General features: G+C 47.8%; 1 protein-coding gene across 8 annotated transcripts; it reads left to right on the top strand.

Annotated features, from left to right (window-relative positions):
• The first annotated feature begins 25961 nt into the window (after window positions 1–25961).
• Window positions 25962–48927, top strand: VEGFA (vascular endothelial growth factor A). Of its 8 annotated transcripts, XM_063390919.1 has the most exons (9): window positions 25962–26577; window positions 32321–32372; window positions 37493–37689; window positions 39408–39484; window positions 39892–39924; window positions 40085–40231; window positions 42682–42753; window positions 43891–44022; window positions 46283–48927. In XM_063390919.1, exons 1-9 carry the CDS (start codon window positions 26512–26514, stop codon window positions 46302–46304), a joined length of 798 nt encoding a protein of 265 aa, XP_063246989.1. In that variant the 5' UTR covers window positions 25962–26511; the 3' UTR covers window positions 46305–48927. The 8 variants fall into 8 exon arrangements, 6 of the variants coding, with proteins under 6 accessions (XP_063246989.1, XP_063246991.1, XP_063246990.1 ...); XM_063390921.1 differs by lacking the exon at window positions 40085–40231; XM_063390920.1 differs by lacking the exon at window positions 43891–44022.
• The last annotated feature ends 21781 nt before the right edge of the window (window positions 48928–70708 follow it).

Here is a 70708-nt window from a genome sequence, read left to right as displayed (position 1 = left end):
TAGGTTTCCTGGGAACACCCTATGTAAATGGATACCAAAACGAAGGTCTGTGGGAAGGGCCAAAGCTGACGGAGATGTGCTCTGTGAATTGTTCTTTGTAGACAGCTTCCCCCTTTGTTTCTCTTTATGAATGAGCTCAGTTTTTAAAACAGAGCCTCTGGGTTGCAATTACATGGAAAATTTCAGCCTTTTTATTAGGACTGGTTAACTGACATTCAGAAATGTTTTTTCAGGTGTCATTTTTGCTTGTGGGTTCACCAGTGGGGAAGGATGGGATGGAAACAGTGGAGGCTTGAGGCAGAGTGGGGGCACGAGGAAGTGTCCCAGAAATGCCAGAATCACTGGCTTGAGAAGACTTATCCCAAGTCCTGAGATCCAGAAGAGCAACTGGAAAAGAGATACACCAGATAGGGTGTAAGGACTGGAGATGGAGATTTTACCATAGTTCTGTCTTTTAAAGCTGCATTGGGGAAAAAAAAAAAAAACAACAAAAAAAACCCCAAACCTAATAAATATATTACCTTCTCTTTACCAAAAGGAAGATTTTTTTTTAAAAAACCCAAAATCTTGGAGATCTTCCTGGTAATGCTAGCAGAGATTTGCTGAATGCAAGTGTAGCTCTTGAACTGCTGAAGTCTGTGGCCTGGAGGCAGCCATGAGGTTAGATGAGATGTTCTGGCTGGCCCTCTATGGCCTGAAGGGGCTGTGAACTTCAGCTAAAACAATGTTACCCTGAATCAAGTTCAAAGTCTATGAATTGAGAATTCAAGTCTGAGCCTAGTTCGGGGGAAAGGAACAAATTCCTGGTATTTGATGACAGTGCAAGAAGTTACGAGGAAGTTTCCCTGTGTATGCACAGCAAAAGCCAAATAACTGACTCTGTTCACATCCAAAACATTAATTTTTTTAATGGAGTGATAACAGAACCTGAAGTGCAATAAATAGCTTCTAAATCTGCCTTCATCTAAGTGCTAGTGCAGGAGGACTGGTAACTTTAAAAGCTTGTAGGAAACCTGAGCTTTGATTGGTGCTATCAGGGTAGCCGCTGCCTTTCCCATGGTTTCATAAGGAGTGTGTCCCCTAAATTTGTGTCTGGGCCTAAGCCTGCACTTAGAACCACTGGTCCAGTTGGCTTTCCTCACTGTGGTGTGCTTTCAGTGACTGTGTGACCGTGTGTGTGCTGACTTGCAGGCGCTCTGCACTTCGGCATGTCCAAAGAAGGATGATGAAGCTGCTGGGGGGTCTAGAAAACATGTCCTGTGAGGAACGGTTGAGAGCACTGGAGTTGTTTTGTCTGGACAAAAGAAGACTCAGGAGGACTTCATTGTTTGCTACAACTACCTGAAAGAAGGCTGCAGTGAGGTGGGGGTTGATCTTCTCTACCATGTCTCCAGTGAAAGGATGAAAGGAAATGGCCTTATGTTGTGCTAGGAGGGGTTCAGATTAGATATTAGGAAAAAAAACCTCACTGAAAGAGAGCAGTTAACCATTGAAATGGGTTGCCCTTGGATGCAGTCAGCATCCCTGGAAGTGTTGAAGAGGTGTCTGGATGTTATGCTTGGGGATATGGTTTAGGGGTGATAATGGCACTGATGGATTGATGGTTGGACCAGATCAGCTCAAGGGTATCCTTCAGCCTTAACGATTCTGTGATTTGGTGATTCTGTGATATGGGCAGGATGGCTGTATGAAGCATGACTTGGAGAGCTTGCTGGAATTCAGATCACTTCCTAGCAGGTTCTCCCTTGAGCTGTGCAGGTGCAGAAACACTTCATCCAGGTGACCACAAACAGGTACTTTAGGTGATAGATGTGAGAAACAGTAAATCCTCAATGGTTGCTCACACAATGAAGTCTGTCAGATAGCAGAGAGCTGATCATGGAAGTCTTATACCTTTTGTAGGTTAATAGCACAGTCAGTGATTTCCAGGAGCTTCAGAGATTTTTTTGGTAGAATTTGTTGTTTTGTAATGATGGAAGAACAAAATACCTGAAGATAGCATATTGTGATCTGGCTTTTTACAAGCATTGAAATTGTATTTTATGTAGCATTTTCAAATTTCAGGGCCAAAGAATGAGTTATTTCTTTTCTTGCTTGCAAGAGGACAAAAAAGCCATTGTGACTTTTAAAAAAATTACTTCTGCATAGTAATGTCTCATTTTGCTTTCAAAGTCTCAGGCAATACCGAGGTGACAGCAGTAGTTCTGTTGAATGTCACAGGGAACATCAAGATCACTTTGCTGGACTATTTAGAGCTGTTCAGCAACAGATCCATTTCTACCTTGAAGCTGAGTCCTTTGTTAGCATTCTAAGATGGGAGTCAGGTTTTGCAAAGGACTCATTGGTTCTTTAGAAGGTTGTTTTGGTTTTATTCCTGCTGCTCTGAAAGCATAGTTTTGTTTTAACCCATGATTTGTGAAATTCTGCATGCTTTTGCTGCCCAGGAAGAAAGTTGTAGCTGTGAGTGGTTAGATTTGATTCAAATCTTCTCTATGCAGGTGTAATTAACATACCAACCTCAAGAAGCTGGCAAATGGCCAGCATGCTCCACAGCAATGCTAACATCTGTCACCCTGGCTTGTCAGGAATCAGAATTGCTTTTGCCTCCAGAAGCAAAAGGGCTTTACTGATGTCAGGACTCTGCATGGTCCAGGAGGCAGAAACAAGTCACCAAGACTGGTCATTACACTCAAAAACATCATTTGGTGGGGTCTGCTTGACTTACTTCCTACTCAGTCTCTGCAGTTCTTCTGTTGTCATAGTGGGGCAAAGCAGAAAGGGCAGAAATGTTTCTCTTGTGTCTGAACTCACAGAACATTTAAAACTTGGGTGAGTCCCTAGATGGGATGGGCTCAGGATGATCCCATTCTGCATGAAGATTCCAGGCAGGGCTGGGTATGTGCTCACTCTGCGTGCTGGAATATGAAAACTGCTCTGAGGGCTGCAATAATGTGGTACAGATTTCCTGGTCTACTCATGAATTTTCTTTGGTCCCCATCAGCGCAATATCTGAGCAACGTGTCTGGTGAAGCAGGGGGGACAAAGGTAACAAAGGGACCCCTGGTTTCTGGAGTGGTGCTGACGGGTGGAGCCATTAGCATCCTTTTATCCTCACTGGGGCCCAGACATGCTTGTCTTGAAACTCCAGAGGGAAATACATCCTTCACCAGGTTTTGCATGTTCCCTACACTGACCGGTCCCTGCTTGGGCTCTTCAGAGAGCAATGGTGAATGAGAGGGATGTGCAGGCCCTGGTGCCTCCAAGGCTCTCCAGGGTACATAGGGCTGCTTCCTAGTTTCACGGAAGACACCTCTGGGACCTCAGGCAAGTGTCCTGCTCCTCAGGAAGCTGAATATTGCTCTCTAGTACCCTCTAGGGTTCAGAAGACACAGAACCTGGGAACTCATGGATGTGAGATGGAGTCCATAGGAGCAGAACCGCGGGTTGGGCAAGAGCGTGAAGGAGACACACGGATCACCTCACAAGTACTGTAATCCAAGGGCTCTGAAGCACTGTTTTGCACAGGGGTGTAACTTGCCTTTGTCTCGCAGGCCAGCCCGAGGCCCTCGCATCACCTCTGTCCCACCTGCAGGGCTGACCCAGGCAGCAGATGGAAGGGAGTGACTCACCACCTCACAGCCAAGTCACTGAATCAGAGCATTTAGAGGCAGAGGCGTGGTAAGGAGACTTGGGTTAAATCCCGGCACTAAAACAATGAGCCTGAGGGGTCTTTATTGTCCATGACAGTGTAGACAATAATATTTTTGTTACCAAAGCAATTGCTAGGGGGATGTGGAGACAGCAAGCCCTCTACATACCACAAGGCACAAGAAAATATTGCTCAAAAGTTGTGTCATGTTTTGGATTGCTACTCTTGATTTATTGCTTCTCCCTGCCTCTGGGGATGCAGTGCTGAGGCAATCCAGGAGTAGGGATGCTGCATTTTTGGACCACATTTAGGGCTGGACCGTCAGCATTATTTGTAAACACAGCTTATTCCTGGTCTCTCACCAGGAATAAAAGCCATTAATCCTACAAACAAAGCTTGTTCAACTACAGGCCCCTAACACTGATGCCTCTCTTTTCCCCTATTTCCTAAGAAGAAGATAAGCTTAATAATTTTCATATTTTAATGATAAGTTAGCTATCTTTTTAATCCTGTTTTCACTTTTCTTGCATTTGGACTTGAGGACAGCTCTAGGCTTCTCTACGGTGATTTCTTCCCAGAAAAAGCAAGCTGCAGGTGTTTCCAGGAAAACTCAGCCCCAGCTCAGGGCAATGAAAGAGCTCTCTCTAAGCGGTTTCTTTTCCTTTATAGAGTCTCCAGGAAGAGTATCTGCCTCTGGTCTTGGGGGAGGATCTTCTGGGAAAGGGGCTTGAGATGGGGGAAGAATGAGGGAGTGCTGAGGGGGAGAGGCAGGAGGTTTTGCTGCAGGCCGGTAGGGAGGGAGAGCACTGGAGTGGGTTGACCTCAGCTCCTGCCAGAAGGACATTCCAGATGCCACCAGCAGAACCTACTTGAATGCAGCCTTTAAGGGAGTTAGAAAAATGTCCTAGAAGAAATGGGGTTGCTGGGACATCCTTTCAGCTAGGCTATGAGAGGAAAATAATGGGACTTAATAAGCCTCCTGTCCTGGGGAAAGAAAGACAGAAGAGGGTTAGAGCTTATCCTAAAGATATCCCCATGGTTCAGAGCAGTCAAGGGAGAAATCCAGCTAGATTTCAGTTGTGTGATGGTCATCTAGAAGAGAAGGAGGAAGTTGCTGTGGGACACGGCAACCTGAAAACTCAGTGGAAGTTGGGGTGCAACACATGGTACAGCCTGCCTTGACATAAGCAGTAGCACACTGCTGGCTTCCCTGCCATGTCCCTCAGTGAACAACTTGCCAAGGTGTGAAAGACCCTGTCTTGCTGCAGGAGGCAGAGCTGTGCCTGAGCCTCGAAACTGGAGAAATTATCTGTGTAACAGGAGGGAAGCAACATCGAGAAAGAAAGAGCTTGAAACCATGGAAACGGATCTCCCCCCTCCTTCACTTCACTCCCATCTGTATTTCCCAGAATAGACATTGAACTCTGGTTTCTTTTGATGAGACAGAGTTGGGTCAGTGAAGTTGAGAGTGAAATGGCCATTGCCAGGCTAGCTGAAGCAAAAAACCTGAAATGCTCTCTTCCTCACTTCTCCTCCTAAAGCAGCCTCTTCATCTAGAGGCAAATTAACTGTCCCACTGTCAGGTCACAAAGTCAGAGGCCAGGATTAGTATGAAGGGCTTCTAGGCAAACAGCCTAACTTTCCTCATCTCCTCCTTATCTTGTTTGGTGCCAGTGATTCATTTTCTCAACTGCAGATCTATTGGCCTTTTGAGCAAAATCCTGACATTTTAGCTTGGCTCCAGAATTTCCCACAAGGTTTTGTTTTTAAGAGCATACAGACCACACTGCCCATATTGCAGATCCAGTAAGATTTCAGCAGCCACTCCACCCACTGCTGTTCGCACGCACGAGGAAAAATCTGTGCCCAAAACTTTTAAGTCTGGTAGGGCTGGGGAATGTAAGGATGAATGGTGTGAGATGGCTGGAGAAACTTCCAGGGTAAATTGAGATATGAGGAGTAACTCATGAGGGAAAGGGCAGCTGAAACCAAGGATGAGGGACAGAGTGAAATGGAGGAGAAGGAGGAGGAAAGTCTGATTATGCACATGTGGAAACAGATGATGCAACTGGAGATTACTGAGGCCTTCTTTGATTCAACCTTCAGAACTTGTGTGTTCATTCATAACTACTGAAAAGGATCAGTTATGCTCAGGTAATGTTTGAAGAAGGGGGTGGCAGTGATGGGCATCTTGCTTGAAACTGTACAAGGGGAGCATGGAACTTGTGGAAAGAGCCACCTGGAGGGATTATGATGACTATGCAGTGACAATACGTCCTCCTTTATCTCCGCTTGGCTTAACTCCAACCACCAGGCACAAAAAGCACCACAAAAATTGTTGCACCACAGCCTCTCTCCCTCACTTAAAAAAAATAAACCATTCATTCAGAATAGCGTCTTTGTACTGATGCACCAAGATAGGCATGCTACTAATGAGACAGACACATAATCCATAAGAAAAGCTTTGTACTCATTCATCTCCATCTTCAAATACGAGATGCAGAGAATAGGAATCTCCTTCTGGGATGGTGGAAGTATAAAATCAAAGACAAATGAAACAACCTGAAGATGAAACTAGGGATGTAGTGAGAGATGTCTCCACAAGCAAAAAAGGAATCTTCCTTCTGGAGATGACTGGATAGACACGCAGGGATGTATGCTCTTGTATGTACCAGGTTGCGGACAAACACCTAGAGGTGATAATTTCTAGCTAAAGGATGTTCGAAACTGAGGCAAGCAGTTTGCACTGTGAGCAAGGGAGGAGAAGGGTCTCTTGCTTACCTCAAGGACCTTGGCACTCAAGAGAGGTAATGAGAACAGGGAGAGCTCCTGCATACGAAGGCAAGCCATACTTCTTAAAACAGCGCCCAACACACTCTGTTCTTGGCAGTGCTCGAGCTTCAGCTGTGCTGAGCTCAGGCTCAGCTGCACCCCTTTGCAGTAATTGCTAGCGCAGATATGCAGCATACGCAGCGCTGGGACTCCAGGAGGAACACGGCCGCTTAGATGGATGCTCAGATTGCAGAACACCACACTGAGCCCTCCCGTCGCCTCCAGGAAGTTTAGTGTACAAAGTGTTTTCAAAGGCTTTCATCATGATAGACACTACAGGGGGCTGAGGAAGAGGCCTGTGGTCACACTAACCTGTGCAAGCTGGGGATCTGTGGAAAATATTATTTCTGGTATAGGGAAAGGAAGCCTTTCTTTTTGCAGTGGTATTTCTGGCATGGTTACAACCCCAGAAGCAGTGGAGAACTCCTGGCTGGAATGTTGTGGGCATCTTGATACTGGAGAGAGCAATAAAACTGGCTAAAAAGCTCTGTTTAATGTAAGAGCAAGCACATGTTACAGGTGCCCTGCCAAGTGAAAATACAACTGAGTTTATGGCCTTGTTTGTTTGTTGACATTGTGTAATCAGGACAGATTTTCTCAGAAAGAAACAACAAAGTTTTTGCATTGGCATTTTCCTTGATTTTGATATGTTTCAGAACCTACAGATGTCTCCTGTCTAAATTTACAGAGCGGTTGTTAACAAAGACATTATTCTTTTCCTATTTTTATTAGGCGTCAATATTAAGAAAAATAAATTAGTCCTTCTATTTAAAAGCTTTACTCTTTCTTATGATGTAGGAAGTGCTAATGGTTCTCACACCATGTCTTGATTTTCAGGTTATAGGAGTCTGAGTATGAAAATGAAAAGAAATCATTCCCTTTAAAATGCTATGAAAACACTGTTAAATATTTAGCTCTTAAAGTCTATAAATTCAAACAGGTTTTCTTTGGAGGCAAAGTTTAAAACATTCTTAAAATACAATGCCGTAATTCAGAAATTTAGCCGAAAAATCATATTTAGACACAATCAGAGATTTTGAGCAACTGTTTTTCCTTGGTTTTGATTCTTTTTCTTTTCTTTTCTCTTCATATCCTTTCTGGTCTGGTTTTTAATTCCTAGTGGAGGTCAGACATTTGAGGCAGCCAATTCTGACTGATCGCCGTGGAAATAGCGATGAGGCAAAAGTGACAGCAGTGACATCATGGGAGAAACAGATGGCGAGAGCTGATGAACTTCTAAGAAACAAAGACACTTTCTGCCAATAAGTGTTCCTAGAGAACAAGAAAAACAAAACTGAGAAAAACAATCCTAGTTCATAACACAGAGAGTGCAGGGAAATTATTCCTTAGCAGTAGACTGTCTGAAAGGCAGAAGAACTAGAACTGTGGATAGCTTTTTGAACTCCACTAGGCCTTTGACACAAATTAAATTAAAGCAGTGTTGAATACTTGTAGAGCAGATCATTCAGGGTGCAAAATCTCTCTAACACTTCCACATTATTAGGAAGGTTGTTTGGAGCACAAAATTCACAAAAACCTTCTTCTTTGCTCAGGCATTTTAGGAAAATTTGCTTTTGGGCAGCAAGACTCCCCACAACAAACCAGGCTTTGCAGTTATGAAGCAATATTGATGTCTTTAATAGTCTTGTTTAGATGCTGACATTGTGTGAATGTAACTAAATTTAGAAAGGAATATGGGTAAAGTGACAGTCAGCCCTGCTAAAGAAAGGAAAAACCATGAATATGCACCAGTGCTTGTCTTATATGAAAAACATGAAGAAATGGTTGATTTGGAGAGGAGGTTTTTGAGCTTTATTCTACCGCCTATCATAATATTGGCATGACAATACTCTGGTGTCTAAATATGAGAGTATTTTGTGATTACAAGGTTGATTAAAAAACGGCTATCTGGGGTTTCTGGTCTGCATCATCAGTGCAGGTAGTAATTGCAATATCTACTCTTGGGGGAGTCTGAGTGTGGCCTCCTCTCATGAGGTGGAAAAAATGAAGTCTCACCGGTGATAAGGTGCATTGTGTGCTAATGAAGGTAACTGAGTTGGTACACCTTTTTGATATAAATTTAGAGACAATGAAGTATTTTGCCTCACATTCCTTCAGGGACATATGAGCTGGCCTTATGAAAGACTGCATCTGCTCAGTGATGCCAGACAAGCAACTCTTTCCTTGAATGAAGTTTGCTGTAAAGTCATTCTTCCTCTTTGTGAGACAAGGAAATTTGGTTCCACTGATGGCAGCAGAAATACTCAAACTGAAGTTGCTGGGTTTGGGGCTGAGGCTTAAGCCTGGCTGTTTTCAGGCGTGTGAGCAGATACCTCAAAAAAGGACTAAAGGGTCATGATTCCTTCATAGAAAATACTCTTCCTTCTTTGCTGTTGCTGTTTGATCACATCATGGAAAACACACAGATATTACTTCATGCACTACAAAGACCCAAAGCCCAGCGACTACTGAAGTGCCTTTCTATTAGGCACTTTGAGGATCATACTCTTTCATCTCCCTTAACTTTTGATGTTTATGTTTGAGCTTCTGCTCCAGGCAATCTTTATAGCCAATGGAGAGATATAGGCACTTCCAGGACGTGGTTCATCTGAGCGCTTTTCAACATCTACCTTAAAATGAGATTACCTATGTCCCAGAATGCCTGTTTCTCTCTGCTGACTGTTAAAGTATGTCTAGACGTCTAGCTCTGATGTAAATGCCAACATCTGGACAGGTTTATCCCACAAACAAAATGTCCCCTGGTAAAATCTGGAGCAATTACTATGTTTTCTTGAAAGGATAAACACCCAAATGAGGGGTGAGTGCAGAGAAGAGTGAGTCTGAAGAGAAATCCAGGAAGAAAATGATAAAGTGATCAAATTTCCACACCACTTTAAGGCCAGTAAGGATCAGAATGGATGCAGAGGGCTGGCTCATACCCTTATCTATGGATTTGGTGGGAAGAATTTATAGATTTCAGAGGGAGGAGCCAGGAGGATCTGAATGATTTGATATGGTTTGTAGAAATGAGGTAGTAAGTACTGGCCCTGTATGTAAATGAAGTTACATAGTCCTATTAGCCTAAACTCTATGATAGTGCTCTGGCTTTAAAACATGATCTATTATGTTCAAGGGGTCTAAACATTTTGGGGGAAAAAATAGAGAGAAAAAAAGAAAAAAGTCTAAAAAGGAAAAAATTAAAAGAAAACGTAATGCTTCGATTTTCAAGAGGAACACGGAGCCACTATGGCTTAGATCATTCAGTGGCAACTGTACTGTTTTTCCACAATAGGAGCAAAAAAGCAATCCTAGGTGGAGTGTCACCAAAGAAGACCGCTTTTTTTATCAGATCCCCCAGAACAAAGGATCCTACAGATAGCTGTTTTCTCACATACTTGAGAATACTTGACAATTTTAAAATTTCTTTTCTACCCCCACTCTTCCATCAAACAAATAGATACTGAATTATATCTCTTTAAATTTGGTCCCTTAGATACTGCAGCTTTAGAGCTGCTGAACTTGACCAAGACAGCACAACACATTTTTGGTGTTCACTTATACACATAGGTGCATTTCTGTTTTCGTAAAATTTCCTTCTTGGAAATTTAAGATGCATCTGTTCCTGTTGCTGCTTGAAAATACAATTACTATTTGTGTGAGCAACGCCCTCTGTGTGACCACAGTATATACTTATTACTGAGTTTTCTGCTGTAATAGAGTCAGTTAAAATTCATTTAGTGCAAGGAGTAAAATACCAGTGTGACTGGTGGAAAATAAACCAGCAACAAATGTCCTACATAGGTGTATTCATATATGACTTGTTATAAAATACAGCATAAAATATGAGAGGAAGAATGTTGCTATAATTAAAAACAAAGGACTGGAAGCAAGAATATCTGGTTTCTGCTTTTGGCTGTGTCACAGACGCTCTGTGTGGCTATGCAAGGATCATTTCTTTCTCCTGTGGGTTTCCCCATCTGGAAAATGGTCTAATGATACCTTCCAAAAAGGTGCTTGAGAAGCATGACTTATTAATATTTGTAAATATCCAGGGATCAAAGAGCCTGTAGACATACAATGTAACATATTATTATGCCGCTGCTCTTAGCCAATTTCCCTTCTCTGTAAGGATGAGCTCTTTGAATTTATTGCTTTTGACCCAGGAAAAGGCCCCATGGGACTCTGTGTTTTTATTGACTCCAGATGAAGTTTTCTCATGTTTACAAATAAAGCGATAACTTACTGACCTCCAATGCCCACCGCGCAAGCCCTCCCTTGGATCTGGTTCCCAATTCTCCCTGGTGCATGGCAATAAGCAAAATGCCACATTTCTGGTGAGCAGAACCAGTTTTGTTTCTCATAGCTGGATGGCCCCTGTGGGGATAGCACAGAGGGAAATGCCCTGGGTGGGAGTTTTGAGAGTAAGAAGCACAAAGCCGGCGCAGGCAGCTCAGCTGTGACACCAGGACTGGTCACAGCTACAGATATTTTGCAGACCATGACACAATGCTGTTCTAGTAACAATTACTCCTGTTTCCCCTGCTCTAGGATGCAGAGAGTTTACGAGTCTTCTTAGGAGGAAAATCACTTCTGCAGCTGCTCTGCTGAACCAGAAGAGCCAGAAAGCAGCTCTTGCAAATTATTTTCCCTAACTGAAGAGAATATATTACCAAACCAAAAGGGTCTTGGAAACACTTAAAAATAACACCAGAGTTATAAACTTCCAGCTATTGGAGTTTGAAAGAGAGTCTGAAAGTGCTGGAGTCTCTATCACTGGTAGAGATAACATTTCCAGAGAGTGATTCTGCATATTTGCAGTCAAAGTGTTTCATCAGCCCTTAAAAAACAGAATTAACTTCAAAATTCATTTATTGTTGTTTTGTTCATCAGGGACATCTGAAAAAGTTTTCACTCTGGTAAGATAAATGGGTAGCTTTTTCTTACTGAATACTTATGTCTTTTGGAGGTGGATAGAAACTGTGTTTTTCTTAAAATAAGATGTGTGAGCATTTCAGATCTAGCTGCATTTCTCCAAATGCACTGTATGACCCACTAGAGAAGAAAAAAGTCTGATGGCCTAAAGCCAACATTGGCTAAATTAGGGACAGAAGTTTTACCCAGAGGAAAACTGCTTTAGTTTTGGGTAATTTTTTTAGAAAAATTATTATTCAAAAATGTTAGCTTCATGGGAACAAGAGGTTGCAGGAGAGGCCAGGGCTGGTCACTTTGAGCAGGAAATTATTAACGATTCTTATCTTCTGGAATTTGAGTAGATTTGGTTGGTGATCTTTATAGAACAATATTTATCTTTCCCTGGTGGACTTTCTCTTTGTCTCCACCAGTTATCACAATTATAACCTGGCGTTCTGCATGAGTGGTCTTGCAACTGTGAGCCAAAGGACCCAGGAGCAAGGACAATAGAATTACGGTCATGGCTGGCAAATTATGAAGACTTTTTGTTTAAAGGTTGGATGGTAATTACAGGAGATTGGGGTTTGTGATTACTAATGGACCTTCAGTCCTCTCTCCCATGTGAGTCTTTGCCTGTACAGAGCTGCAAGTAATTGCCCAGAGTAAGACTTTTTTTTAATATGCTGTAATGTGAGTTAAGATTTCAGCATGTGGTTTTTTTTTTTTTTTTTCCTTTCCCCTGTTCTGTATTTATGAAGGAGAGGAGAAATACTAATATTCTTTGGAGATCATCTGATGTTCAAGATTTTCTCATTCAAATTCATGTCTTCCTCAACCTCTCAACTGCCTTTGGCAAAATTTCTCATTTTCTTTTCTTCCTACAACACCTTATCTGTCCTTCCTCACACATAAATGCCCTAGAATTTACATGTTTGTATGACTATTTTTTTCTTACACTATCTCAAGCTATTCCTGCTGCATATGCAATAGTAAACAATAACACAAACTGATGGTGTTTTTTACACTTTGCATATATGTGTTCCCAGTCCCAGCTGTTGGGAAAAGTTGCTCTTCACTTCCCTGCTTGAAAACTGGTAGTGTTTTGTGGGTTAACTGTGTGAGAAATGTCCTACCACAGAAGAAACCAGTGCTGGATTCCTTACCAGATAGGCCAGAGATATACTAAAAGTTTAACCTACTGCTGGTGGGGCTGTTCTGTCCCTTTTACAGCAAGGTCTGTGCTCTCTTACTGCTTTATTCAGATAGGTTTTGTGGTGATGTGCACACTGGCCTGTTGTGTTGGTAGGCATATCAAGGTCCTTTTGCAAAAAGCCTGCAAAAGCCTGAGATGCATTTTTCCTCATGAACCAAATTTTGAAAGAGAGAGAGTAGGTTGGGGTAGAGGGGGAACTTCAGCAAGAGTTACAGTCTTATTTTGAAAGACAATTGCCAGAGAGATGGGGTTATCCTATGGGTTTCTTGAGCCTCAGCTTTCTCCAGCTGGAGTAGTAATCCTGTTTTTCATCTTTGGAGTTTTGCAGCCTTGCCACAAAGTTCTCTACACACAAAGAAAATGCTCAGAGTAGCTTCAGTGTGCTCAGGGTCAGGCCTTCTAATGGCCTGATGGGGTCTGGGGACCACAAGAAATATGAGGTGCAAGGCCAGTTGCATTTCACTCTGGAATTTTTCTATCTTCTCTCAGCTAGAATACATTCCCTGGAAAGCCTAACTAACATGCCCCTCCATTAGCTGCATGTTAATTATTACCAGCTATCTCAGAAATAGAAATCTTGACTCATTTTTCTCCTTAATACCTCTCTTCAGCAGGAAAGTCCTGTCTTCAGAGCATGGCTGTCAGGAGAGGACAGGCCATTTCTTTGAGTCCTCTATCTGGCTTCTTAGGAATAACAACAACAACAATACTAATAGGTTAATTTTTGGTGATCTCTGTCTGCTGGGGTTATGGCCATCCTGTCAGAGGGCACAGGTAATGAGATTGCACTTCCACTTCGAGCTATGAGTCATGCAAGGCATTCATGATATTCCTGTTACACACCTGCCCAGTGGCCCTCCTTTGGTGCAGTTGAGTCTTTCCTATGGTGGCGTTTGCAGGCAGAGACTTCCTTGGCTCACGTGCCTGTGTCCTCACGGGCATTTTTAATTTGTAGCATCACCTGAGAAGAGGCACACCTCATTGTTCCCCTCACCCAGGCTGAATGAAGCTCGTGCCCTGTGGAAACACGTGGATGAGGGGATATTTAATCCCACATACCTCCAAGGCACTGGAGTAGACAGATGTCATTGTGATCTTTTACCCTCCGAGTCTGGAGCAGGCAGAAAGCGGATGGAGTCAGCCGGGGCAGGCTGCTGCGAGCGCCCAGCCCGCTGCCACCAGCAGGGGGGAGTGTGGGCAGCACGAACAGCCCGGCGCTTCGCTCCTCGGGGAAAAACTGGCCAGCCCTCCAAAAAAGCTGCAAGGGTTTGAATGCCGGTGCACGACACGGGAATCTGCCCCGGGTCCCTTCCCCGCGCTCCCATAACCCTGCAGTACGACGTGGGCGAGTGGATAGTCACGGGAGTTGCTTTACCTGCTCAAAAGTTGCCTTTAGCCGCCCCCAAAATGCCCGTGACTCAAGTCTGAGGCACTTGCAGAGCTGCTCGCTGTAGCTGAAGAGACACCGGCATCTTCCCAGGCGTCTGGAGGGTCTTCCTCCAGAGGCATCTCTTGGGATCGAACAGTAGGAGTAGGAATGTGGAGACCTGGGGACACCAGGACAGGAATGGAGCGGTGGGGAGCCAGGAGTGAGAGTTCGGACTTTGTGGAAAGCAAGAGGGAAGGCGATGAAGCAGACTGATGCCTCTGGGTACAGCAATGAAGAAGGAAAAGAGGCTGTCAGGAAGGGAATTGCAATCGGATGTAGAGAAACAGCACTGACTGACCAGCAGGTAGGTGTGAATCCCTGTTGCAATCAAAGCATCAAACACAGCCACAGAATACAACTTCTATAATAGATCGAGAAGCATACATCAGAAGAGACTGCAGTGACCATCTCGTCTGATTTGTATAACACCTGAAAAAGAAACTTCCTGAGTTTGTCTCTGTTTCACTTTAGGAGAAACATGCTCTTTTCTAGAAAGCTGTCTAGAAAGATTTCCAGTTTTCAGAAAACTTGCCAGAGCTTCTTGTAATTTTCCTCAGTTGTACTTCGCCTCATTTCTAATCTCCGAGATTTCTTTGCATTGTCTCCTTCCATTGTAACTGCTAAACCAAGGAGAACTTTGTTGTTGCATTCCTGTCTCCAGTATAAGACATCTAAGATACATCCGTATAAGATATATGCCATTACCAAATCACCCATGACCACTTCTTTCATCTGAAAACAGGCTACATCATGGCAACCCTTCTCCATGGCATCTTTTTCAGTGCTGCAGTCATGCTCTGGCTCTTCTCAGCACCCTCCTGACTCCTCCCTGCCCATGCAGCGATCCCAGCAGCAGTTTTCTTGGTGCCAAAGGCTGGCATAATGCAACCTCCCTTTTCCTGTTTAATAATTCCCGTTTTGCAGCCCAGGATCTTATTACCCTTGACACTGTATTTCACTCTGGCAGATACTTCCATGATCTCCAAGTCCTCTCCAGATTTCTGGCTTGCTTGGGTAGAAATCCCTCTCTGGTAGGAGGACTCCTCCTTTCTGCTATAGCTGAGTCATAAATTTCTGCATTGAAATACATTGTGTTTGCATGAGCCGTGCAATTTGTATTGTTCTGCACCAAAGACATCCTCTTCACCACTTAATAACTCCAGATTTACACTATCTTCAGACTTCAATAGGAATCATTTTGTACAACTTTTTGAGCTGGATTTGAATGAGCTGGGCCAAAAGCACCAACTATCAGTGACTCTTCACTTACAGTATCACTTCCCAAAACCAACTAGTTATCCAGTTTTTAATACTTTTAATAAGATCCGTGCATATTTTCTATCATTCAATGGCATGAACTGAAATGGCCCAAAGAAGTTAAATAAATTACATCAACGCTTTTACCTCTGTGAAGCAAACTTGTAATCTCGCTGATAAAAGGTGTCATTATACCAAGTTTGTCCATTTTCTATGTATCTAGATACACTGATGCAAATTGTACTATCTCCTTGAATTAGTTCTTCCTAACTGAAAAGCTCGGGAATGGAGGTTTCACCAGCTCTCTGGGTGTCCTGCTGCGGTGCTGCCCAACATTCCTGTTTTACTCATGGTAATATTGGTACAGTACCATCTTATTTCTAGGCATATGAAATCTGTTTTCCCAAACTTATCAAAACCCCTCAGAATCTTTTCCTAACACACTTAGCACTTTACAGATTGGGGTTTTTGTGTGTATTCAATCTAAATCACTGCCTTCAGCTTTGTTTTGCGTCTGTCAGGTTTGTAAAAAACTCCATAGTCTCTTTTGGAAAGAAAATATGCTATCACTGCCCAAACTCTACAACAGCCATATCTTTTGGCTACGGCTGTTCCCTGTACCATTATAAGATAATTATTTCACCAGTAGCACCACAAAATAATTGTCTAGAACTAGTTTTTGATATCCTTTGGTTTTACTCTGCTTTAAAAAGCTGTCTTACTGTCCTTAAATCTCCTGTTCACAGATATCTTCATGTGCTTTTGCTCCCCATGTCAATTTTGTATAGATGCAATCAATTAAATGACATTAATTATTGCTACTAGTTTCTGTCTTTGCCCCATATCTACATATACACAAATCCATACAGAGACCAACATCTACATATTTATTACTTTATTACTTTAATTATTACTTTGTTTTCCCTCCAAACCACCCTTCTTTCTCAATTATGATATTTCAGTACCAATAAAAATATTACGTTTCCTAACTATTCCATTTTTTCTGTCTGTGTTTCTCTCACATCTTACTTAGCTCAAAGCTGAACTGTTTTCCACTTTGAAAACTGGCCTTTTTAAACCTTCAGGTTTGTATATGAGCAGTTTGGACTTTATTCTGTTTGCCTGTAACAAATCGCATTGAGTCACGCTCGTTTCACTCTTAACTAATCAATAATTAATTTTCAGTTCTGTAGTTACTAGTCTCGCTCTAGTACAGAATACTAATAGGGAATGAATTTCCTCCAGAGGAAAGTGTTTTGGAAGGTCCATCCTGACCTTTTCTACCCCACTCTGCTGGCAGAGATGAGTGCAACTCTTTTGGAGTCACCTTCCATGTTAGCCTAGGCATGATCAGTGGTGGTCAGAGTAAAATGTGTACCAGTCTTCTGGGATTCAGCTGACTGTTTTAGTCTTAATCCTGCAGTGCTTTGGAGTTGGACATGTTTTGGTGCCTTCACGACAGAAGCAGGCAGCAATAAACTGCCTGGATGTTTTTTCCTGTTTGCTAGCAGGTGACTGTCCCTAAAGTGTCTACAATGACAGAGCACAGTGCATCTTCTGAAAGAAGGCACAGAGGCACGGTGCTGGCTGGCTCCAGCTGTGTGCTTGGGTGCCTCCATCTAACTGTTGCCCATCAGTGTGCAGGGACACCCATGTGGCCCACAGCCTGACTCTTGTCTGGTTTCTGCTACCTGGCCACGTCTGGGGAGGAGATCACTCCTCCCCTGGGAGCCTGCCCTAGTGATGAGCCCATCAGAGGACTTCATTCTTCTATATGTTCAGATACAGAGGTAGGACGGCAGGAGAGCAGTACCAGCATGATCCTCTCGGTTCTCCTCTTGCCAGAATGAGTCCTGGATATGTGAGAACAGGTAGCTGACCCAATAGCTGCACTCTGAAGCACATATGCACATTGTTGGAGAAAAATGCAGCCAGCTCAGGCAACCTCAGCAGCTGCTTAATGAATTTTGACTCGTACTATTTTGCCAAATTTTTGACTGGATGAAATTGGCACTAGCTGATGCAGTTCTTTCATTTACACTGCTCAGTCTGGAACAAAATGAAAGGCAAGTGCTTTTGACTGAAACCTGGCATGAGCCCCCAGCCACCAGCCTCAGCTCTCTGTCACACAGGATGCTGTCCAGCAGTGAGGCCAGTCTGCACATGGTCTGCACCTGGGTCAAGAATGCATATTATTAAAGAAGGCAACTCCCTTGGCAACCACTTCATTCTTGAAGGTGGTAGCCCTTGGGCTTCTCAGTGTCTCTTATTGCATCAAAGGTGCTGTTACATAGTGAACTGAAAGGTTGTCTTCTTCCCATGGAATTCTCCAGGCACCATCTGTTGGGTGAAGAGCAACAGACCTTCTACCAGCACCTCCTCTAGCAAGCTCTGCTTCATCTTCTCATCATGCACTCTGTCCAGCCCAGTCTTGTGTACTCAGACCTCTCTTCAGCTCCAGAAAGGGCAGGAACAAGGGTACATGCACAGCAGGTGTGTTCAACAGTGAAAGAACTGAAGTACAAAACAACTAAGTTATTTCTCTTCTAGAATTCATCTCTTCCCTTCAAGGACTCTAAAGCCACCTTCCTTTCAAGCAGAAAAGGCCACCTAAATCAAAATAGGTCCAAATAGTGCTTCAGCAGAGCTTTGCAGCTGGAGCCATTCACCATTGCAGGGTCCTTCTGCTGAGAACCACAAAAGATCAAAGCAAACTCGTCAAGTGAAATGCAGTGAAATGTGTCAGTGTGCAAAGAGGAGAGTGAACAGACTTGATAGAGACAGGACTGCTGGTCTCCAGAGCCAGGCTAGCTAGCTAGGCATGGAACACACTTATTCGTGCATTGAGTTTCCTGCCTGGCTTCGTTTGCTTAATTATTTGTTTTCACAGATAGCACTGGTTTGTGCAATCATTTTCTTTGAAAACGGAATTCGGCTCATGTTATTTCACCTAACTGGGCTGATGTTGAGTAAAGCAAAAGTTATTTTGCTGACAGCCCTGGTCCCCAGCCAGTGACTGTACCTGGGACGTTGCCTCAGAGAACAGTTGTCTTGTCCCAGTGTCAGGTGTGTCCTGGGGCCCCAGCACAGCACTGTGCATGGCACTGGGAGACATAAAAATGAACCTTCCCAAAGCTAATGGCTCACAACTCCAGCTGTGGAACAAAGATATTTTGGATGGGCAGGATGGCTTTTTGCCATCTAAGTTTCAGGGTCATGAGCATTAAAAGGTAAAATGATTTAAACATGTATTATGTTTAAAGTACATAATTGTACTGTATTAAGTACAGGGTAGAGAGGGTGTTTTGAGGCTTTTGCAACTTTTGAGTGAGGAAAAAGGAAGATGGAAAGAAATGGCACTCTGCTGTTTCTAAAGGATGAGGGAAACTTTATTCTAACTGGCCTGCTTCTCTTGTATGGGCAAGCTGGTTGGCTTGGGACATGGGCTCTCCACATACAAACGCATTTGTGTAAGAGCTGTTTTATGAGTCACTTTCAGCAAAGACAAACTGTTAGGTACTTCATATCAAATGGTTTTGGAGCAAGGGCTATGGATTTCCCTTTGCTAGGGAAGTGGCTTGCCCTTCTACAACTGCTGCTGCCTCACACTGCGATGACAAGAGAGCACTGCCCCACGCAGGTTTGGAGCCCTGGCCTGATGGTGCTGTGCTGTCCTGCAACACGAGTGCAGAGGCATGCCTGTCCACCCTCAACTCAGCTCTTGTGAAATGTCCAGGAAGGCAAGGGAGTAAACCTGCACTGTGTTTTCAGCTACCAGGATAGAGACAATATTTCAGAATCACTGGTGATTTACAAACTCACATCCCTTCCTCTGTCTGTTGGCCGTCAAAAGAGTTAATATTGTATATTTGGGAATACAGGTAATACTGAAAAGCAACTTCTCTATCAAACTATAGATATCAAAAGCTGTGCTCTTTGACCTATAGTTTAGTTCCAGAAAAACGACTTCTTTTCACATGAGCAGAAGATTAGCTGGAAATGACGAAACTGATCATATGTTTGAAATAATTTTGTTGATGGATGGCATTTGTACAAGTAGCTGTCTCTATGGTTTTTGTTTTAAATCATCTGGGCTTTTAATATTGACTTTTCTGTGAATTGGTGACATCAGAAAACCTATTACCCAATTCCGATTTTGCCAATTTTCTTCAAAAGTAGTTTCATTTATGAATATCGTATTTGTAAGAAAGGAGGCCTTTCTGACATCTCAGGCATTCTAAGCCATGGCTACATTTTGTCCTACTGGTGCAAGTAAAGTTTTCCCAGAACTGACGCTAGAGAACTGTTGCCTCAAGTTAAAGCTCTTTTGGACCAAAGTTCCTTCCTCCAATATTTGGCCTCAGAACTCAGTTTTGAAATGCTAAGAGGAAAAAAGAATTTGGGAAATTATAATTAGCAAGGAGGAGGCTGATGAGTTTGCCCAAGGATGAGGAAGGTTCTCAGCTTCTTTTCTCAAGAAATGCTGTATACCCTGCATTTCAGTTCCAGAGCTGAGAACTGCTCCCCCAGGAGACTGAGAACTGGAGAATTTAGGAGCCTTCTAACAGATTATTTGTCCTTATTTTGATCTTTGATTAGTTGGGGTATTGCCCAAGCTTTTTGGGGTGTGAAGGTGTGGTTCTGGGCAGACAGCCACCAAGGTGTGTGGGCATCTGTGGAGTCTAATGACAGAAAGAATTTAAGAAAACTCCCCTGCTTTGACCAACCCAACGTGCTTTCATGAATTGCTCACTGAACTGTATTCAATATACTCTACTTAAGATCCTCACAAAACTGAAACACAATCTTGTGTAAACAGCAATTGAAAAGAGTTATAAAATTTCCATTTATCCAAAACAATTTGTAGGGTCTGTTATTTTAAAAAAATTGCATGTTTTTAGAATGTAGAGCCAGACACTAATATACCTCTGAGATGGAAGCCTTGCAATTGTATGTATGGTTTGTGGTTTACACATCAGATAATAATCTAGCATAAGTATGAAAATATTTAACTGGCATCCAGCTGGAGATTTTATTGGAGCATCCTTTGGTTGGGGTTTATAGCCCGCACAATTGAGTGGGCAGGATTTCCTGAAGAGATCAGGTCCCAAATCATTTGTGGAGGTGAAACTGGGATGATCACGAGTTACTTGTGGGAAAGGGGGTGGGAGGAGGAAATGGTGCAAGGAGGTCTACAGTCACCTGTGGGGAAGTGGTGTTTGGGGATGGGGAGATTCCCTACCTCAGACCCTAATTACTGGGGAAGAGGCACAGGTATTGTTTTGGTACATATACATTTCATGTCCCTCTGGTACTCTGGAATGGGGAACCACAAATAGCCGGTAGCTGCTCTCTGGCTTTTTACTCTAGGCGAGTTATACCTCCCACCCCCACACACCCCACATCTTTCATTGTAGAGGGGCTTTTGAGTCTTACCAAGCTGATGAGAGAAGGTTGAGTCAGCACTTAGTAGCACCATGCCTCTGTGGCAGGCCTTCTGTGGCTTCTTCCTTCTAGGGGAGCACTGGTGAGTGAGTGATCAGAGAAAAGACATGACCTGTGGCAAGGTAGGCTCGTGATCCCGTCCTTGCGTCCCCAGAATTTATTCTATCAGATCTGTCTGCAGGAGGGAGTTCTTTCTGGATCAGATAGACACCACTGGTTGGAGTTTGCTTTCTCTTTGGTGCTAGTTGTGGTGATAGTTGTGTGGGGCACTGGTGCAAACCACAGCCTGCCACTGCCAGGACTCTGGAGAGAGCCTTGCCCTCTTCCCGTTCTGCGGTGAGTTATGTTTGTGGTATGTGGCCTTTGCTACAGCTCTGAAGTGTGGTGAGAGGTGCTGGGGGACTTTGAGGCCCATAGAACTCAGAGTAGGTGCTCTGTGGGTTCCTCTGGACTGAAGTCCTGTTTGCTTGTCTTTGCAGAGGACTGTTATGTGTCTCTGTTATTGTACTCATTTGGTGCCTCACTAAGGTTGTTCTGATTTGATTGTTGAATAGATTTGTTTATTGTTCAAGTCAATATTGCTAAATGCCACCTGATTTGCAGGGGAGGGATAGGCATACTTGAGTGTAGTTTTATTTTTGTTTGGTAGTTACCAAAATGTCAAAATCTGAGATCAAGCTGTATCTCCTTCAGCAAGCAACATGTGTCTAGCACCTGGGACAAACATCAAGTGATCAACCCCAGACAATAGAAGTTTTCCTGAAATTAGCATTTGCTTCTTAGACCCATAGCCATGAATAACACCCACTCCTTATGCTCAGAATGTAAAATATGAGCTCCAGGACAAATGATAATAAATGAGCCCAAATGAATTCTCCCCTCCAGGAAATGATTTAATAAGTAAGGCTGCCCCATCAGATACTTCTCCAGAGAACGTGATGTAAGTGTAAGGTGAAGTACTATCACAAAAACCGTGTGTGTAAATTCCTACCAGATCTATTAGCCAGGGAAATATAAGTCAGGGTCAAGATGACTGTACCCTTAAGCTGACATTACATATCATTTTGGCAGGAAGAGCTGGTTTGAGTTTCTTGATCTCTCTGTAGATGTTAAAACAATCCTGCTGGCAGTTGAGGACCTGTCCTGTTACCTCCACTCACTTGTCACTGCCTCTGCTGCTTGCTGCAAAAGGATGATACAAAGATCCACTCAGTGACTGGAAAACAAAGAGTAAGGAAAGGGATCCAACTCCTCTTAACGCGATGTGATTATTTGCTATGGGAAAGTGTCCAGGGTACAAAATCAACCCAGAAGGACAGAAGGAGTGATGGTGCTGTGCATTTATAAGCATTTTTCTCTCTTTCCAGAAGCTGAAGATCTTTGGGAAACTCCTGAGTGACAGAGGTAAGTGAAACTGCCAGTGGGTGGTGCATGGGCATCTCTAATGCTTGCAGATCCGAGCTGAGTGCTGCCCTTACCCATCACATGTATTCTATTTACATCACAGCAGAGGGAGCGTTGGCAAAGCATCCCAGAGGAGCAACCTTTTGTTATACCTATGGCTGCTCCTTTCCCTGTTAGTGCAACCAACCCAAAAACAATCACAATAATAAGACTCATTCAGTTAATTGATTCACCATATTGCGACCATTGCAGCCAACTTGGCTATCACTTGGCTACTGCATCTTGTGTCCCTGTGATTTCTTACAGGGAAAAAAACACCTGAAATACCTCAGGATGTTTAGGATCGGTTCACCTGGCTGCTTCTCTCAACAGTTCACCCCATTATGGCCTTTTTTCTGTATCTGCTAAAAGGCCGTACCAAGATGTTGATTTTTCTTGTGCTCTCCTCCATGCTCTGCGCTGAGGGACTATATTTGAAATCACTGAGTGAGCTGTGTGTTAAGAAATAGCTCTGGCACTAAAATGCTTAAAATTACTCTTTGTTTCTCTGACTTCTCTCCTAATTTGGATTATCCCCCCGGACTTGCCCACAAGATGGAATACTAAGAAAATATTGTTTTGTTTAATTTGTTTTTTGATGTCCGCATTTCTCACGTTTCCTGTTCCAATTTCAAAGTGAGTCTGAGCTCCTTCACTAACATTGCTCTGGCTGTTATTTTGGGGATCTGAGAGAGGGGAACAAAAATAAACAAAGTGCGGGTAATGCGTTTCTTGCCACAGGTTCTCTTAGGCAAACCAGTAAAAAGTTATTGATGTTCATCTCTTTTCAGGTTAAATAAAGGAATTAGATGAAGGGTATTACTAACACAGGTCAAGGTATTAAAATATGGATGCCTAAATTTAGGCTCCTAATTTTGTATTTTGAGCCCCTAAATAAGGCTTCATCTTATGCCCTTTGAGGTCAATGCCGAAGCACTGACTGAGATCAACCTGCAAGATGAAGTCCTAAATTATTCTTAAAAGTTCTCAGCGTCTCACAGCTCCAAATAAGTCACCCTGCCTCTTTGCAAATCACGTGTCTTTCCTTAAGTTCCTAAACACGCGGCTCATGCTTTTAGGTATTCCATATTTAAAATCCTGCCTGTTGACGCTGCCATGTCTCAGGGGCCATGGACATGGGAGCGTAACAAGGCTGATAAATAAGCATAGCTGGGACACAGATAAATTTGCTTTTTTGGTGAGCAGTGCTTAGCACGAACAGTGCAGATTCTGTAGCAATGTCAGTATTTATTATGGTGTAAAGTTAACATGGAAGGCACATGAATGTCCTTGCTGGTGCCAGAATTCAGCAAGTACATGACCATTTGCACAAACTTCACATACACTGCTCTCCTGGTAACAGGATGTTGGCAGGTGGGAAGATCACAGGATCCAGATGAAACATAAAACCAGATGAGCAATCCCGTAGTGGTAATTTTAGAAGCTGGGTTCTGTACATTATTTACAGTACATTATATCTTTACAGGGATAAGGCTGCCCCTTGCCACTCATGGATTTAATGTTTTCTGTGGGGTTTCTGTGAGGGACTTTCCTAAAAGCAGCAGCTGGAGGGATTTTTTCCATCTAGAGGAGTGTTAGAATTGGAAGTTATTTGCCCTAGAGCTACCTTCATTCATAGAGCACTTATCTAGCACAAGGGGAAAAGGCACATAAGACCTTCCACCAAATACAAGGATTGAGTGAGTTAATCTGCTTGCTGCTGGTCTGAAGTGCAGAGGCCTGGCATAAAGACGGAGCTGTTCACAGTGAACTGGGACAGAGTCGGAAGTGGTTCCTGCCTCTGGGAACTTTAAATTTGCTTTACCTTCAGTTAATGAAATATCCCCTCTTTTTCCTGGGGGAGGTTGAATTCTCCCTGTCTCTTGGAAGGCATTTTTTGGCAATTGCATCCTGAATACTGGAAAGTCCAGTTATTTTGGATGGGTGTTTGCTTCTTCAGAAACCCTCTGCAAAAATCTGTGAAAAAAAAACCAGAAAAAATGTAAAAAAGAGGGATTATTTTGCAACGTTTGAACAACACCCACCACTCTGCTGTAGGAAAGTGATCCTTGAGGAGAAAGGGTTTATATTCTCCTTCAGGCTTTTGACTGGGCTGAATTTCTACCCTCGGTCAGATGGAAGGCTGTGGGTACAAGGGGTGTGGGGCGTGACCTGCAGCTGGGGCAGTGGAGGGGCCAGATGGGAGCTGCTCCTTGCTCAGGCAGACCTGTCACTCATTCACTCATCGCCCAGCCTTCCTCAGGATCAGTGTGACCAGCGCAGCACCCTGACATACTGCACAAGGGGGTGACACAAAATCTTTAAAAATTAAACAAAGGGACGAACAGGTCTAAGATATACAGAAAGCAAAGATTTTTTCTTTTTTTTTTTTTTTTGGCGGGGGGTGGGGGTGGTTATTTCATGTGTTTCTCTCAGCCAGCAGGTGCCTCTATAGAGCCAATGCTTTGCCTGTATCACTATGAGTCTGTGCCACAGCACTGGAATACCTGCTTTTCAATGACAATATAGCCTTTTCTTTCTTCGGTGTCTTTTCCCCCTACCCCTTCCTCCAGCCCACGGTGAGCCCTGCGATCTGCCAGTCTGGACTTCATCCATCTGCCACATAAGGTCCTTGGGAGGACGAAAGCCGGAGAAAGATGTATAATGACACGTGCATATTGTTACTGTGAATGCCGTATGAAGAATTTTTCTGTGTGACAGGAACCAAGTAGCCCCGTTGGGGAATTCACCCACCAAACTCAGTGAGACAAAGCTGCCTCTTTGCCCTTCCAGTACCTTCTCAGAAAGCAGGGTGGAGTTTGTCTGGCAAAACCTTCACCCCTTCAGTATGACATCCTTCTGCACACCCGGGCAGCACAGGCAGGCCACTGAGCCACGGGAGAATAGCACTGGATTAAGGGAAATAAAACCCACCTGAGGATAAAGCTCCTTCAGCCCTTTAACACATAGGTGGTAAGAAATCACTGTATCTGAAAAGCCAAGTCCTGGGGGGGTGGTCAGATGATTGCTGTGATTACAATTTGTCCCCCGCCGCCCCTCTCCCCAAATGGCTCTGCTGGACTTTGGAACAATGCCCACGGGCAAAGTGAATTTTGACCCGGACACGTATCCATCGGCATGGCAGAAAGCGCAGCGAGAACGCAGGGCAGGGAACCGGGCTCGAAATGCTGGAGCCGAGGGGCTACGGCTCCGCCGTACGGAACCGCGGGGCTACGGCCTCCGCGGCCAGCTTGGAGGGCGGGGAGAAGGCCGGGCCATCGCAGAGGAGGTGGGACTTGCCGGAGCGTCTCTCCCCGTGGCCGCCGTGATCAGTTGCAGAGTGCTGACGAGCGGCGGGCTGTGGGGCGGGCGCTGCGCGGGGAGCGGGCGCTACGCGGAGCCGCCGCTGGAGTGCGCGGAGCGGGGCTGCCGCCGCGCCGGGGGCCAGGAGCGCACGCCGCGCCGGCGGGGGACAGCGCGCCGCGGGAGCAGCCCTCCCCGGGCACCGGGACCTGCTGTTCGCTTGCCGCCTTGCTTTATCCTCTCGTTTAATTTATTTTTTTCCCCACCTATACTTTGATCCGCTGGGATTTTTTTCCTCCCTTTCCTACAGAGCCTTCCCACGCCCCAGTTCCCTCCCTCTCTATCCAGCTTGGATTTTTTTTTTCCCATACATTACTATTCTGATTTTTTTTTTTTAAGCGGTGGACAGAGAGAGGGAGAGACAGTAACAGAGAGGGAAACGCTCTGTTCGTCCTTTCCGCCACCACCACCCGATTTACGGAGAGGGGTCGGGCCGAGCGGCGGCGGAATCAACCCCTTTTCCCCGGGGAGGCGACCCCGGCTCGGGGAGCCGCCGGAGGCAGCCGCCGCGAAGAGGGGGCGCAGGAAAAGAGATGCATTGAAAGTTTCCGCGCAAACTTTGCCGTGAGTGCGCGAAACCGAGCGAGCGCGGCGCGGGTGCCTGCCTGCCCCGACGCGGGGAGAGCGCCGCGGACGGGCGCCGCTGTGGAGCTCGGACTGCCCGGCGGCGGGGGCCGGGCGGCGGCAGGGCGGCCGCGGAGCCTGCGCTCGGCCCGGCGGAGCGCCCACGGAAAGGAGCAGCGGGGGCCGGCGGAGAGCCGGGCTTATGGAGGGGTGAAACCGGAGACCCCGAAGAGGAACCCCCCTTCCCCCGGAACCCTTTGCAGCGCCCGGCCGGCGGCACTCCAGGAGGCGGCGGCGGGCACGGAGGAGGCGCGGGCGAGAGCGCAGCGGGGCGGCGGCGGCGGCGGGGCGGCGGCAGCGAGGCGGAGCACGGCGGGCCCCGCTTCGCGGCGTGCGCCGGCAACCATGAACTTTCTGCTCACTTGGATCCACTGGGGGCTGGCGGCGCTGCTCTATCTGCAGAGCGCGGAGGTAAGCGGCGGGACGGGGGCTTTTGTGCCCCGCGTAGCGGAGGGGGAGGGAAGGCAGACGGCCGAAAATACTTATCCCCCCCCTTTTTTTTTGTTTTCTCGCGGCACCCCCCCTTTGCCTCCCACCTGCTCGGTGCGGTGCGGCCGCGCCGCTGGCGCCGGCTGAGGCTGGGTGCCCGCAGCACAGACACGTGTGCGTGCGGTGCTGCTCGGGGGGACAGCGCTGCCCGGAGCCCGTGCGGAGCGCCGCGCACATGAGCGCGCCCCGGCGCGGGGCTCCCGGCGCGGCGCGGCCGCGGGGTCCCGCCGGGGCCGGGGCGCTGCGGTCGGCGGGGCGCGGGGCAGGGAGGCAGCGCGCTGCCTTCTTGCATCAGCCTCGGGTCTCCTGACATTGCAAAAGGCTGTTTCGGTGATATTTGCCTTGGGTCCCAGCTCGGGTTCGTGCCGCCGAGTGGAGTTCAAAATGCCTAGCTGGAAAAACAAATAAGAGATCAAAGAGGACAAAATGGGTCCAGAATTTCGTCCAGATTGTAAAAAAAAATTAATCAAAATATACATTTCCTGCACCGAGATTACAAAACCAAGGATTTTTCTCTTCCTCTTCTGTTACTTTTACCTCTTTGTCATTCCTGAAGAATTAGAAACCAACTCTTTCTCCTTTCCTCTTTTTAAAGTAAAAAGGGCAGCTTGCTATGCAAACCTGTCCTATAAATCTGTTTTCTAAAGAGTCGAGAGGGCTGTGTTGCCAAGAGATATTAAGGGGTTTAGACAGAGTGCCCACGTGAAAGTGGCTGTTCGCGAGGCAGGCACGGATTACGTTTAAAGGTTATAACAGGTTAGTTCTTTCCTGCCATTTCTGCTCGGCGCTTGGAAAGAGCGCGGGCCAGATCATCTCCCACAATCGTGAAAATAAACGTCGCTTGCAAACTAATCAGTTATTCACATTGTTTGTTCAGCACCGATGCTGGAAGGCAACTCCCCAATTAGGAGCCATTTCAGCTGTAACTGAAGTCATGCAAGCACTGCACGCTTTGTTTCTAGCCTGTTATATCTCTACTTTATCCAGTGACAGCCGCACATTAGGCTGTGCTCGGCTGTGCTCGATGGGAACTGAGGCGCACTCTCACTTGAGTGTGGCACACAGCAGCTCCCTGCTGCCTTCCTGCCAGATTTGGCTGGTGGGACAATTGTTTCTGCTCTCCGGTTTTTCCACCATCACCCAGAATGGGTGTTTCTCTGCCTCCCAGCTCCTCAGTAAATTTGTACAGTAGCATCTGCTCTCCACCTATAGTATAGACAACTCTGTATCGGTGTCCAGTGATAACATGCTTTAACCCTCCCCTTGTTCCTCTTCCCCTCCCCTTCCTCTTCCCCAGAAGATCAGGTAGAGTCGAGATCTGTCTGTCCTCAGGAGCTGCATAAGTCTCATGCTGCCTTTACTCCTAGGCTGAAGGATGGTGCAGATGAGAAAACAGTGTAAAGATGGAAAAAATGGTAGGGAAGAATTATAGAAGTTTGGGGGGAAAATGTTGCAGGGATACAACACAAGAGATGGCTAGAGGTTCAGGTACCTGGGTGATGTGGGCTGCGTAAGTGCTCGGGCAGATCGGCGGTGAGATCTGCCCTTCGGTTCTGTCCTTATTTGTCCGTTGGTTGTCCGGGCACCACGGTGATGGGAACGTTAGGAATACCAGCAGATCTCATGGAGGCAGCTTGAGGATGACTCTGAGCATGGCAGAAGGCCTGACTCTTCACCCAGGACTAGGGTTTGTGCTTTGATGATAATATTTATCTGGCTGTCAGGCTGATCTATCTAGCTAGCCAGGCGCATTATAAAACATTAAATAGAAGTCCTGACAGAGTCTGAGTTGGGGTAGCATATGTCTTCAGGGGGCCAGCATGTGTCAGGCAGCTTTCCTGGAAGTGAAGAGGAAGGGATGAAGGAATCATGACAGTCCTCTGGTGAAGGTTCAAGGGGATGACTCCTTACTGAGGTAGTTGTTATTGTTGCTCCTGCAGCAAGACTTGGATGGTGGGAAATTGTTTCATGGTCGGGTCTGGGCAGCACTGATGCCACAGGTGTCTGCCTCCACTGGTGGCGATAGCCTTTCCAAGCAGGCGAGGGAGGGAAAGGCAAATTTGCAGTGCCACCTTCCCAGCTGATTGATTGTGCTGAGCAGTGTGCACATGCACCACGGGATTAGAGACATTGTCTCTTTCCAGTCCTCCCTTTCCTAGAGAATGAGGCACAGGTGGTTATTCCCCATCTTCCTGCATCTGTGGGTCTTGCTGCCAGCCTGGTCACTCTTGATGATGGTCTGGGAGCTCTTCCCCTCCTGCCCTGAACAGCAGAGGGACCTGGATATACCAGCTGTATTGCCATAGGGAAGAGGCAGTGATCAGACACTGAGGGGGGGAGAACAAGCCTGTGACTAGACTGTTAATGATTGCACACCCACCAGGCTGCCTGCCTTTGCTGTGCCTCAGCACCACACCACGAAGGGGAGCCACCAGAACCTGCTTCCACAGCCCTTAGGCAGCTGGGACGCAGCAGGTCACCTTCCGCAGAGCCGTTCCTGTGCTCTGAGGACTGGCTGGAAAGAGGAGCACTCCTCTGGGAGCAGGGGAGAGGGACATCTGAGGGGCTCACTGATTCCTGAGCAACCCCAAATCCATTCTCCTGTCTATGCTGTCAGAGGTGCCTTGGCTGTGCTGGCAGCTTGCAGGATTACTGACCTCTGTCTGCATGTACAATGGAGAAGGAGAGCAGTGAGTCCCATTCCCCCCCCTCTCTAAGCAGAAAACGCTGAGAATTTCTAGTGCCTAAGACGAAAAGTGCCTTAACTCCTGTCCCAGAGTCCCTCTCAAAGTGGATGGATTGTTTGTTCCAGTCCTAAACAGTTACAAAGCTCTTTTAATGAGGCTGCACAGATTAGGGGGAGGGGAAGGGAGAGAAAGAGTGCTGGTGGTGGTGGTGGTGGTGAGGGGGGTGATGGTTAGAGAGGAATGACTTGATTAACCTTTTCTCTCCCTTCAGAGAAAAGCTTGCTTTAGACAGGGACTGGAGGAGAAGGGAGACAGGGAAGGTACAGAAACATGGATGGTGTGAAGTGGGTTTATTTGTTAGGGAAGTTTTTACCCCACAGAGGCGGGGAGGTGCATTTGCTACAACCTGCAAAGAGTACAGAAAGGAGCTTCCTCTGTCAGCCCCATGCCTGGGCTCATTTATCCTACTCTCAAGGCCAAGCCAGGGGTTGCTTGCACACTACTGTGAAATGTTGAAAATCTATTGGAAGGAAATGGTGTTACAGAACTGTTGGGTAATGCCAAAAGCCAGCAGAGGAGAGCATGACCTTCAGGCTCCTACCGAAGGGCACAGTTGGCCTGCTTGTCCTGAGGAATGTTTTTGGTTCCCTGTGTCTGATATGCAGCAGACTGTTTTGAAGTGAGGCACAAGGCCCTGCCTCACCTGCTGTTCTGGTGGACGTGCTTTGAGGGCACTAGGCACAGGTGAAAGGCGCTGCTGAAAGGGCAGAAAAGTTTCTTGGAATAGTGAGCAGAGAGCGTGTTACTGATAGTTCTGGGAAACCTTTCTGGTTTCTGCTGAGAGCTCCCCTGGGAAAGCTCAGAAGCTCTTTGCCCACTTTGCACTGATCTCGCTTCCCATCTTTGGGGTCAGATCACATCCCAGGTCCAGGTGAGCACTGCAAGAGTGTTCTGGCTCCTGCTCCACTACATCAGGGGCAGGGTGAGGTGCTGGCTAGGCGCAGGTGAGTAGCAAAAGTGTGTGGTTTGCTTCTGCTTCTCATCACTTGTGCAGCCTGTGTGCTTGCATGTGAGGAGACAGTGGGCTTGGCAGCTGGCTGGGTAGTTTTGCATAGAGAATGGGTAAAAATGACCCTCAAAGTGTCTCCAAGCTAATTTTGCTCAGTCTGTCATGGTCATTTTGTATGTGAACCAGAAAGCCCTCTGTGAAAAGTCTTGGGCATTGTGACTTGAATACACTGACTTGGCTCGTGATCCTCTTCCTGTGCCATAGCAGATTGAGGCTTTTCTGCCCTTGATGCGGTTTTCCTTTTACCCATAGATTGTCAGGCACTGAGTGGCTTTGGAAGGCCGCTGCAGCCTCCATTTTGTTTGTGCTATTGCAGTGACCTTCACACTTCAGGAATGAAACTGTTTCTAGGAACCTGCTTTTTAAAGTGTTGCCACAGCACAGAGACTGGGCACCCAGCCCCCTCATCCCCAGAGAAGAAATAGACCTACACATGGGGCAGCTCAGGTCTGGGCTGGCTGGTAAATTGCGCCCAGGTAGAGAAAGAGAATTTTGAAAGGAGAAACAAGTTTGATATGGGGCACCTTAGACAAAGGGAACTATGCACAGACACAAAGGAATGTCTGGGAGAGGGGCTTCTAGCTGGCTCTCTTGCCCCCTCCTTTTAAAAGCTGACACTTTTGGCTGCTTGGATGGTGGTGCTGCCCTGTGCACAGGACTGCTTAGAAGACCATAGGTGGCAGATTCCTGTTGTGAGCTTGGGGTGGACTTGGCCTTAATTCAGTTCTCTCTTCAGCTACAAGATCAGAGGGTCTTTTTCCGAGCCTGAATACAGCATATTGCTGACAAAGCAGTATTTTGTGTGGATCCCCATGCTTATGGGCCTCTGCTGAAAAGGCAGCAGGTTCTGGGGTGGACGGCATCACACAGGTGGCAACATACCTCGGAGAGGTGAAGAAAGCTGGGCCTTTTCCGTTTTGGTTCAGAACAGAACAGCAGGGGGAAGCCTGACTTGGCTGGAAAGTTACGTCACAGCTAAAGCCCTCACGAAGAGCAGGAAGAGTGGCGTTCTTGTTTCACCTGGAATTAAAAAGACTTCCTTAGTAAAGTGGTGTAATATTTCTCCATACCATTTTGGGGGTGGGTTACCTGTCACCACTCCTGCCTGCATCAGTGCTTCGGAAATGTCCCTAGTCCCAAAGGGCAGCAGGAGCGACTGCAGAGCTTTTAGCCTTTTGGGTTTGGCCCAGGGGAAGCTGTGGAGCGCAGGAATGGGATCCACGCAGGGGCTGGGCACTGGGGCTCCTAGGCGAGGCCGCGCATTGCCCTCCCTTCCCTCCGAGAGGAGGAAAACCCGGGCGGTTTGGCAGCGTCCGTCGGCAAAGTGGTGCTGTCACAGTTAATCGCCCTGACACCCGGCCAGATGCCGACACCTCCGTGGCCACCACTGCTGGGTGACAGACATCTGTGACATTGAGAGGGGAGCGATGCCCTTCCGTGTCTGCCCTCCCGGGCCAGATTCGCTTTTACGGGGAGAAGCGATGCCCGGTTCCACCGGTCGTGTCGGCAGTAGCAGCAGCAGGTCACCCCGTTACTTTTCTCTGCCGGGCTCGCATTTGCTCCGGGTGTTTGCCCGCGGTCACTGACAGCAGCTCCTCGGGGGCGCCTTTCTCCCTTTGGGGCCTCTCGGGCCCGCCACGCCGCCTTTCCAGCCCCGTCCTCCAGCCCGGAGCCGTCCCGCCCGTGCCCCTCTCGGCTCCCCCGGGGGACGGGGAACAAAAGGTCCCTCTGTGCCCACCGGGGCGGCGGGCGGGGAGCGGCTCCGCCTCGGGGGCGCCCGCTCCCACCGGGGCTCCCTCCGCCCCCTGCCCGCCGCGGCGGCGGGACCGGGACCCCCGGGGCCCCTGCCGGGCCGCCCGGGAGCGCGTCACGGTTCCGTTTGGTGACTGATTCTCTGTTGTCTTTGCAGTTGTCGAAGGCTGCGCCTGCCCTGGGGGATGGGGAGCGGAAACCCAATGAAGGTAAGCGCTGGGCGGCTTCCCGGCGGGCGGGGACGGCCGGGGGCTGGGGGGAAGGAGCCCCCGGAGCCGCCGGCAGCCAACACCGCCACCTCCCGGGGAGCGGGGCCGGGGGCTGCCGGCGGGAGGCGCCGCCGCCATCACCCTCTTCGTGGCGGCCGCAGCGTCCCCGCCCCACGCCGCGGGCCCGGGCCGGGCCATGGGGCCGGGGGTGGCCGTGGGGCCGGGCTCCGGGGCGGCCGCGGTGCCAGGGCGGGCAGCAGGGCCGGGCCAGCCCGCCCCTGGCTTACCACAACTCACAGGGAAACTGCGTGCGTGCGCTGGTGCACATACGCACGCTCATTTATATATATATATATATACACACACACATATATATATATCTGCGCACACACGGGCGCACACAAAGAGCTGAGTAGCGGCGAGCAGTTTGCTGGGGGTTTGCCACAGTGCTGTAGGAAGGGATTTGTCAAATTTTGCTGCCTGCCTCTTTCCCGGCGGCGCTGGTGATGCCCGGCTGGATGGCCAGGGCTGATCCCCGAACAAAGGCCGGAGCAGCCCCCAGACGGCGGGTCTGTGAGGAAGAGAAGGGGAAAGGGGCAGGCCAGGATGATTTTCTGGGCTCATGCCTCCCAGCAGTCCCAGCAGTCCTCATGTCTCCCCTGCAGTCAGGAGATTGCTAAGCACTGTAAAGAGCCAGGCTTGAAAAATACACCTTTTTATTCTGGTTTGGGCTAGCAGACTTTGCATATTCAGGGAACAGCACTGTGATCTGATAGGCTCTACTAATTTGTCCCTGGTGGTCCAGTATGGACAGGACCATTGCCTGGCGGGGAAACAAAGTGGTGCCTCTGCAGTTGCTGTGATTTGTGTCTGTCTGGTTGCCCAAAGGCCAGGTTGTGACAGTGTCCTGTGCCTCGTTGGTTCATACAAGTAAATGTAGACCAGAAGGGCAGTCAGCCCCTGGGTTAGTGAGAGACGCCTCCTGCGAGCTCTGTGTCTAGGTGAAGCCCTGTGTGTGTCAGGAGGTTGGCTTCTGTCCGCAGTCCTCAGTTCAGCGGTGGGATAAAAGGGCCGTGGACTTTGGAACCTTCAGGCTGAGGTTGATCATCACCTGCTTTAAGACCATCCTGACCGAGTTTTCCCCTTACCTGCATAGCAGAGCAGATCACTTGTTGCATGGCAGGGTCTGGCAGACGTCTTGCAGGGTCCCCACAGACTGTGACCTTCAGCGTTATTCCAGCTGGAGGTCAGCAGAGGGCTCCAGCAGTGTGGGCTCAGATTGGCTTGTTGGTGTTTTTTTATAGCAGTCAGTTTCAGTTTCTGTGACTATTGGTGTGACAGACTCCATGTGTGTTGCCAGAGGTTTGTGGCAGGCTGTGCTTGGGATAGGTGTCCATTTTGCATGGGCAAAATTTCTGATTTGCTGGTGGGCTGCTGCCTGTTGTGCTTGACCCTTGCTCCTGCTGAAGTCAACAGAAGAAGGTTCAGTGACTCCAGAGGGATCAAGATGGAGCCTGCTGTGAGGCTTATTTTGGTAACCAGTTCTCTGCTGTTGGTAGAAAAGGGCTAGTGTCCTCATCTGTGCCATTTGTTGTGTCCAACAAATCCCTCCTGGGGAGGGAAAGAATCAAACAGAATTAACTTCTGTCACAAGAAGGCTGATGGGATTGCAGGAGAAGCTGGTCTGGCAATATAAATGATGAGACTTCGGTGTTATTGCCCTGGTGCTATTTCTGCACCTTCTGCAATGTAGACACATCTGTGAAATAGAAGTCAGGACTCCTGGCATTACCTTCCTGGCTCTACTTCTGTCGCGTGGTTTGACCTTAAAGGTCCTCCCTCTAACCCTCAGTTCCTCCTCTGTGAAGAGGAGATGATGAGGGGCCTCTGTTACCCAAGGACAGTCCTGTATTTCCTTCCACTGAAGCTTTTAGGGGCTTGGGGTGAAAGGTGGGTTTGTGTGTTTGGCCATTTTATGCTTTCTCTGAGATGTCAAGCTGTGACAGGGCGTTATTTGGGATGAACTTAATTCTGATTGGAGACTGTTATTTTAGCTTCAGCCCCTACCCTTTTGTCCTCAAGAGAGGCTTCCACATGTTTGGTGGCACAGGAAGTTGTAGAAGAGTAAAACAAACACTCCTTGTTTCAGGGGAAAAGATTTTCTGGTATAAATAAAGGAAACCACCAGCACTTGTGGCTGCACTTTTATTTTTAAAATAGCAGTGTGTCTTTATTGCTGCTAAGGCGCTGATGGGGAGGGAGACAAAATGATCATAGACTTTCTTATTTTCTACTCCAGCATGTTTTCACTCAACTGCTCCAAATTTGAACTTAAACTCTGCCTTGAAGAGTTAATGTGGGTCCTGTCTGTGTTTTAACCTTACTTCCCCCTCCATTCACGACGAAGAACCTCTGACTCAAATCTGGAGGTGTTTTGCAGGATAGGACTTAATTGTGGGATTAACTTCTAATGTGGGCTGAAGCCCAGATTGCAGGAAGGGAGCAGACCTAGTGGTTAGTCCTTCGGTGACCTTGCTGTGCTTCCCCATGAAAGAGACCTTCTTCCATTTGAGACACAACCAATGGAAAGGAAGCACAAGCAGAATCGGCCCAGCAAAGTGGGGAATCTAACTCCCAGTGCATAGGAGTAAGTGTAGGGATGGTAGAAGGGGCAGGGCTTTGCTCTGAGGTTGACTGTACCTCAGTCACACGCTCCGGTTTGGTTTGGGTGGTAACTGTGCAAATGAACTACAGAGTGTTGCACAGTCTCCACGTAAATGCTCTGTGTCCAGCAAAATAAGGCAACGTGCCTTTTGTGGCAAGATTTTCTGACTGGCAGCTAGGGAAAGCTTTCCTGATTCCTTTTCAGAGGCTGATTCAGACTTTGGAAAACGGTCATGTGCTAAGTTAAATGGTAGAAACTCCCAGATTCTTAACGGGAAGGATTTAGTCCTGTCAAATCTCCCAGATCTCAAGTATAGTTGTCAGGGTGCAGCTGAAAGCAAAGGCCCTGTGACAGAAGTTGAATGTGCTGTTCCGGGACCAAGCTGTAATCTGGATTCTCTGGTGTAATCCAAATGCTTGGGTAGTGCAAACATTTATATTCCTATAAATATAAAGGCATGGCAGACGGCAGTCAGTTTCACTTCACTTTTCTACTCTGTTTCGGTTTCTGCGTCCTTTATGCCCCAGACTGGTGTGGTGAGCAGCATTTGATCTGCACAGGTAACTGCTGCTTTCCCTCCCTCTTACTTTCAGTCCCTCCCCTTGACGTAGGTCTGTAAGCATTTTTATCCTGAACTATGCCTTTACTGCCAGAGTTCTCAGATCCTGTGTCTGGCACAGTGTGAATAATCACCAGTGCAGTTCAGCGACTGTCTTTGTGCCCGCAGAATTTCCCACATATTAAATTGTTGAACTTGTTGGAACACAGGCGGTGACTAAGGTCACTCCAAAGGGGAACAGGAAGGAGGAGGAGAAGGAGGTAGTCACAGGCAAGAGAGGAGAACAGACAGGAGGCATACGGCAGCTAGGGGAGGAGGGAAGAGAAAGGGAAGGAACAAGGAACAGAAACGTTGTCTTCTAGACAAGGAATACCAACAAGCAGTCCATGCCTGCCAGGCCACATTTCCCTTTCACAAGCCACTTTCTCTTTTAATAGCTGCTCACGCTTGCTGACACTTCAAACTCCTTGGATGGAAGCTCCTCCCCTCTTGTACCCACTCTCGGCACTTCAGCACTATGGCACTGTCAGCCCTGCATGACCTAGAATTAACTTCTAACAATTAACTGCGGGCTGTGAGCTCCAAGCCCTGCAGCTTTCGCATTTTTGTGGCAAAGTAACCTTTATGCCAGTTTGTCACAAGTTCAGGGCACTTTAGAAACGCTTACTGGAGACCATTATTTTCCATGATGCAAGCAGTTTGCTCTTATCACTCTGAGTTATCAACCTTGGTGCTGGAGGACTCTGCATACTGTACAGGTGGATCATTAGAGTGCATAACAGCATGGGGCAGGTACTATCTCCTTGTGCATACTCTTACCCTCTGCTCCATGTGAGACATCCTCTGTTGCCAGTGTGGCACTGGAGCTGGGAGTCCTGGGGGCCTCCATACACTGTTTGCAGTACTATACTAGCACCTGAGGTTTCTGTGTGTGTACTTATCTAAACTATCTCTCATCTCTTTAAATCTCTCCAACCCTTGACCAAGCAGCAGAATGAAGCTTTGGCAAGAGACGGGGAAACATTGAGAAACACTTGTGAAATCAGTGCAGATCGCAAGCAGTTAGCGTTTGCTCCATTTGTACGGAAGGCATGGGATAATGGCAGATCCACCCTGTTCCCCCTCCCACACTGTCTCATTGTGGTTCAGTAGCCAAATATATAGTCTGGTTAATCCTGGGGGTGCTGTGAGTCTACTTTGAATCTTCCAGTGGGTGGCTTGGTTCCTCGGTCTGGGAAAGTGGTCAGTGTGGAGACACGGAGGCTGTGACTTGGAGTGGGTGCTGTCATGGTTCCGTGGTGACCTGCAGAGGTGGATGTTCTGCATGGCCAAAAGAGGTAGATGACAGGAAGGGTGAAGATGCATAGCTGCATGGTTCAGAGCCTCTGCTTGCTCTTTGAAGTGCCTGTGTGCTGAGGTCTGTACAAAGGATGCTTCTGGGTTTAAAACCCACTGGGGCATCCACTGGCTGTTTTGAAAGGGAGTAAAGGGCAAACCAGTGTAGGGCCTTCATCCAGAGCGCAAGAACCTGCTGCAGCTTCAGGGTTTTTTTGGTTGAGCTGATATTCTTAGTGGCAGCATACCAGGAGTATGGAGAATAGCAGAGAAGAGGTTTGGAGAAGAGTCACTTGTGGCATGCGTCATGGTACCAGGGAGGCAAACAGTGAGGCTCTCTTGTCCACCTTGCCTTTACTCTGAAGCAGATGTAGGAGGAGATTGTCTTTTTCCCTTCCCACTTGATGTGTGTGTATGTAGAACACAGATAAAGGATTTAGGCCTGCAAGACTGTTAGTGAAGAGCATAGAGTAGTTGTGTTGTGGCTCGCTTTAAGGGGTGAAGCACTAGACATTCTTGAGCTAAGTTTGCATTAACTTATTCCCTCCATTCCTCTTTTAGTTATCAAATTCCTGGAAGTCTACGAGCGCAGCTTCTGCAGGACTATTGAGACCCTGGTGGACATTTTCCAGGAATACCCTGATGAGGTGGAGTACATATTCAAGCCATCCTGCGTGCCTCTGATGAGATGTGCGGGTTGCTGCGGCGATGAGGGCCTAGAATGTGTCCCTGTGGATGTGTACAACGTCACAATGGAGGTGAGGGTCCAGTTTGCAATCTGCCAGGTTTGTTTGGAAGGAAGCAAGTCAGCCATCAGAGCCACCTCAAGTCCCAGCTCTCAGCTAATTCAGAGGAAGTGCTACCTACCCCAGGGAACATCCCTTCTGACTCTGGTGCTCTGTGTTACACCACACAGGGTTAAAAGATGAGTTCCCTGTGTCTATTTAAGGCTAAGAGGAAAGTCTGTTTTTTGGCTCTTGCTCAAATACAGTAGGTAGGAGCATTTCTGTGAAGGAGCACTTTGTGCTTAGCGAATGCAAAGGAGCATTTCTGATGGTGTTATCTCCGAGTTCCCAAAGAAGATACTCCTTGGGCCCTTGCTTCACCTTAACTCTACACACAGCTGTTGTTCTGAAGGCAGCTGAGTAGGGCAAAAGGGGAGAACCTGTCAGTACTCTCTCCTGAAGGGCATGTGAGGTCAGCCTGTACCAACAGAGCAGGGAATTTGGGTCATTAGCTACCCTGGCATAGCAGGGGTTAAAGGGGCTCTAAGAAACAAACTGCTTCTGTGTCAGCTGGAAAAGTCTTTCTGCCTCTGGGCATCTTCCTCCTTTGTTTGGAGGCTGCTGAATTAATTTCTTGGAAGAGACAGAGGTGGCCATGATAGTAAAGGCTGGGCCTATGGGGAAGATGCAGATTGCTTTAGAGAGCTCTGTTACTGCCCTTGTTCATCAGGCTGGATCCCAGCTCATGTCCTAAATCATGCTGGTGCCCATTACCTGTAACCTGTAGCTCCCTCACCTACTTTTGTCCCTTAGCCTCTTGAATGGCTGCTGTAAATATTGCTGTCCCTTTTTAATAAATAAGAGATGTGCAGTGCTAAGTGATTAACCAGCAGGTCCCTTTATTTGAAGTCTGGGCTCTGTTTGAACTCTGTTGGAGAACCTGCCTGTGCCCTTTCATGGTTCCCCATGCAGCTTTTCCACTTGCAGGCTCCAGCCTGGGCCAGAGCATACTAGCTTAATGTAGCTAGGGATGGTTTCCTTCCTACCATTCCTTGCTGGATTACAGTTCTTGACTGGTATGCCCACATGCCTGTAGAGGGTCAGAGGCACTTAAGCAGATCTCTAGAGCTAGTTTTCTAGCCATGTTCTGGGTTAAGAGAATGTGATAATGTTCCATAGCTTCTAAATAACTTCCCTGGAGGTACCTGGTGCTGGGGTCTGGGTGATGTCCGGCTTTGCAGGACTCTTTTAAACACAGATCTCCAGATTTATTTTGTGCGTCAAGTTACTGAGAAGGTGAGATGTCAACTGGGAAGGAATGGTGGCTTAAGGAAAAGGAGTTGGATTTGGAATTTTTGATTGGGACCTTTGTGTAAGACTGAAGCACGGCTTGTGCACAAGCAGGCTGGATGTTCAGCTACTGTCTGTCCAGCATCAGCCAGGGAGGGCTCACTGAGAACCTTGCTATGGTGGTGCACCCTCTCCCATGCCTGTCTTTAAGGCTGTCCACAGTGCTGGCACCAGGCATGCACAAGCAAACAGAGCTTTGGCACAAATCTGATGCTGCTGCTCGCTTGTGATCAAAGGCCTTCCCTGACTGGGAGCACAGGGCCTCAGAACTAGCTTGAACTCTGCCCTTCTCTTCCCAGGAGCACCTGGGGTATGAGTGCTTTGCTGCACAGCAGCCTGGCTTGGAGCTGTGAATATGAAGAGTGAACAGGCAGTGACCCTCTCTGTTTCTTTCATTCCAGATCATGAGAATTAAACCCCATCAGAGTCAGCACATATCACACATGAGCTTCTTACAGCACAGTAAATGTGACTGCAGGTGAGAATGAAGCAGCACTGGTTCCTCTTGCAATAAACTTACTCTGAGCCTTTCCTTTTTTCTGACATTGGGTTGGGACTCTTCTTCAGATGCTTCTGCAGCCTTCTTGGTTGGTTTGAAGTGGGATAGTTGAGCCTGGGAAAAGAAGCCCTCTGCTGTCAGGGCTCTCCCATCTCTAGCTATCACAGGTGGACAGTGCTAGCCTGCATCCTGGGATCTTTTGGCACTAGCTACCAGCAAGGGTTAACAGGAGAGCAAAACCACTTTGAGATGAACCACTTAACCTGTGCTATGGGCATCCTGCAATGCATGTCCTTCCCTGGACTTGGTGGGAACTGGGGATAATACCAGAAATATATGTGATAAGCTCTATTCTAATGAGGCCTTTGTTCTGTCTTTCTCCACAGACCAAAGAAAGATGTCAAAAACAAACAAGAAAAGTAAGTGACAAGCCTTTTCTCCTTTCTCTTTTGGTGGTTGGTTGGCACTTCCTGTCCCCACTGCCCCTTGCCCTTCTCTGGTTGGATATACTCACTTTAAGGAGGTGTTTTTGGAAATGGCATATGGTACTGCATGGGGGATGCTCTGAATCCATTCCAGATGGTCACAGAAACCCAGATCTGATGGTCCTTCCTTCACACCCCAGACGTGGACCTTGCATGACCCATGGCCATGGCAGTCATTCCTAATGCTTTCTCCTGAGTCAGGGAAGGCCTGTTGTGTCTGTCCTGCTGGAATGGATTCAAGGTGCAGCCCCCATTTTCCCCTTCCCTCTTCCTGGGTTGTTTCTGGTTACTGCAAATTGCTGCCTTTCTTTATTATTAATTTTTTTCTTGCTGCTTGAGTGAGTACTTGCTGGCTTCTATCACAGCAACTTTGGTAGGAATTCTGCTGGCTACAGGGAGAGGTGGAAGTAGAGCCTTGGTGGAGGCAGAACTGATGCCATGCAGGATGTGACACTGGTTTTGGTTGGGTGGGGCCCTGGGAGGGTGTAAAGGGAGGTGGATGTCCTAGCTGGGTCTCAGTAAAGGCTTTCATGAGGGGTTTTTTGAATCTGATGGATTTGCTTTGGTGGCCTGAAGGAGGTTAAGTCACAACCTTCCCTTTACTTCTTCCCCAAAGTAAAAAGGTTGTGGAAAGCAGAAAAATAAGCTCTAATCCTGCAGTAGTTGCAGAGACGAGCATAACATATGAAACAGCATTGAAAAGAAAGAATGATCTCTCTGGGTGAGAGGATCAGCTGGACTGCGCACGACTGGGAGAGCAACTCTGCCGTGTAGAGGTGCAGAGTCGGAGAGGAAGGAGTAAATATTTGAAGATGAGGCTGAATTGCTGAATCTGAGACAGAGGGAGCAAACAGGAGAGAGAGAGAGAGAGAGAGCTTCTTTCACCCCTCTCCTGGTGGTTGTATGTTTCTAGCTGCCTTCCAGCCTCTCCTCCTCCCCCTGGAAATCTGCTCCTGGCTGCACAGACTGCGTGCAGCCAACAGTCCTCTCTGCACAGGGCCATGTCGGGGACGGTCGGTCTGTGTGGCTCTGTAGTTTGAAGGCGTGCGAGAGTTTGGTCTGTGTGAGCTCTGGTGAGGATGGGGTATGGGTGTAGCAGCCAGCTCGGGCTGTGTTGCATTCACTTTCCTCTTCTAACAGCACCTTGCCTGCTCTTTGCTGGTTCTGTACTCCCCAGGGAAGGAAGGGAAGGGATGGGGAGACTGGTGTGCTTTGATTTGTGCTGGATTGAAAGTCTTGTTATATTGGTACCCCTCTCCTCCCTTCAGGTTGGTTTTCTTCCCCTCACCATCTCCCTGTGACTCCTGCCTGACATGTAGGGCAGAACCGGGACTGAGCTGATGCTCTGACACTCGTTCCAGTGAGACGACTTTAACAGGGCCTAGGAGACACCTATGGTGCTTTCTCTTCTGTTCTCCCAATTCCCTTTGACAGCTCTCTCCCGAGGTGGGCTGCACCAGGGAACGAGGGAGCCTTTGCTGAACTGCCTCAGAGCTGGGACTCATTTGCCTGACAAGCCCTGGTGCTTTGCCTAGGGCCTTCTCCTTGCATGTCTCTCCCTTGCTCCTGTGCTAATGTGGCTCAAGGAGCAGTACAGGCTCCAGCCTCCCTCGCTCCCTGTGCTCTCAATGGCCCATAGGGATCCATGGTTAGTGTCCAGGACCAGCATGTCCTAGCCCCTGCCTGCTCAGCTCTTGCCCAAGAATCAGAGGCAACTGGTGAATTTTTCAGAATGGAGTCAGTGCCTTGGCTCCATCTGCTTGTCTGTCTGGCAGATCTACATGGGAGGTCACAGGAGGGAAAGGAGGGAAGAACTGAAAGCTGCTTGCTGATTATCTTCTGGGTAAAATAACTAGGTCAGGCCTTCCTCTTCCCCCTCTTTACTCTTCAGTACTCAGAATGGAGGCTGCCAGAGGAGATGTTACAGACATACAAGTAAGGTCTCCTGGAGTCCTCTGAATCACAGGCAGGAGGTGAAGTGAATGAGCAAAGCCTTCAGGTTGGATAACCCTCTCCCACACAGCAGTACTGTGTAGATCAGATCTCCTCCCTTGTCTGTGGAGCGCTCCCATCCCAAGGCAGGATTGCCACCTGCCCTGCAGCAGAGCTACTGGAGCTCAGCTGCCCCCTGCTAGGTCCAGTGCTGGGTAGAGCATCAGGTCAGAGTGATTTCCTCTTCCCTGAAGAGAGCCCTTTCACCCAGGTTGCCTTTTGTCAGTCGTGCGCCTGTGCTTGTCGCCTGGAATGGTTGTCTGCACTCACTGCGGTGGTGTGATGCTTTCACAAAGCTCTCTGTTCCTTCTCCCTCTCACCCCCTGCCCCTTTCCCGCTGCTCCTCTCAGGAGAGGGCAGGTGCCCCTCTGAGGCTCCGGCAGATCCACCTCTGCTCGCAGCAGCCTTGCAGGAGGTGGTCTCTGCTGAGTTCCTGGTGCTGGCTTGGCTGTGGGCAGGCTGGTTGCGGAGCTGGCAGGAGCGCCGGAGCCGGTGAATGTGTGTGCGAGGTGGAGATCTGTGCTTCGGCCCTGGGATTTACCCTCCAGTCCTGCCTCATGTGCTTCTCCCCTCCCAGCAAGGCACATGGCTGTATTTTTTTTCTCTTCTTCCTTGCATTTTCTTCCGTTTTCTCTCTGTCTCTCCCTTTCTTTCCCCCTCTCTCTCTTTCTCTTTTTTTTTGTTTTGTTTTTCTTCCAGAAAATCAAAGCGAGGAAGGGGGAAGGGTCAAAAGAGAAAGCGCAAGAAAGGCCGGTACAAACCACTCAGCTTGTACGTTTGTGTCCTCTGCTTGTAGACTCTCTTCCCTCCCTCTCCCCAAACCAATCTGCCTGCTTGCTGCTCGCTCAAATCTCACCCTCCCCTCCCAGTCACTGGTGGGCTGCAGATCCTGCAGGGGCAGCACTGGTGGTGGCACTGCTCTGGCACTAAGGCTATCTCAGGGAAGGTGGCTTTAGCTTGCTTGGCTCTCTAATCATCAGTGGCGACCATTGTCCCAAGGCACAAGAGTGTGGTGGGTGGACGAGCACCCTGCACCTCTTCACGCCTTCCGGTTGCAACTCTGTCGTCTGCTTTCCACTGCTTGTCTCGTGCCCTCACTGCTATGACGACTGGTGACAGGCAGGCTGGCATCTGCCGTGCATGTGTGTGTGTGTGTGTGTGCGTGTGCACATGTGTGTGCGTGTCTGGTGGAGTCACAGGTGGAGAGGAGAGGTGGGAGAGCGGGAAGCCAGAGAGGGGATGCTGGGGAGCCGGGGGGGGGCTCTCTGTCTGTTTTTTTTCTTTTCTTTCTTTCTGCTGGATTTGGTGGCTTGTCTCTCCCTGTCTGTTTCGCTCTGCCTCTCTCATGGTGGTTCACAAATTTCTGCATTGTAAATTCACAGTTCCTCTGTAGGAGGCTCTTAGGTGGCGAGGTTGGGATGGGGCTTATAGAAAGGAGGGCAGTGCCAGCTGCAGGGGTCAGCATGTGATGCTGGAGCCCAGCTGCTTTCCAGGGGAGGAGAGACCCTGTGTACTTAACTCGTTCAGCTGCTGGCCTCTTTCTACTCGAATAATCCACTTCAGAGAACTCCTTTCACTGATATGTCAGTAGCTGGCTGGGACCTCTCACTTTCCCATCCTTGCTTTCCCCTTCTTTCTCCCTCTGGCCTGAGCCGATGGATCCAATGCAGCATTTGTGAATACTGTGCAGAAGGCCTGTTTTCTTTCTCTTCGCTAATGCAAGGGGTTGCTGTCCTGGGGCTGTTGAGGTGCTGCTGGAAAATCCATCAGCCCGCGGCACTCCAGTGGGCAGCACGGGGGCTGCGGGAGGGGGCAAGGGGATTGCTTTGATGTTCAGGGTGTTGCATGTGTATTTTCTTTCTGCTGAAGCGCTGTAGCTTAGACATCTTTCCTTTTGCCTTTTTGCAGTCACTGTGAGCCTTGCTCAGAGAGGAGAAAGCACTTGTTTGTACAAGATCCCCAGACCTGTAAATGTTCCTGCAAATTCACAGACTCACGTTGCAAGTCGAGGCAGCTTGAGTTAAACGAGCGCACTTGCAGGTTTGTGTCCTGAAGGATGAAACACACAGAGAAAGAGAGAGAAAGAGAAAGAGGGGGGAGCTTGCTTCCTGCTGACTTCTGGCACCAGTGCTATTTGACTACTTCTTTTCTCTGTCCTATGTGGGCCAGAGAGCAGAGGGGCTAACTGAGGTGAGGACAGATTTCCCCTGTGTCAGAGGGGAGCTGTGCATTTCAGGTGTGCTCTCAGGTCTTGGATGGGGATGGCTCCCAGAGACAGGCCTTTTGTGTCTCAGGTATTCTGTACCATACAATAGGACAATGGAGTTCATGTTGCTGAGGTAGGCAGGGGGAGGGTCTGTATCCCTCTGTGCCTTACCTGTACGCACCTCTGAGCATACTGTTGGACAAAGACAACTCCTTAACTGACTAGGATTTGACCACCCCTGTCTTCCAAGCCCTTTTTCTGTGGCTTGTGTATGCTCTGCTGTGTGCAGAATGAGGAAAGCCACTAGGACTCTCCCTCAAGGCTGAGCCTACATTCTCTTTTGCCTGTTTGTTCTTCTAAAAGCCAGGGAGAGCACCCTGTCCTGTTGCAGCGTGCTCACAGTTCCCTGTCCTGTCCAAAGTTGTGGTTTGAGAGGCTGCACTCAGGACTCTCAGGACTGTGAATGGAATACAGCAGATTTAAGTCTGACCCTGGGTGAAGGCAGAGGTGTGTATTTCAAGTGTGAGGTGGGAGACATAAAGGCACTGTGGGGTTAGTGTTAGTTTAGAGCTCCGTGCTGTGCATGTGTCATCTGAGTGCTGTCACATACCCTCTGTGGCACAGAGACGTAAAGAAACCGATTCCCGGTTCTCACCTGAGCACTCCGGGGAACTCAGGGGGGTGTCTTGGCTCACACAAGCTATGTGTGCACCTCTGGTGTGGGATCATCCTACCTGTGTAGAGGGAGATAAAGAAATGGGGTTGCTACTGGGCACTTGGCTGTGGCTCTGAACTCTGATCCCTCTCACAGAGATCTAGGAGATTGTTCCTGTTCCTGCAGTATTGCAGTGCAGTGGCTCAAGGAGAGAACACAAGGGAGAGAGATCTAGGGTCCTCTGTGGCTATATCTTGAAAAGAGAAGACATCCATTGGCTAGGTGGCTAAGGTTGATACAAGTAGCAAGTGCTTCCTTGAAGTGTGAAAATGCTTTATGTCCAAGGCAGAGAGGCATTGGCACTGCCAGCATGGTGGAAACTGCTCTGTGTACTGAGAATTTTTCTGGGGTGCTCCAATTTCAGTGGGAAAGTAATTGATGGAGGGGCCAGAATAGAGCAACTTCTGGAGTTAAACTTCTCCTAGCAAGCTAAACCCCTGAGATCTCAGATGAGACTTAACATTGGCCTTTTCCCCCTGCTCCTTTTCCAAAGTCCAGAGTAACTTATAATTACCCCACAGAGTTTGAAGGGTGAGAAATAGCAACAAATATAACGAAAAACCAGAAAATGTCCCAAAGAAGTCATAATGGCAGAAGGGGTTTGCTAGTTTCTCTTACTAGTACCTCTCTGTGATGGGATAATTGGCACTAAGGGAGGTTTCCAGAGGTGATATGTTGGCCAGAAAAATGGGAAGGAGTCATAGGAGTGGTTAGCTTATCAGTTTCCTGATAAAAAGCTGGTTAAGCCAAGGTTTCTCTTGCTCTTTCTTGTAGAATTAGAATTGGGACCTACAGGGGAGGGTAAATCCTCATTTCTCCTGCTGCTTCTTCAGGCCACTGCTATTCTCTGGTGCTAACCCCCACTCACAGCAGCTAGTGGAATGAAAAGCACTTACTTTCCACCTTCTTGCCTGTATGAGGCCTCGTTGTCTGCACTGCTTCCAACCCAAACAAGAGGCTAGGTGGAGAGCCGAGGGTGTGTCTCTTTCTGCATGCATTGCTTAGCCTTGTTTTTCTGTGTTTGTGTGTATTTGTGTGTATGGTGTGCAAAGATGCAAACAAGACACTCAGCTTGTCTGTGAGGAAGCCACTGATTCTGCTGCTAAATTTACCCCTGTTTGAGTATCCCCCCTGCTCTGTCCAGGTGAGCCTGGGGGGAACAGAATTCATTGACTCGTTTGTGGGGTCGAGATTCTGAGCTTATTTGCCCCATATGCACAGCACTTCACCCCACCAGTGACGTCATGCCATGCCTTAACACCATGTGCTCTTAAAACACATTAGCCACCACCCTCCCTTCCCTTCCCTGCCCTAGCTGCACCCCCATCACAAACATTAACCCCTGTCCTCCTTTTCTCCTTCCTTCTCCTCTTTGGCAGATGTGAAAAACCAAGACGGTGAGCAGCGGAGAAGAAGGGGAAACAGCCCTGTTTCTGGAGCCTGATTTCTCGCCTGGACAGAATAAAACAAAACACTAATCCAAATGAACCCTAAAAATGAAGGATCGGTAGAGCACAGCACTTTCAGTACGGACGATGGACTCCGGAAGGAACATTCCCCAAGGCACCCGCCGCACAGAAATTCACCTTTGGGTTTTGAACTGTTTTATTTTATTTTTCTTTTTATGCTGCTAAATAACAGAGCCAGGAAGACTTATAGGGGTGTATTTGATGGGTTCTCCCATGCATACATATATATGTGTGTATACATGCATATACATATATATATATGTATATATATTTTAACCACATCTATATATACATATATGTATATTTTAACCACACACACACACACATATATATATAATATATATATATATATACTGATTATTTTTTTTAACATTGCTAATGTTATTGGTGTCTTCACTGGATAATACTCGACTGCTGTGGACACAAGCGGGCTACTTGGGGCATAAGAAACAAGCTAAGACTGGACTTGAGTAGAAGCGCTGGGTGTAAACTTCTTAACTCTAACTGACTTGTGCGGCCTCCGCTGTTTTTCTGTAGAGTGTGCTGTACCACAAACCACCTTCTCCTTGCCTGGGACAGGGAGGAGAGGTGATGGAGAGGATGGGCAGGGAGTTCCAAAGAGCGGCATCCTAGGGTGCGATGGGTCAAAGGCCAAGGAAATGGCCATCTCCGAGATCAAGGATTCCTCCTCCCCTCTCTTCCCCCAACCTTCGCCCTTACTCGTCTCATAACCTGCCTGCCTTGCTGGGACATGGGATGTCAGTGTACATTTTGCGTTGACTTTATTCGCTGTAGAACCTTTGCCAGAGAGACGTGCTGGCTTCTCTTAAGGATGGTGGGCAGCTCATGCGCACTGACTTTCTGTTCAAGGAATTATCACAGGAGTCTAGATTTCCCGCCCTTGGTGGCTGCAGAAGGACACAAGGTCTACAGTGTGCTGAAGCAAGAATGGGGACCGGTGCATAGCCACGCAGTTGTTCAGCACTGTCTGCTTTCTTCATGCACAGAGCTGCCACTCAAGAGCATCCAAGATGCTTATGGAACATTTCTGGAAAGGGATATTAATCAAAAGTATATACACAGTAGTGGGGGTGTGTGTGTATGTATGTGAATGTATGCATTTGTGTGTATGTATGGATGTATGTGGTTTTCTTTTTTATATATATATATTTATTTTTATACATATATATATATAAAAAAATAATATATATGTATGCCAAGATTGAGGGGGTGGAAAAAAGAAAGCAACTTTTGCTGCCTTCAGTTTGTATGCCCAGTGTAAATGACCCTTAAGAACGTCAAGATTTTTTTTTTTAATGACGTACTGTAAATATCAGGCCCCTTTTCCATGTCTTGGGCTGGGGAGTCAAATGTGAAGGCAGCTGGAGTCCCTTAGCTGTGTCATGAGGTTCTTGGCTATGTGTGTATCTGCAGTGTGGGCTGTGGTGTACGTGAAACCCACCTTACACACGCGCGCACACACACACGCCCCTGAAAGTGTGTTTGTACATCTATGTGGATATATATAATCTAGTTCTGTGATTAAAATTATTATTAATAATAATAATAATCAAAAAGGTACTCGGTCTGTGTCAGAATGCTGCCAAACGTCATCTGCAATTGAATTCTCAACGCCTGGTAATGTACAACACGGAAAGCTTCCAAAAAGACAAGACAGTCTAAAAACAGACTCACAACAAGCGACTACTAACCACTAGGATCTCCCCATCCGACTGATGGCTTTCAGAAGGAGAGAAAACACACGGGTGGGTGCTTGCATCTGCAATGTAGAATACTCATGCTGCATCGTGTGCAAGACAGAGGCTTCCGATCGGGGGAGGGAAGAGAAAGTGTTTTATATACTTATTTAATATCCCTTTTTAAATTAGAAATTAAACAGATAATTTAATTAAAGAGTAGGGATTTTTCAGTATTCTTTGTTAATATTTAATTTCAACTATTTATAAGCCGTACCTCCTATTTTTTTTTTTCTTTTTTTTTCTTTTTTTTTTTGTACTGGTTATGTATAAATTTAACCTTCCTGTTGTCCCATCCCATCTCTCCCCAATTGTTGGCAGAGTCAGTAGCATGTTATGGGCAGTTATTTAATTAATTTCTCTAACACCTACCCCTACACATTCCTATTGAGACAACGGTTAGATATACATCTACATACTATATATATATTTGGCTATGTGTTTGTATATATATATATGTTTATGTATATGTGTGATTCGGATTAAATAGACACTACGATTTTTTTATATATGTAAAAAGAAGAAACAGGAAAAAATAGAAAATTCTACATCTTGAATCTCTCTCCTTTTTAATTTTAATATTTGTTATCATTTTATTTATTGGTGCTACTGTTTATCTGTAATAATTGCGGGGAAAAAAGATATTAACACTACATATTGTGTCTAGTGAATTTTTTCAAGATATTCCTTAGTACATATTTATTTTTAAACAAAGAAATTACAGATATATCTTAAAACAACAACGACGACGACAAACAAACTTTTTTTTTGTATTAAAGAATTTAATTCTGACCTTGATTTCCTTTGCCTTCTCCTTCTGCCTTGCATCCTGGTTTTCTTCCATTGTGTAACAGTTTCTCCAGCATTGCCTCTGGAGGCCACAGGGCATCAGCAGCCTACCAGTTGGACTCTTGGATTTGAGCCCAGAGCCTCCAAAAGCATCCAGGTACCTAAAGCCCGTTGAAATGAATGGGAGGTAGGCACCATAATCCTTGTGTGGAGCTCAGCCCAAGTTCCCTGCCTGGTGAGAAGAGGGTGGTGTGATGAGCAGGACCAAGGGGGCAGGACTCCTGGGTTCCTTCCCAACCTGATGGCCAAGCAGTGTGGTGATGGTCCCAACCCTGCCTCTTGTCAGGAGCCAAGTTCCATGAGCTGGGTACTGTACAGGCATGAGTAGATGCAATCCTGGTGGAATTTACAATCCAAGGTGAAAGTAATGCTCTGAGCCTGCCCTTTCTGGTAATGGACTTGGTGTTTGCAGTTGGACCTGTGTGTATGTAACTCGCTGTCAGTGACGGCTCAGCCAGACATTGCCATCCTGGATGACGTTGAACAAAAAACTGTTTAGATCTGACAGTGTTCATCACTTCTTGAGGGATCTTGATACCACTGCATCTTTTGTGATGTGCTTTGGGGTCTAGGAGGAAAAGCTTTAGCAGTGGTGTCATTTCCTCGTCACCCATGGAGATGAACGTGTCATGTCAGTCATCTGTCCACACTGGAAAGGAGCATGCAGGAAGTTTCCTGGATGTCTGGGAGGCGACTCACTTAGGGTAATGCAGACCCACTGAGTTCATGGCGGCATCATTCCTGCTCTTGCAAAGGTAAAGAATCTGGCTTCTACTTAGGATGGACTCGGGTAGCTCAACAGGTGAACCTGCAGTCATTGCCTCAGCAGAGGGTGGAGCAGAGGAAAGAAGATGAGTACCTGAGGACACTTTGGTTCACTGTGTTCCATAACGTCTTGTGGACTGCAGCAGTGAGCTGAGAACGTGCGCCACCTGGATGTTTCTGCATGAGGAACCCAAGGAGTTGCTTCCCTTGTCTGTTCACCATTGGCTTTTGTTCTGTGTGGATCTATGGGCTCTTTCACTTACGGCTGTGCAAGCTGATGAAAACAGCAAGCCTATCCTCAGGAGACCTGCACTGCCTGTTTGTGACCTGGGAAATGTTTACAAGTCATCAAATTGGAAAAATTGAAACCAGCAGGTAAGTACTTCTCCCCTGGGCTGAGCTGGATGTGAAATCTCAGCATGAAGGGACCCAGGTCTCCTGGATGGACGAGTCAGCATGTTCCTGTCAGTCACAACACATCAAACCCTCATCAACCCATTAAACCCAACACGTCAAACCCTGTCCCACCAATGGCAAGCTGGGCTGGCTACTGGTGCCCCTCTTTTTTCTTATGTCTAAGGGCTCAGGAGAAGTGGGGTATCTGCAGAGCAAGGTGACCTGATAGCCACCTACTTCATGAGACAGTGGCTGGATGGCATATTTCAGATGGGACAGCTTATAGAATTTGTTTGTGTGGATGCAGCAGAACCAAGGTAGCTGCCTCAGACAACTGCAGCAAGACCCTCCCCAGGCCAGCTCTGACGGGATACTTGGGGCCCTGGGAGCAGTCCAACTCTTCCTTGTTGTCCAGGGTGGGTATAACTGTGCTGTCATCTCTTGTGAGGAAAGTGATCCTAGCTTGGTGTTGCAAGTGAGTTCAGGCTGGTTGGAGAGGCTGTACACGATTGAGAACCCTACCTTTGGAGAGGCTGGGATCTAGGAGAGCAGTTGTCCCTTACTCTACCCCAGGTTTGCACCTGGCTCGCCTGTGCCCTGGCATGAGGTGAGGCGAGGACACGTGGAGGGAGGCCAGGTTTTCAGGCTGGCACTCTGATCTCGTCATACAGCCTTTCACCCTGTGCACGAGAACTTTCCCTGAAAGGCTTCTGGTCACGTCCGCGTTTTGGTTGCTGGCTAATTAAAATGCTATCTTCAGGCAGCCAGCTGATGCTTTCCTCATGCCTGCTGCATTTGTTCTGTGTGATTCACAGAGCGGGGGCACCGTGAAAGGCAGAAAAGGGTGCCCTGGGCAGACACAACAGAAAATCCCACTGGCAATGGAATAAAGGATGCTTTTGGTTGGAAGCCCTGTCTGTCTCTCCCTTTTGGCACCTGCTAGCTGGTTTAACCCCTTGTTGCTGATGCCTTGCTCTGTTCACCAGGTCTGTAAGTCAGCCAGGCTCTGCTTGGGCTCCACCACCTACAATGTCTGTGTTAGAAATGCCTGTAAGTCTCCTGCCCTTCAGCATGGTCCCACAAAGGACCTTGGAAGCCCTAAGGAAATTCATTTTACAGGCTATGTCCTCCTCTGTCTGCCCATGAGACCTTTGGTAGTGAGAGATGGGTATTTTTATAGTAGTCCATGTGGTGAGTGTGCAGGCAGTCTGTGCTTGAGATGGCTGCATTTCAAGGCTAATCCAGATCATTCAGCACAAGGTCTACAGTCCTGGTCTGGGCAAGCACTGTGCTTGCTCCCAGCTCCCCATTTAGGGCCAGGCCAGTGTGGCCCCCGTGGCACTGTGCCACCCCACAGGCAGCTGCTGGCCCTTGCTGTGCCCCACAGCACCTGACACCCTGCACGACGGGGTGGCTGAGCTGTTGGCCATCCCAGAGCAACCAGGCACTTGTGCCTGGACCTCCAGCCAAGCACCCCGTATCTCGTAAGAGGTGGCGAGTTGTGGATAAGAGCAGGGGTGTGATATCCCCTGCACGGCAGTGAAGGAGAGTGTGAAAGGAATGCAGAGTGCCTGAACACAACTTAGAGGGAGGCTTGCCCTTTGGTGTTGGGTGGGAGGACCCCAGGGGCTCTGCATCAGGGGAGAAGGGTCAGGTTCCCCTCCAAGTGTCAGAGGTTTTCTGGCTGCCTGTCTCAGGACAGTCTCTCCAGAGGTGCAACTCACTGTCTGTGTGACGTGATTACAGACATACAAAGGCAAATGGGCTTGTTGGGCAAGTGCCACTTGTTTACCTGCCCAAGTCTGGCTTCCCAAGGCCAAAAAGGCCTTTCCATAAGTATTTCTTTGAACTTGCTGCCTGAGCTGCCTCCATACATCCAGGTGAGCAATGCTGCCCACCCACGACTGAGAGACGTCAGGAGATAGTTAGTTCTGGACTATACCTGTACGTTGTGACACAGGGCTAATCTTGCTGGTTCGTGCTCTGTATTTTTACCTCACTTTTTCAGATGGCCCAAACACTTCTTTGGGAATGAAAAAAAAGCCCCATCTCTCCCTAGCCTGCATGTGCATCTCTTCAGGGATCAGGGCTGTCCACTGCAGCCAGCTGTTGTAGGGTTCTCTGTGTGTTTAGCACCCAGGCGCCTCTGCTGACCAGCCCACCACATTGCCCATCCCCTGGCCAAGCCTGGTGCCTGCACCGGGGAGAAGGTGTCCTGCAAGCCTGATGCCAGCACAGGAGAGCTTTACCTTGGAGCTTGCTTTGACACCACCTTTGTCAGCTATTCTGAGAGTTGTTGGTGTGCTCCATGCTTGGAGTGTGTTGTGTGGTGGGACCCAGGCTAGGGAGGGCGTCTGGCTCTGCTCAGCCCCCTGCCAGCACTGGTGATGAGTGTCAGTTCCTGCTGAACATTCCCCAGGGAGGCTCACGTAATCCCAAAACAATCTGGGATGCAGGTCAGGATGCCTTGCTCCCAACGTGTGTGGTAGCTTCGAGGTGAAAAGCTTTGGGCACGGATGGCATTACCCCTGAATCTTGGTCAAATGGGTCTGTGGTGAAGGAAGGGTGTGACTGATGCAAGCCCTTGAGCCCTCGTAACTCTTTTCAATAGGAGCATTATCTAAGGGCAGATAAAAAAGGGGAGACCTCACCCCTTAGCTGCAAACCCTACTGACAGCTCAGGCGTGGCAGCACAGGATGAGCAAAATGATCAACTTACACAAGAATTCAGTTCCATCACCTCTTCAGAGATTTTAAGGCCTGAGCCCTTCACCTTTGTTTGCCCGTAACTCCTTCCTGAGCCATGGTGTACCCTTTGGAAAGTTGTCCAAGCAGCCATCTCACTGCCCGGCCTTCCTGTCCTCCTCACCTACAGAGAACCTGCTGGCACTGGATCCAGTGCCACAAACATATGGATACCAAGGAGTTTATGTTTGTGTCATTGGCCTCTCCTCCAGAAGCAAGACTCCCACCAGCATCTCTCCCTCGCCTTCCTTCTGTCCTCAGCTCTGACAGCAAGAGTGCAGAAGCAAAAGCCCCAGTAGAGATTTACAATGGATGATTCCTTCCAAAGAAACCCCTCACCTGGTTGCTCAGATGCCTGTGCAGATACTAACTTCTGGAAATGCAATTTCCTTTTGATCATCTCTACTTTTTTTCTTCACAGCTCCAATTTGCCCATTCCGCTTCCAAATTGCCTTACTTATGTCGGGCAGCTTGCTGGGAGGTTCAAGTCTTTTTTTTTGCACTGCAAGGACCTCACATCTGGGAGAAGCAGCCTGAAGACTCCTGAGCAGATTATGTTTGTTCAAAGGTGTTGTTGCCCCTGGGGATAAGAAGCTAACTCCTGCTTACTTTGATTTATCTCACTACTGGTAGTGTGGTGAATGGGGGTCAACGGCACAGGATATGATTGTTTCCAGTCTTCATAGGCATAATAAATTATGAGTCATAGAATCATCCTGAGTTATTCAGTGACTAATCTGAGGCTGGTCTTGAGGCTGAGGGCCAATTTTTTTGTTGCAGTATTGGCTTCCCAGAACTCTGCGTTGTGGATGTGCGGTGTAGACCTAGTCAATACACAGCACCTGGGAGAACTGGCTGAGCTGCCAGAGGAGGTGCTGATGAGTCAGGGAGTGGCACTGCCCTCTGCACCAGTACCCCACTGGGGTGGCTGGATGTACAGTGCAAGTGGCTGTGACTATTGTGAGTCACTTTGTGGGACTGAGTGTGATCCACACCCTTGCTGAATTGTTGGGACCAGTCACGGACTAAGAGACATCTCAAGAGGAACAATTTGTGGTATTAGGTTGTCTTGTTAACCATGTGCTGCTGTCCTGAACAGCCTAACCTGTTGCACTGCCTGGACTCTGTCCTTATCTTTACCTTCTCTTTCCTCTGACTTAATTTCACCTTTAAGTTTGCAAATGTGTCAGTAGGTGTGTTCCCTTTCTCTTTGACGTAGACCCTCATATGCTTGTGGAGTCTGATTACATCTTCTCTGGAGTATGAGCCAGTGACATCAAATGGATCTTTAAATCCTGTGGTGTCAGATCATCAAGTTCTGCCCTCTATCATTCCTCTTTCTTATATACCAACACCTTTCATATATAAAAATAATACTCCTTTCCCCTCAAAAGTTGTCTACTGCTGAACACGCTCAAAGGTAAATCACTCCAAAAACATAGAAGAGACAGCTGGCTCTGAACATATCCCCTTATGTTTCTCTCTAGATGTATCTCTCCATGGTTGCTCTTTCTCAACCTCTTCTGGTTGTTCTGCTTTCCAGGGTGTCCCCTCCCACTGCAAAGCAGCTTTGCCCCAGATACATTAGCTTATCTTTTCCCAAGTTAAATCTCATTTTGTTTCCTGCTCATTTCTAATCTCTCTAAATCCTTTTGGAGGATTTCTCAGTTTGCTCTGGAATTTGCAATCACTTCTGCCGGAGGTGCCAGCTTGGGAAGTTCATGGGAGAACCTTCTCCTTGGTGCTGCTGAGTCAGGAGGGTGCTGTGGCTGCCAGTGCTGGCATGGTGGTGGTGCCCACGGAGTGGATGCAGTGCGGTCCTGCACGTAGCTATGCTCAATCATCTGGTGAGCCGTGTTCCTGCCTCACCATCAGATAGGGATTGCCTAGCACAACTGAGGGAACCGTGGGAGTCAGCTAGTCCTGGTCTGTAGAACAGAGCAGAGGTGTGGGAAGAGAGGGAGCTGAGTTCAGTTCCCATCTAGATCACTGATACCTTGCTTTCTCTCCCTTGCCTTGATTCCTCCATGCACAAGAGTAAACCCATCCTCCTTTTTGGGATCCCCAACAGACACCAAGTGCCATCTCCCTGCTCCTCCCTATCATTTGAGAGAGAACCTCAACAGGTATTTGGGTACCAACAGCATCTCCTTCCATCTGGTATTTAGGAAGGAGACAGAAGCAAACAAGATAGGGAGATAGGGGGAGGGGAACAACAGGGCACAGCTCAGGAGGGTCTTTGTTGACTGGGAGAGGTAGGACGTAGTGCAAAGGCGATGAGGATGGAAGGTAAGGGGTAACCGGTGAGGTGAGGTGGGAGGATGAGGAGGAGTAGGCTGGCTGTGTCTCAGGAGTGGGGTGGGGCAGGCTTGAGATTATCTGGCAGCCCCAGTTGCAGGGAACCCTCCCAGTTATGAAACCTCCTGCACTCCCATGGACACATTTCTCACTGGTGTGAATTGCTTTGAGTGCTGGAAAACTCATGGTGAGGGTTTGCAGAAGGGCCTGAGCTTCCATCCTTCCCAGCACCTGATGCACCTTCCCTGGGCAGCCTCTTGGCCTCCCCCTGCCACAGAGAGCCCTGCTCCAGACATGGGGGTTGTGAGATCCTGTGGCTATTGACTATGCAGATGAAAGAGGCACCTGCTAGAGTCCAACGTGGCCGACGCTGGGAATCTTGTGCTACTTACACCAGCACAAGAACAGCGTGGTGTGAAAAACTATCTGCTTTTAGCCAAACCAAAAGATTTTGGTGTTTCATGCTCCTGAAGAGATGAAATCCAACATGACCCAAATATACTTAAAAGCTCAGAAGGCAAACGTGCCCAGATTGCATTGGTTTCCAAAGTGCTGTGAGGTTCAGCTGGGCAAGTGGTTTGGCAGCAGTGACTTTCCTTCCTAGCCTTGAATCTTGCCGGTGAGTCCCCTCAGGCATGCTTCAGACTCTGTTCTTCAGGCTCTTGCCATATCCCTTTACATCCAAGTTCCACCCTATTTTTAATGCACTCCACATCTTCTGGTGTTGTCAATCTCAGACCTTTCCTAAGGAGGGAGGGAGCTGTATATACATCCTTGTCTTGCTGTGGATATTTTACAGTTTCTCACTCAGTTCTAGGTCACTTGAGCTCTATTTGCCCCTTGGGTTGTAAATACACACAAACCCCAAACATCCAGTCAGGGGTATCCACAGCAACTGCTAAGTATTTTTTTCCCAGAGGGGGCCTTTAAGAAACGTTGTTGAAAAGGTGAAGTTCCAGCTCTTCTGTGCCAGGATACTCACCTTTTGCCTGTCTGGGGGCCATTTCAGAGGGCTGCTACACTGCTTCACACCAAAGTATCTTTACATGCCCTTCAGGCACCCCAGACATCCCATCCCAGCCAAACCCATTAGGTCCTCATCCCCAGTGTCCTGGGATCACTCAGAACCGACCAGAGCGCTGGCACCCTGCAGCTTCCTCACTGGAGGCTCCGCTCTGAGCAGCAAGTTTTCACTTTTTCTTTAATCACATCACCAAGTTTTAATGCCCAGCAAGAACTTTGACCCTTATCCAGGGATTAGTTGTTATCCTTAAGAGCTTTCTGCGGCAAGCCTTATAAAAGAACTCCAGCTTTGGAGAATGTAGGCAAATCATGTCCACTGGGTTAATTTTCTTTATTAGCTGACTACCTCGTTTTTCCATCCACAGCTCTCAGATATTGTCTGCTTGCTCCAGGAGAAGGGCTGTTCCCATCAGTTCACAGGAAGTTCACTGCTGGGATCCTTGCTAGCACCAAGCCACCCTTAGCAAGAAGGGGAAATCTTGGCTTTGGTGAAATTAAGTGAAAAATGTTGTGTTCCCTTATCTTGCTGTTTCACATCCCACCCCAGCACAATTAGGCAGTGATGGAGGGCTGCCAGACAGATCCTGTAAAGAGGCAAAATGTTTTAAATAGGGGCTGTAGAGGCAGCTGAGGTTAAGCAGAGGTAGCAAAATCTATTTGGCTGATTAGCAAGTTTCTTCATGAAAAGAAATGTGGGCATCTGTGTGTCTTTTCTTGTATCTCTACCATAGCCTATTTCAAGTATAATCCTGTTTACTGAGCAGGATTTCAGTAAGGCATAAAGAAGGAACTCTGTTCGGGTTATTGGCTGTTATTTTTAATGTGTGTGCAAGGTACACAGATGCAGGAAAACCGGGAGCACAGTATGTTTTGCTCTAAATAATTAGAGGCAGGATTCACAGGTATATTCTGGCTGCTTTCAGCCTTTCCCGTGACAGAAAGCAGCTGCACACCCAGCATTAGCCAATCTGCTAATAGGCTGTGTCACAAGACACAGCATCACCATGTCTCACAAAGCAACTGCATTGTCCTCCCTAAGCTTATTGTGTGAAATATCACGGGAACACCACCAAATCGTGTTCCACAGGCCGCTCCAGACTAAACATCCACGGCCCAGCTCCCTGACCCAGACTGAGGGTCCTTGAGGGAGGAGAGAAGGCACCTTGCTTTTGCTGTGCTGGGAGCGCAAGAGGTCTGTGCGCTCGGTCAGCGTCTCCACGCAAGCCTGCCCGTGTGAACAGCTGCTAACGCATCCAGAGACTCCTCATTTTCTTGTTCAGATGATAAGCCTTTGAACGTGTTAGGACAAAACTCTCTTCTGTGGATACCTCAGAATCAGATCCTTGGCTCTTTCAATCCAAGCAGCCTGGAAGACACCAGGAAACAGTGGATCCTTTGAGTCCGGGATGCTGCCAGTGGTCTCTAAATCACTGAGGGTGAGAGGGTGTGAGTAAAGATGGAAGACAGTGTAAGGATGGGAAACCTGCTTGGAGGATACTACAGAGAATGAAAGGAGTTTTGGATAGGATCTTGTCGCCAAGACAAACCAAAGCCTGCAGCTTCTATGGAAGATTCTTTTTGCCAAACCCTTTGTTTTGTCTTGGTGTAAAAGAAACCAGAAGTTGTAGTGTTGTGCATTACAGGTGATTCTGTACCTTGATATTCTGCCAGAGCTGGGAGTCTTGGGTTGTCTTCCCAGCTCTGTTCCTTGTTTCCTAATTAGTGCAGTGTCAATCACTCCTCTGGCCTGTGCCTCAGTTTCCTCAGCTGTTAGTGTTGATAACAGTACAGTGATGATAACAGTACTGAGCTGCCCTGGGGCATGATCTGTAAGTGAATTAACAGTGAGCAGCTAAAGAAGAATTAATTGGTGGCCTCTGTTGAGTGCTCAGAGATTCCTTGATAGCGGGCAGTAAGCACCGAGCAGAAGTTTTGTGCTGTGCAGCGCACGGCTTCCACTTCCATCGCAGCCTGTCCCTGGGCCTCTGCCCCTCGCTGCCTGACTCCAAAGGAAAGTCATGCTGTGATCAGGACAAGCACTCATCAGTCACATAATGCTATTTCCAGGTGTGCAGCAGGCCGTGTGGGCAGGGTGGAGCAGCTTCTCAGCTGCAACTCGTCTTCCCTTGCAGCAATAGGTAATGAGATAATCCAGGGCTAACATGCTCTGGGAGACCCCTGCATGTTGCCTGTGATGACAAAAAGAAAGGAAAAAATTAGGAGAAAAAGTGAAATGGGATGTTGCTTGTAGCACACTCGTGGTGTAGTGTTTTAGCCATAAACTGGTAAAAAACTAGGAAGCACAGCTCTTCAGGAGAGAAACCTGGAGAGTGGGAAGCATCACATAAAGTCTGCTGGGATGGTAAGATCAAAAACTGGAAAGAAATGTCTGCTGAAAAGTGAATTTGGCCTCCAGCTCCAGAATATGAACTGTGAGTCTGGGGAATGAGAACAGCTTATTAGGTTGCAATTTTTTTCAGTCTCTGAACCCCTGCCCCTTTTTCAGGGCTGTTTTGGAGATTTCAGAGAACTTGGGTATGTAGATCTTTGCAGAACACCCAGCAATGTGTCCTTCTTCACAGATTCTTCTGGATCACTGAAATGCAGTCATGAAATCTGTGGAGATCTCTGGAACACAAGCAGTAGACCACCCTTGGTGAACCATTTCTCCTCTCTACATCTCATTTTCCTTTCCCATGAAACAAGGCTGTTAAAAGCCGATGTCCTCCTAAACAGGAGCTTAGTGCCTAGAACCTGGCAGGGACTATGGGGCAGGAGCCAGGGACAGAGCAGGGGGCCACATGTAGGTCTGAGAGAGGCCCCAAGAGACCAAGACTCCTCAAAGGTGAGAATGGTGCCTCAAATTCAGTGGAATGCAGGTGCTGGGAGGAAGGCGGGTGCTCAGCGCTGCTGTCTGCTCTGCACCCGTTTGCACAAACTGCAGTGGGTGTTTCAGCGGTCACTCCGGGCCGCTGGCGTCCCCCGGTCCATGGGGGCTGTCCTGTGTCTCAGGCCAGGATGCTACGCCTGTAACCTGCTCCTCTGCATTCACAGCATGTCCTCGAGGCAGCCAGGTCCTCTCTCCACATGGGCTCTGCCTCCAGAGATGGAGCCTCTCTCCCCTGAGAATGGAGCAATGTGGCAATGCTCTCAGACCTTGGCTTGTAACAGCAGTAACCTCCGAGCTGCTGACTGTTGCTCAGCAATAAACACCACTCGTGCTATTAATAAACACTATCTGTCAGCCTTGGTATTTTTAATGCCGGGACACTGTGCCCTGGCATGCGGAGCCACTCGGAGACTGAAGGCTGGATTCAGAGATGAACCTAAACTGCTGCGAGGTTCTCCATTGTGCAGCTCTGCAGCCCATGCCTGTTGCAGGGTGGAAGGTCTCTGTTCTCCAAGGTGTGTCAAACAGGATCCAAGTTCTGCCCCGCAAGGGATTTCCCCTCCTGTCCTTTGCAATCCCAGAGCACTCACACTCACAGGCTCTACCCCCTGTCATAGGCTGGGATAGATCTGACAGGATCTCTGGACCCGTGTGAGTCAGTGAAAATGCTTCAGCTTTTATCCCGTGATGATGTGCCAGTACATTCAGCTGAATCAGCAAGGCAATGCTGTCTACTCACACTGTGTCTTTGGACTCACAGTCCTGCTGCAGGAGGTTTCACGTACCAGACCTTGAGAAGTGTTCCCCAGAGCACAGTGGTTGTCAAGAGGTGGGATTGGTGCCTCTGGATGATGCACATGGATATGGCCTGCCACGAGACCTCTCCACCGGTAGCCTGGAAGAAAAATAAGAAAGCAAAGGACAGTGAAGTGTTTATGGGGGCTGATGATGTTGCACTGAAGCTCCTGGCTGCTCCCAGCTGGCTGCAGTGGAGCCATCCCTGCACAAGCCGGGGTTGTGCCCAGGCTGCGCTGAAGGGCATCGCTGCCTGCCCGGCGGGCGATGCCGCAGCCAAGAGCTGCCTTCACCCTCAGCCTCGGCGCTCGGCGTGACAGCGGAGCTGCGCCGGTGGGTGTGTGGCAGAGCTCAGGGGCAGGGAGGGGTAAAAGTGATACCAGAGGAGAGCAGGGCGGCCCCGGCGCTGCTGCTGCGGACCCCGGGCTGTGGGGCTGCACCCCAGGGCTGCTTCGCCCTTTGCCACCGCAAGAGCAGCCGCGGAGGGTTTTGGAGGGGCGGTGGGAGAGGAACAGCCGAGCAAACAGTGAGCTGGCCGAGCAAACAGCGGCCGATGTGAAACAATCGCGTCCCGTTCTGCTAAAGCTCAGCAAATACTACGTAAGACCTGCTGCTGGCAGCGGTGCTTTCCCCAGTCATCAGGTAGAGCGCTATCAGAGGGCAGATACAGAACAACCTGGGGAGCCAGGGAGAAGTTGTGCAAGAGAAAGCTGTGGCCAGCATGACTCAACACTCATTAGCAGCGGCACACCTACGAGAAGCCCATTAAAACTGAAAGGAAGAAGCTCAAGTATCTTATTTCTTCCCTTTGTTGTAAATAATCTCCTTTATCACACGCACATCGGTGTCTGGGCAGCAGAGAGAGCAGCGCTGTGTATTGCAATCCCCTCCCAGCTCTGCCTGGGCACATCTCTCCCGCCCCACGGCCCCTGTCAGTCCAGCTCCAGCCTCACGGAGCTCCCTGGGCTGACGGGCTTGTCAGGGCTGCGATCCAAAGCCCATTTCTCACCCACTGCAGTGGACTCTGCCTTCTTTAGAGCAGTCCACCCTGCTGTCTGCAACCTCTTACGAAGGCCCAAGTAGCCGAGGGACTGCTCTGCCCTTGCGCTGTGCACCACCCTGCGCTGGGCTGGCAGTGCCACAGCACAAGTGTAGATCTGCACCTGGGAGATGCGCTCAGCTGTGAGGTTCAGGCTGGCCTCTCTGAACACCATCCTCCTGCCACCTTGCCCTTGCCTGCTGCCTGGTTTCTTGGGCGTGCAGCTGAGGAAAGCACTGAACTAGGGAGGGAGGAGACTTCTACATGTCTAGGTATAAATACCCTGACCTGGAGGGTGTGCAGAGTGCAGACATGAGCAGAAACTATGTCTGCAGTACATCTGACAGTGGTATCCCTTGCTGGTACATCACTGGAAAACTGGCTTCGTTTTTCTGCTCCTGTTAAAGGCAACAAAACGTAGGTTTACACTGAAGTGCTTAGTACACAGCTGTAGGACTGGCCGCGGAGCAAAACTCGCCTAAGTCACTTCTCTGTTAGTATTTTACAGGAAGATAGATAAACCCAGCCATCCCTTGTGTATCTGTGCATCGCATTCCAGCAGGGGGATTGCATTCTGGTAAACACACCCTGATGAGCTTGGGTTTTAATCTGAATTTGAGCCTAGTTTTCTGCCTCACAGCATAGGTCCTCACAGTAGTGGCATTGCACTGAGATCTCTGGACTGCACATCCCTCTTAGACCAAGCTTGGCTGTCTGCTGGCTGTCTGCTGGCTGGCTGCTGCTGCCCATACTCTCCCATTAGTCTCCATCTAGTTTAAAGATAAAGGGATGATTTCTCAAGCCGTTCCCATTATTTTGGACTGCTCTTGTCACTTTATATTACTGTCAAGGTCTCATTGCATCCTCTGCTCCAAATCCACCCCAAGTGTTCCCCTTCTCACCTGCTGTTCCTAGTATGTCTGACCTTTTGGGTGGGCTGCTCTGGACTAAGGGGGGCAGCCCTCTTGCAGCTTTGAAGAGGGGACCTCACTGCAAAGGCAGAGGCTCTGGAAGGTGTGCTGTGTGCTGCAGGGGGCACGGATGCTCCCAGCCCTCTGAGCCGAGAGTGGCTTTGCTGTTCTAGACTGTTATCTGCTGTAAAGGACACAGTTCACCCTGCCCCATCCTTCCTCCCCTGTATCCTTTTCCCATCCTCACAGTGCCCACAGCAAGTCTTTTGGAGGGGTGTTTTCTCTCAGAAATACCATTTTAGGCCCACTGTCTTTTATCTGATTCAGATTAAGCTTCTTTCAGCTTTTCTCTCTCTGCTGTTGACACACAGAAGAGTGATACCCCCACAGGGGAGGGTCCGGATGTGCTCCAAATGATGTCAGCTTTGATTTATTATTGTTTAATATCATGTTGCTTACTGTTGCCATTTCATGGAGTTAGCTCAGTTTGGGAAAGACTGCTATTCTTTGGACAGGACAGATGGTCTGAAAATTAATTTTTTCCCTTGCCTAACTAAATATCCAAGGCAGGCTGTTCTGTCATCAGAGCTTTGCTTAGGCAAGATCTTTTCTTGGCAGAAGTGGTGGGGGAGAAAGGGAGGATAAGGAAGAGGGCAAGAGGGGGATGTGTGCGCTCTACCACAGCTGAGGTTTCTCAGTTTGTCTCCTTGTCTTCCCTCCACAGAACCTCCTTCCTACTCTTGCCAGTTTCCCAGTGGTTTAATTCAAAGTTACATCTGGGATGGGGCCAGTGCCAGATATTGCAGGGAAAAGGGGCAGGAAATGCAGCTGCAGGTAATTACAAAACAACCTGCTCAGCTATGTCATTTTGTCCCTGTCAGTCAGGGCTGGCTTGTATTTTGGAGGAAGAGGGCTTAGGTCTCTTTTATTCTATCTCATGTAGCTCTGGATATTCTTTTTTATCCACTGAAACATCTGATCCTTTCGTGCTTCCTGCAAAGCTCTTGGCCTCCCTGATGACAACGATTTCCATCTGTGCTCTCACTCAGATCATTTCCAGGCTCCTTTTGGTGAGCATGTGGATTCACAGGGATCTGGGCTCCCGTTTTGTGAATGAGCTCAAGGGAAGACTGCTTGAGCTCTTGCTGCCTCTCCAGCTCCACAAAGCTCAGCTCTCTGTCCTGCAATTGCCTGGTCAGGATAGATGGATCCCCATCAGGGTAGCTGGGTTCTGCTGTGCTTCTTGCCAGGGTGACAAGTCAGACTGGTGAAGTGTTCAGAGCAAGGAGAAGGAGACTTGAGGCAGAAGGAGAGGAAGGCTTCCAAAACCACGTGCTCAAGCCAGCCCTAGTTTCCACCTTAGCCAGAACCCTACCTGACACACACTTTACTTCTCCAGTGTCCACCAGGAAGAGAAAGAACTCCGCATTTGTTGCCACTACCACTTTTAGTATGCAGCTCTCAAGCACATAGACTTATATCATCTTAAAATGTTTGCTTATTTTGTTTGGCATGAATTCTAGAGGACATAACTGTGGGTTTCCGAATATTTAAGGCCAATGTGTTATTTATAAGCCATGTCGGAAACATCCTGAGCATGTGGATTTTAGTGAGGAGAGTCTGGGTTTGGTATGTCCACACGCCTCAGGTTTGCCATTCTGCAATGCTGTCTGTGGTGATTGCATTTGAGGTTAGCAGTGTCTGTAGTGGTGCTAGACTCATTACATTCTCTTCTCAATATCTTCAATCTACTGGCAAACAGCAATGACATTATGAGGCAGGTAGTGAAGGACTGAGATCCTGCTTTTGAATCCCTTGCAGTGCCCCCATTTAAACTCCAGCAGCTGTCACACCCGTTCCCTACTCTCCTTTGGCCCTCAGCAGAGGCCTCACCATTTTCATCTGAGGTGGTGACCACCATCCTTGGCATAACACCCCAACCTGGAACTACATCCCCAGGGACGAGCAGGAGGCAGAGAACTGAGCCTGCTCCTCTGTGTACTCCTCTGTCCACCCATCCCTCATGGTGTTTAAACAAGGCTCATCTCCATGCTGGATGCCACAGCATCCATCTTCAGCAGCCTTTCCTCCAGGATACACAATCCCTGCAGCACAACTGCCTGACAATTAGCCAAGAGGCAGAGCAGCTCCTGTGGCCCACGTTTTCCTTCTGCAGGAGCAATTAGGCTGCTGGAGACTGTCTTCAGTAGGCTGATGTTATCTCCACTGTGACGCAGGTGAGGAGCCCTAAGCTCTTGTGGTAACTATGCCAGGGTCACAGAATCACAGAATATGCTGAGTTGGAAGGGACCCACAAGGATCATCAAGTCCAACTCCTGGCCCTGCACAGGGGTATTGAATTTCTCCCCTCTGCCTGTGCTCCTCTACCTGCAAGATAGGCTGAGCTTCAGAAGTCTTCCAGCTGTCTCCAGCCAGTGGGCAAAGATTTTCCTTTAGCAGCACCAAAGATCAAGAAAGCCTTTCTGCTCCATGCTTGAGTCAAGCCTGCAAGGCCTTTTGGAGATGTATCCTGCACTACCTGCATAAGCCATGCTTTTCCTGGCATGTTGAGAGCAGGGAGCCACTCTGGCTTGTTCCTTAGGGGAGACCCTTAGCTTTCCAACCAAACCACAGAAGGTCTGACGTTTTGCTGCCTGCTAATTGAGACAAGATAAGTTTGCATCAGGGATGCCTGTTCCTGCTGACACAATCATATCCAGAGGGTCTGCTCTGCTTGGGTGTTAATTGTGTCTAGGAGCACTTCCAGCCGCTCTGTGTCACTGCCCAGGGAGAAATGATCTCTATCCTGGAAAGCTTTTACCTAATTAGACAAGACAGATAGGCAGGGAGACAGAAAGAAGGAAGTGGCAAAAGCCTTGCCCAGGGCCACGTGTTGGGTGAGTCGTGGCAGCAGGACGTGCAGCCACATCTCGTGATATTTGCACTGTGGATACACATTACATCCACCACAGGGATCAGGCACAGCATGGTACCAGAGCCATCCCAGGGTCCCCCTTCCAGCCCACCCTTCCCTGCGCCCATGGTCTGCATGAGTGTACTTCCCTCTCCTGGCACAAACCCCAGCTTGGCAGGGAAAGCCTGGCTTGGCTGGGAGCGTGGGTGGAAGGACAAGGAGGTAATCCCTGGCCAGCCAGCAGCCCTCAAGAGCAGATGGAGGGTTTGGAGCATTGTCTGCAGTGGGTGGTGACATCTGGGCAGATGAAGGATATGTGGCCCTGGAGCCTGGGGCTCAAAGGTGGTGTGGCTGATGCTGGTGATAAACACGCAGCCACAGGAGTGATGTGGCTCTCCCGTGTACTGATGGTGGGTCTCAATCCCAGAGCAAGCACAGGAGTGACATGGTGAGCCTTTCCTGTGTACTGGTGCTGGGTCCCCCTCCCAGAGCAATCACAGCACTGATCACTGAGCCTGGGGTCACCTCTCTGGTGCTGTGGTGTCTGATGCTGCATCAGTCACCAGAGAGAGAAAACCAGGGTCAGGCTCCACAGATGGCATTGGTTTCACTGTGCTCTCTCCCCTCCTAATGTGCAATTTGTCATGGGTCAAAGAGGCTGGATTGGCACCTAAACTGTTCCTTTTATTACCTACCTTGCCTCAAATGGCTCCAAAGTAAAATTAACTAGGCTACCAGTGCTTCTCTGTATGCTGTGGAACACATTCTCATAGGTCAGCGAGACACCCCCAGCCCTGTCCTGATCTCACACTGGTCAAGGCTCTACCCCATATCATCCAGTTTTGCTGCAGTTAGAATGTCTGAGTGACAGAACATGGAAAGAGACCAGTCCAGGCTAGGGCCCTTCTTGATGAGATGTTTTATTCTTCTACCCATGATTATTTGGGGTACATCAAGATCCTCAGTTTAACATCCTAGAGGAACAGTTTATATCTTACTGTGACTGCAAGTTCTTTAAACATCAAGCCAAGGTCTTGCTGAGGAGGAGAAGGGCAGGAATGAGAGAAAATGACCCTGAACTGTGAGACACTGCGTGGAAAAAAGATGCTTAGTTCAACTCTTTCAGCAGTTTCTTCTAGATACCAACAATCATTTAGGAGCTGTCTGCTGCTGCCCAGAGCCCAGGGAATGGGACAGGAAGCAAGTTAGGAAAAATGTGTTTCCAGCAGGCTGGGAGGATCATGGTTACTGGGCTTCAGATTTAGCCTGATTTGCAAGCCATTTCAGTGTAGACATGCTCACATATTATTGCCCACAGGACTCCTGGTGTGACTCTTTTTGCCCTGTTCAGCAATTTGTGATGTTTGGGATCACCCAGCATTTGGCTCACAGGCTTTGTTCATTGAGGAAAGTCAGCTGGGCAAGAAACAAGGGTTTTCACCTTTCTCCCTGATTAGATGAACCAGTCCAATGCAATTAAGCAGCTTAGCTTAAGGCAACAGAAGCCATTACTGCTGGGCTCCTCTGCTCTGCTTGAACTCTGTTATCCACTCCAAAAATGTCAGAGGAAAAAATTTTTCCTTCTGTGCCTGGCGTCTCCGTGGCGCTGGCTGAGTGCAGGTGCATATCTGAGATACCTCTGTGTGCATCTATCTTGATCACCTTCTCTCCCTACTTCAGGCTGTCTCGTTTGAGGTGGGGTAGGAGTCAGCCTTGTAAGAGAGCCACACACCTGGCCAGGTGTGACTCTCAGCCTGCTTTATGGAAAGCCTCCTTGTTTTGGCAGCCTCCCTTGCTGTCAGGGAGAGAGCTCATCTTGGCTGCTGAAGGCACCATGCAAAAGTCTCTACCTGCCCCTTAGGTAACAGCAAGGGTTGATAGGGGCTGATGAGAACTCCTCTGAGTTCTTCGTGCTTCTTCATCCTTCTTCTCCACTAGGCCTGCACCAGAACAGATGGGATGCCTGGGGAAAGCATGTAAAACTCTGCACTTTCGGGATAATCCTGTGACTTTTTGTCTGAGCCTGATCTTGACATGTCCTGCGGAGCTGGGAGGGGTTTTGCAGACTGGCATAAATATTGCACAGACTATTCTCTTCTGCTTATGAATATCCATGCTGCAGTCTCACTCCCCCTTATTTCAGCAAAAAAAGTGTAACATTCAAAGAGGAAGAGACACACACAGATGCATTCATGTACATGCATTCATACACACCTGTGCAATGCACAGAACCGATCCCTGTACCCATCCCCAAACACAACTGGAGCTTGAGAGCAGGGTGTATTCACTCCTGTCCAAAACCACAGACCATCTCTTGCTTCACAGCTGGTCCCAGCTGATTTCCCATTTACCCAGATGTCACTAAACATGGCTCTGCTACTCAGACAGGTTTCCCAGTAATAACTCATTGTGGGTTTTTACATTCAGGTGCTGTTATCACCCATTCATGTATTAATAAAGACAATTAAGGACCTGTGTTTGGACAGAAATCTCTTTCCAGTGAAAATGTCTCCTATCCATCTTGCTGGCTAGAAAGCTCTCAGTGTCCATTTGGCCTAGCAAAAGTTATGGTCCAGTAGTTGCTTCCAGCTAAATAAGAAGGTGTCCTAAGCTCTCTGAAAGGGATGTGGGCACTTCCATAGCACTTCAGATACCACTTTTGCTACTGGCTAAGAAGAGTCCCTGCAGGAGATGTTGGCGTATATCACAGCAGCTGCAACGTGATGCTTACGAGAACAGAGCAGCAGAGCTTGAGAGACAGGGTAGAGGGGGCAGATCTCTGAGCCAGGAACGGGTATGGAGATCATTGGAGGTAAATACACACCAACACAGACTCCTGTGGACACAATAGAAACTGCAATTGTGGAGACACCTCTCTCTTTCTTCTAACAGATACAAGACTCACACTGCACCCCGGAGAAGACCAGAATGGACTGGTTTGGCTTCAAGATGAGCCTCTGTAGAGGAATAGGTAGGAATATGAGCTCTTATTCTCATGACAGACCTCTGACTAGAATTGAAGACTTTGTCCCTTTCTTTGAAGAGATTGCATGAGTTTTAAGAGCAAAACTGCAGCAATGAGCAACAGAATTTGCTGCTACATAGGTAGAGCTCCTCTGGGCTGCCAGGAGAGCTGTCTGGTGGGCTAGATAACTGTCTGCAGGAGCAAAAGAGCATCACAAACCTTCCCATCTTCTGTCTCACACATGAGGCCACTTCGAAGCTGGGCATTTTCTGCCTGTGATACCTGACGAGAAAAATAAAACACTTGTGTTACATTCATGCTTCTGCCTGTAGGAGAGGAATGAGGACAGGAGTCCCATAGGGCAGATGTCAGTCAGACTGCCTCAGGTGCTACCAGGAGGTCTTCAGACACCACCAGGATAGTTTGTGTAAGAAAGGGAGCATCTCCAAGTTTGCCTCACCGTGGGATGGGGGTCATGGCTGCTGGTGTGGAGTCTGACATTCGGGGAAGAGTCATCAAAGCCTTGGAAGTGGGAAAAATGTCTGGTCCTGTAAAAATGACATGTGGATGGGGAAGAAAAAGAAGGGCCTCTTTTTGTGAAGTGGTGTAGGAGATGACTTATCATTTCACTTTAGCACATTATCCTGGGATAGACAATGATGGTTTCATTTCTGAAGCTGTTTGTCCCCGTATTCCTGCAGACACAAATATTCTCCCCAGTGCTTTTACAACACAGAGAGGAAAGTGACTTCATGGCATTCCTTTTCTGACTGTTTCTCTGACATGTGCTTTCTAAACATAGATCTAAAAATCAGAAAGCAGCAGAGAATTATGGGTTTCTACACCCTATTGTGCCTTATAATAATTATAATTATTGTAAATACGGCTCAGACACTGTAATTTTCTGCTCTCCATTGGGCCTTTCTTTTTCATTTTGTTCTTCTTTTTATGACTGTTTTCTAAGAAAGTTTTCATATGTCACCTTATAGATGGGAAATGGCAGAGTCAGCTCTTAAAATAAAAGGAGAGGAGTGGCTTGGAGGGGATGGAGAAAATGATGAGAAGGGAGTGAGGAGAGGGAAATGTCATATAGTCTGTGGTGAGAGCACCAGTGGAGACAATCAGGAGACCTAGTGCTGTACCTAACCTACTGCCAGCTTGCTGTGTGATTATAGGCTCCATCTTTGTACATATTTTTGGTTGTGGAAGCCTTTTCTTATCTCTTATCTCATTGCCTGGCTCAGCAACTATTTGATTGTAAGTACAGAGCTGCTGAGCACTTCTCACATGCAACATCTGGTTTAAGTTACTGTGAGAAGGTGTGGTAAAGGCATTTGAATAGGTGGAGGTTTTGCAGCATTGCTCAAGTACAGTCAGGAAAACCTGGTTTACGTTTTGGGTAGAGGGGTACACCATGGTACAGGCTCTGGTTCTATGTTCTGTGAGTCTCCAGAGCAGAGAGGTGGGTTAGGTGTGTCTTCTTGCACAGGCAGCTTGATCCTCTTCTTAGAAACATAGAGACTGAGAATCAAGTATATCCAGTATTTGTCCCACCAGGAAATCAGAATTTGGCCAGGGTATGGACTTAGATGTGTAAAGAAGAAATGGCTCCTACACCTCAGGGAACAGCCACAGGTAATGCCACCCACAGTCAGGTGAGCAATGAGGAAAGAAAAATGCAGCAACCAGCGTCAGGAGAACCAAAATATCCAGACACCCTGGAGTCAGGAAAGAGAGTTTATGCTGAATTTGAAGAAAGAATTAGAAAGAAAAAGGAAAAAGGTAGAATAAGATGGATAAGACCTGGGGGATATAGTGCAATGGACAGTAGGAAAACAGCAAAAATATCTATGTGATGTAGAGAATACAAAAGAGGAGGGCAGGCAAGGGAGAAGTCATCTGGAATGAGAATCAAGTGTTTTGAAATAATGAGCTGAGTTGAAACCTCACCACCAAAAACACAGCAGGGATCAAGATTGAACTGCAATGATTTATCCAACTTTTGCCCAAACAGGAGCAAAGTAGTTTTGAGAATCTCTCACTGGGAACTTGGGCTTCTTCCTCTCCTCAAGAGTCTTCACTGGAGACCTCCAAAGGACATTAAGGAGCAGAAAAATGCACTCTGCCACATGACCAGGGGAAGTTTGCTTTTACATAATTGTAAAGAAAGTAAATGAGTCTTCCTGGGTGACTTTCTACAAGAGGGTAAGGTTTAGAGTGTGGACTAGGGGTGTGAGAGATGTAGGTATTACTCTGCCAGTGAAAAGGGAAGATTGCAGCCAGCGCAGTCAGGATTTTGGCCTCTAATTCAAGGCTGGATAAGTGATTGACTGTAGCCTGGAAGTGGGTTAGTAGAGTTTTAATTTCCACTGTCCTGCAGTAACCTACTGAATCACTCTCTTAGTACAGCAACTCCAATCAGTTGCTACACAGAGGGTTTCCTTGATGCTGAATTTGCAGTTTGCAAATGCCCAAAAATCTTCTGCTTAAAGGAGGAACATTATCCCTTTGCCGTGTGGGTCAAGAAGTTCTTACAAGAAGGTCTGTGTATTTGCCTCTGGCTGTCCATAAATACAGTGCTGCTGCAGGCAATGCAATTGGCTGAGCACAGCCCTGTGCATTAAGAGGAACATTTGCTGTAGTATTTGGAAATAAGTCAAATCATCTGCTATCTGCATTTCTTACAAATACCACAGATTCCTTACATTTGTGCCTCCACCATTCCAAGCTGTTGCTTTGACTTGCTAATAGGTCTGTGTTGTAAAAAAAAAAAAAAAAAGTGGTTTTTTTTTGGTTTTTTTTTTTTTTTTTTTTTTTTTTTTATGGAGCTAACACTCAGATGTTACTTTGTGCCCAGAGAGACAGCAAGGACATGGAGTCTGCTGGATTCCAGGGGGAAAGATCTGCAGGGCTCCTGGAGAGAAAACTACCAGGCAGGTATTTATGAAAAGAAGGTGATCTGGTTGAATTCAAGACTGTATTACAAACT

This window comes from Prinia subflava, chromosome 2 (assembly GCF_021018805.1).
Source record: "Prinia subflava isolate CZ2003 ecotype Zambia chromosome 2, Cam_Psub_1.2, whole genome shotgun sequence".
NCBI classification, from domain to species: domain Eukaryota; kingdom Metazoa; phylum Chordata; class Aves; order Passeriformes; family Cisticolidae; genus Prinia; species Prinia subflava.
Note: the sequence above shows the minus strand (reverse complement) of the source record. Positions and strands in the feature narration are given on the sequence as shown.

What these genes read in the sequence shown, in the direction of transcription:
- VEGFA (XM_063390919.1), top strand. Translation starts at nt 26,512, where the DNA reads ATGAACTTTCTGCTCACTTGGATCCACTGGGGGCTGGCGGCGCTGCTC. An exon ending in TGTACAACGTCACAATGGAG is followed by an intron (nt 37,690 to 39,407) that starts GTGAGGGTCCAG and finishes CTTTCATTCCAG; the next exon opens with ATCATGAGAATTAAACCCCA. An exon ending in CCTGCTGGAATGGATTCAAG is followed by an intron (nt 40,232 to 42,681) that starts GTGCAGCCCCCA and finishes TTTTTCTTCCAG; the next exon opens with AAAATCAAAGCGAGGAAGGG.